Below are 72,089 nucleotides of genomic sequence, written 5' to 3'. Positions count from 1 at the left end.
ATCATGGTGAAATCATACAAAAATAAATAACTATGGTGGTATAAACATTCCAAATTGATGGCACAAATAACAAGCATTATAGGAATTCAGATGAATTTATCAAGCTAGAATCTTCACAGTAAAGTTCAGAAAGAATAGAAAGGGTTTACACGCTGCATCTCAAGAACTGAGCATGACTCCTGATTCTGCTACTTACTATCATTTTGTTATTTGTAAAGTTTATTTTTTCTCTAAGCTTCATTTATTTATCCGGAGAGGAACTGTATTAGTTTTCCAGGGCTGCCATAACCAGCTACCACAGACTAGGGGGCTTAAAGAGGATAGATTTATTTTCTCACAATTCTGGAGGCTAGAAGTACAAGATGAAGGGATCAGGAAGGTTGTCTATTTCCGGGACTTCTCTCCGTGTCTTGGAGATGGCCATCTTCTCCTCCCTGTGTCTTCACGTGCTCTTTCCTCTGTGCGTGTCTATGTCCAGATTTCTTCTCATAAGGTCAATAGTCGAATTGGATTAGAGCCCTCCCTAAGGAGAGCATTTTAACTTAATTCCCTCTCTAAAGAGCCTATGTCCAAACAGCCTCACCTTCTGATGTGCTGGAGGTTAGGGCTTCAACATATGAATTTTTAGGGGACACAATTTAGCCCATAACAGCAACTAATAATACCCCTGCCAAGTGACTGTTACAATGGTAAAATATGATATTTTTTGAGAAAGTACATTGTAAACTGAAAATAATCAACACAGGTTAAATAGTGCATTAGGTAGAGTCTGTGGTACCAACTGCTACAGGAAAAATCTCAGGGGCTTAAGACAATAAAAATCGATTACAAACTCATGAAAAATCCAACATGAATGTTCGCAATCAGGATGTGACGAATGGGGGGACACAGGCTTATTTTATCATTTTCTAGGGTCTTGGTGCCCTTCATTGGAATCTGTGCTTCCAGCCAAGAGCTGAAAGGAAGAGAGTGCGGAATGCCTGGGGAAGAAATTTCTGGGATCAGGCCTAGCAGTGGCAGCCACCAATTCCACCTACTTTTCACTGCTGAAGACTCGTCAAATGATCCTAACAAGAAAGGAAGAGCCTGGGTAGTATAGATTAACAGTAAACTAAGGAAGGGAGAATATTGATATTCTCTATGTTGGTGAAAAGTCAGTGAAAAGATTTTGACAAATTGGTAAAAATTAGCTGTTTCTGCCACAAAAATTATTAGCATATTTATTTTATTTGGACTTTGAAATGTAAGTAGGAATCCAATAGACAAAAAGAGGACAGGGATTGCATTCCAGTTAAAGAGAATGGTATGACGAATGAATAGAAAGGATGACACTGTAATTGGAGGAAAGCCACTGTGAGGTGAGAAGCCTGGAATCAGGGTCCTGAGAGTGTATCCTGACTCTCTCATATGTCGGCTATGAAGCAATTCCTGTTCTGTTATGGACCACCTCTAAAACTCAATTCCTTCTACAGTAAATTCTCCATAATAATAGCTTACAGATAGTATCATATAATACTTTATGGATGTTTTTGTGAGACTTAAAATACAAAATATAGGTTGAGTAATATATACATTATCTGTTGCATCATAAGCACTCCATTAAGATTCAATAATACTGAGACATTAAATAGCATCAGTGAATATAGATCTACTGCTCAAACTAATGTACTGTTATTTTTTTCATGTCTTCCTATCTCCTGATTTAGCCCAAGTTAACACATATATAAACTGAAGAAGCTGTAACGAAGACTATGAAGATGAAGATGAGACAAATAGCTTGGAAGATCTTGTAAGCTCCTCAGAAAACTAGCAGTGTATTGGTAATCGTACTTGATTGGGTTTTCTGTTTTCAATAACTTTGGTAGTTTACCATTCAGAAGTGCAAGGGCAATCTCTAGAGTAGGTTATGCAAAATGATTTCCCAAGGAATGTATAGTCCTTCTGAGAGAAAACTGTCTTAGTCACAATTTCCTACCTCATCTCACTCAAAACCCACTTCAATCTCACAAATACTGACTACTTAGTTAAGACTCTCGAAGAGTTTCAGTTCAGCTTGAAGCTAACCTGGAAATCCAATAGAATCATGGACGAAGTTTAGCTAAAGGTTGGTCTCCTTGCCTAAAGAAATTTTAGAATTTAGCTATGATGATTTTTTGGCATTAGAGATAACTGTTGTAGACTAGATCTTTAACCAGAAGATGAATAGAAAGTAACTAAACTGCAAAAATAACACAGCAGAACATCATTTGCCTGGGAACTTACCGGAGCCACACGCGCTCAGGACTTTGACACTATTCTAAATCAAAATGTCAGCACTATGAATTGTATTCAGAGCCAGAGTGGCTCTAGTGCACAGCTGCTCTATGCTTCCCAAAGCCCATAACTTCAACTATAGTGCCACTGTTGTTGGGGACCAGCTGGGGCTTCTGGGTGTCACTCAACATTAATATCCCAAAGCAGATTATTATAATTAGTTCTCAATTATTTAAGGTTCAAACTTCAGAAAATCTGAATAAGCAAGTGATGGCATATTTAGAGGTCTTGTAATTTAATAAAATACCATTTATTACATGCAGAAATATTTCAAAACACACCTACATAAATTTCCCAGATTCTGTATTGTAGCGTGAAATATTGTAACTGAAATTGTTCTCACTTACTAAATTGAAAGCATTCAAATTGTTAACTAAGTTTGGTGACTTTTGTATATCCTAAATGTAACTGTGAATTTTAATATTGTAATTCTTGTTTTATTCTTTTTTTATTTTTCCTCTACTACCAGTGCTAAGGAATAGTCAAATCAACTAAACCAAGATGAAGAGCTACAAAGACTATAATAATAATAACCGGATTCTTTTCTCCTGAATAGCAAATGTTAACTTAATTTTACTCTCTATTAAATGTCAAAAAGGTATATATAAATTTAGGAATAGTCACTTTTTAAGAAATAGCAAAAGGCAAAAAATATACTTCAAGCACATTTAACCATATAAAATGAATTTTTTACATTGTTTTGAACTATCATAGCCTTCAAATCATATTTTTTTAAGTTTGTTTTTGTCTTGTCTTCTGGGGAATAGTGGAAAATACATTATGAAGTTGAAGCTCATTAAGCAAGACCTAGTAAAATTGTAAGATGGATCCCTTATCCTGAATCCAGAGATAGCTTCCTCTCCTGGCTCAGCAGAAACTATTTTTAGGCCAAATAAGTGTACATGCTTCAAATTAATTCATTTAGGAAATACTCATGGAGGATCTTGTATGTGCCTGACCTTTGTCAAGGCGTTAGGAATATAACAGTAAACACAACTCCTTCATGGAGCTTACTTTCTGGTAATAGAGCTGAAATAAACACATACACATGTCAAGTCATGGAAGCAAGCGTCCACCGAAATCTGTTCTTTTCTTTCAAATGGACTTGGGATGTGCTCCCTTTTCAGTGACAATTCCTCACCGATGCAAGGTGAGCAGAAGCTATGTGCAGCCACTTCTCCTCAAGGCTTATGAGGTGGCTCTCTGTCCTCTGTGCTCTCTTCAGGTACCGTTGCCTGCAGCCGCAACAAAGCCTGAAGATAAGGTGAACAGCAAAGGAAGTGAGCCTCTACTGAGTCTCCAGGAAAACAACAGCTATCCAGTGAGAGGATATTTTGGACCAATAGGTGAAAATGAAATAAACTTATTATGCTTGAGCCATTACACATTAGGTGGTCTGTTTTTATTGCAGTTTTACTTATGTGAGCTCTTACACATGGTGAAAGAGGAGGCGCCCAGACATTTGGGATGTACAGGAATTTAAGGTGGCCAGGCAAGCCCTTCTTGTAAAATGCCTTTGATGAATAATAGAAAATGTCCCAAGGCCATTACCCTCCACTTATCTCTAGGTGTCACTTGCTCCCCTCCTCCCGGAGAAAGGCTCAGGCAGCTCTTCCCTCACTCTCCTGCATCAGCATCTTTTTATGTCCTCTCAAAGGTATTTCTCGCTGGCATACACTTGTGCTATTATTTCACTCACCTTAAAATTCTGTCTTTGCCCTCACCTTTTCCCTCCAGGTAACTTTTCATTACTGTCTTTGTGTTTACAACAAAACTCCTAGAAAAATCAGTCCACAGTCGTTGCCTTTCTTCCCATCCTTCTACAAATGCCCTTTAATCAAGTTTTTGCTCAAATGCACTGAAACTGCTTATGTCCATTTCACCAACGACCACATAGTCCTATGACCGTTTCTTAATCCTTACTCTGTAGGATCTGTCAATGGCATTTGACAAATTGTCTTTCTTGAGATTTTTTCCTTCATGTGGCTTTCAGGATGCCACACTCATCTGATATTACTTGTTTTTCCTCCAATTTCTTCTCTTCTATTTTGCTTGTTCCTGCTAATCTCCTGTCCTTTTACTCTTACATTACCCCGGTGCTCAGTCCTTGAGAATCTCCTCTTTTCTATCTATTCTCATTCCTTCCTTACTTCATTCCATCTCATGAGTGATACGGCATACTCAAATGAAATGAGCTCACATGAAATGAGTACTCTAATGAAAGAATACACCATCTCTATGCTGATGATTCCCAAAATAATATTTCCAGCCTAGATCTTTCCACTGGGCTCCAGATTGGTGTACCCATTTTCTACTATGTCCAAAACTGAGTCCCTGAGTTTCATAGATCTGCTCCTTATGTCATTCTTCCTTTATCAGTATATGCATCCACATTCTCCAGTTTGTCAGTAAATTCTGGCAGCTTCAAATCTATAGAATTTAAGCACTTTTCACTGTCCCATCTCACCGTCACCTCTCACCAAACTGTCATATTATCTGGATAGCCTCCCATTAGGACGCCTTGCTTCAGCCATTGTCTCCTGTAGTCTCTTCTCAAAAAAGCAACCAGAGGGATTAAATTAAAAATATCATTCCTCTGCTCAAATGCCTTCCCAACTCAGAGTAAAATGCAAAATCTTGTGAAAATAAAGCCTGCATGATTGAGTGCCTCTGTATCTCTCCAGTGTCCTTTTCTCTTCTATCCACATTGGCCACCATGTACACTGGCCTCCTTGATGAACCTCTGTTGTGAGAATACCCAGGATTTACTTCTCACAGAAACTACACACATGTCAACATGGTGAGTGCCCTTGCATTCTGCTGATTTTATTCATAAGTCATCTTCCCAGTGAAGCATTCTTAGCCACCTATGTAACACTGTAACTTGCAACTCTTACACTCCAGAACCCTCCCTTCTCTGATTTATTTACTCTTTAGTATTAACACTGTCTAACATAGAAAATCTTTGTATCTACACACACACACACACACACACACACACACTTGCTTATTGTCTCTGCTCCTTTATCAACTGTGTGAGGGTAGGGCTTTTTTCACTACTGTATCCCCAGTTCCTAGGACAGAATGTAGAACATAGACGATACACAACAAATATTCGTGGAGTGATTTACTGAAGTAATTTGATAATACTATAAATTTTACATACAGTGTGAATGCTAGATTTATAGAATCAAAAAAAAAAAAAACCCTCAGCTGTTTCTTTCTACCTTGAGAAGTTACTACACACTAAAATATTTTCTTTTGAACATAGAAATGTATAATTTCAGTCCACTTTGTTGAATTTAGTTTATCAAAATATCCTGAACATATAATAAACATTTTAAATCAACTCTTCCATCTTCAGTGAACAATTTCCAACCTAAAGGCAATAAAGTTAGTCTGTGCTAAAATGCAAAACTGAAAACCAAAAAAAGGAAATTTAAGAAGATGAGCAATTGAAAGAGAGAATCTCTTTTCGCAAGCTTTACTTCAAAACAGAAGTTAATCAAAATTGGTCACTATATGTTCTTACATAATTTTATGCCAATTCCTATCCAACTCTATATCATATAGGATTTCAGATCATTCTATGATGAGGCAATTCACTTTTCACCAACCATGATTTCTAATTGTAGTGCTCCTGTCTGTCCCCATTTCAATGCTTCTTTATGGAAGAATCACGAAGTAACTTTCTGAAATACTCAAGTTGCCCTCTGGAGTTAACTTTTTAAAAGTTTTCTTGAAGTAGACACTGAATATTCTGCTACACGTGGTATTTTCTTTGCACATATTAGGAGATGAAGGCAATTCAGTCTTTTTGCTCTATGCATTGCTTTATTTATATGTCTTAAAATGATACCCCACAATTAAAGTGCTCCAAAATAAATTAGCAAAATTTAAAAGTTAAAATACTACATCTATGGAGATGTCTTTAAAAAAATCTTCATAGGTTATTTCACAGTAGTAAGTATGTAGGTAAATTCCTGACATTCCACAAGTTTCTATTCTGTTTTTAATTATTTTTCATGTAGAGGTCCATATAGAGATGAGAAAACCAAACTAAATAGATTTTACTCTAAAATCAAAATGAATTGTATCTGAAAATGTTTTTGTGTCTGAGACAGTTTAAATTTGTATTGAAGTATAGTTGATATACCATATCATACTAGTTTCAGGTGTACAGCGTAGTGATTTGGCATTTATGTACTTTACAAAATGATCACCAGGATACGTCTAGTAAACATCTGTCACTATACAAAGATAGTACAGTATTATTGACTGTATGCCCTGTGCAGTACATTCCATCCCTGTGAGTTATTTATTTTGTAACTGAAAGTTATAAATTCCTTTCACCTATTGATCACCCTTCATGATCCCCGTCACCTATGTCACCCATCCCCCAACTTCATCCACTTGGTGACCGCCAGTTTGTTTCTGTTTTGTTTGTTCATTTGTTTTGTGTTTTGGATTCCACATATAAGTGGAATCTTATGGTATTTACTTTTCTTTGTCTGACTTATTTCACTCAGCATAATACTCTCTAGGTCCATCAATATTGTCACAGTAGCAAGATGTCATTCTTTTTTATGCCTGAGTAATATTCCATTTTACACACCTGCCACATCTTCTTTATCCATTCATCTATTAATGCACACTTAGGTTGCTTCCATATCTTGGCTGTTGTAAATAATTCTGAAATAAACATGGGGGTATATAAATCTTTTCAAATCAGTGTTTTTGTTTCTTCAGATGACTACATAGAAGTGGAATTGCTGGATCATATAGTAATTTTATTCTTAGTTTTTTGAAGAACCACCATATTGCTTTCCAGAGTGGCTGCATCAATTTATATTCCCACTAACAGTGCACCAGAGTTCCCTTTTCTCCACATCCTTGTCAACACTTGTTATTTGTTGTCTTTTTGATGATAAACATTCTGACAGGTGTGAGGTGATATCTCATTGTGGTTTTGATTTGCATTTCTGTGATGATTAGTGATGTTTAACATCTTTTCACGCGTCTGTTGTCAATGTGTATGTCTTCTGTAGAAAAATGTCTATTCAGGTCCTCTGCCCATTTTTTTAATCAGGTTGTTTGTTTTTTTGCTATTGAGTTGTATGAGTTCTTCATATATTTTGGATATTAACCTCTTATCAGATCTATTATTTGCCAATAGCTTCTCCCATTCAGTAGGTTGGCTTTACATTTTGTTGATGGTTTCCATCACTGTGTGAAACTTTTTAGTTTGATGTAGTTCCATGTGTTTATTTTTACTTTTGTTGCCTTTGCCTAAGGCGACAGATCCAAAAAAATATTACTAAGACTGATGTCAAAGAGTCTATTGCCTGTATTTTCTTCTGGCAGTTTTAAGGTTTCAGGTCTTACATTTAATTCTTTAATCCATTTTGAGTTTATTTTTGCAAATGGTGTAATAAAGTAGTCCAATTTCATTTGTTTGTATATAGCTGTCCAGTTTTCCCAACACCATTTATTGAAAATACTTTTCCCCCCAATGCATATTCTTGCCTCCTGTGTCATAGATTAATTGACCATATAAGTGTGGGTTTGTTTCTGGGCTCTCTGTTTTGTTCTATTGATTTATGTATCTATTTTTGTGCCAGTACCATGCTGTTTTGATTACCATAGACTTGTAGAATAGTTTGAAACAAGGGAGCATGATACCTCCAGCTTTGTTCTTCTTTCTCAAGATTGCTTTTCTGGGTCTTTTGTGGTTTTCTACAAATTTTAGGATTAGTCGTTTTAGTTCTGTGAAAAATGCCATTGATATTTTCATGGGGATTGCATTGACTCTGTACACTGCTTTGAGTAGTATGGACATTTTAACTTTTAACTTTGAGTGGCATGGACATTTAATTCTTGAAATCCATGAGCACAGTATATCTTTCCATTTGTTTACGTTATCTTCAATTTCTTTCATCAATGTCTTATAATTTTCAGAGTACAGTCTTTCATGTCTTTGGCTAAATTTATTTCTAGGTATTTTATTCTTTCCAATGCAGTTTATTTGATGCAATTTTATTCCTTTTTGATGCAAGCTCATCAAAAGGAATAAAATACCTATGAATACATTTAACGAAGGAGGCACCTGAGACAGATAAATCCCTCTTGGACATCCTACACTGCTCAGGTTTTATCAAAAAAGGAACATGGCAAAAAAGTTAGAGCATTTTCCTCAAGCAGACTATGGTAGTGAGATGGAGAGCGCAAAAAGACTGCATCCACCAGGGCTGTGTTCTATTGCTCTGTGGGCCCTGGCCATTTTAGGAAGGCTGAGGGAGGGCATCTCTGAGCACAAGTGGCTACCAGTTAGGCTTCGGTAGTGACCCAAGCATTTAGTCTGAAAAGGAGGCCAGGTGGCCCCCGAGGAATTATAGAAGGAAACTATGTAAAGGTCGAAATGAGAAAAACCTGGGGAATAAATACAAAAGCATGTGTTCGCAGGGGCGAGCACTCCAAGGAATGCCACTTCAGCAAAAACGTGGCAACTAGGCCAGGCTGAGAGCAGTCTTCCTAGTTTAAACGATTCTTGCAAAAATCTTCCCTATCTCTTCCCTAACCTTCAATTCTGCTGTGTAGTCAAATGTGCAAAATAAATTAAGTATAAATTTTGGAAACAGACTCAAATTCAGCAAATTTTATACTACATATTTATAGAGCTTTTGGCTGCAAGTTCCTCAATTGGTAAATATATAATCCTCATGCTGATATTGACAGGTAATAGAAGTTTTTATTTCTGGTTTGATAATTCATCTTCAGGGTAATTTAGACACTGCAATAATATTACTGCAATAATAGAACTGCATTAATGAATAGTTTTGAAACAATAATTTAACTTTTCATATTCAAATTTTGCGAGAACCACTGCTTAAATATTCTAATTTCCTTAGATTTATGGACATGATATTATGTGTCAGTTGATGGAAAACAGCTCACCAAGCTTGACCTATGCTTGAGGCTTTGTGCTAATTAATCAAAAATAGGCTGCAGCTCCTCTTGCTAATGACCTCGTCAACAGTCGGTATATTTTCAAGATGGAAAACATAGAAGATGCATACTAATTCTCATTTTTTTCGGTCTGGTTTTCTCCTTCAGCTAGCATGGTGAGGTTCTGGAGGCAGGCTGCCTGGGTTCATACCCCGGTGATTGTAACTCAGATTTATTGAATAATTGTTAGTATCAGGCACTATATGTAACACTTTATAAATAAATCGTAGTTAAATTATCAAACAATGCTAAGAGGTAGCTACTATTACTATCATTATTTTGTAAAGAAACAAAGTGAATCTTAGAAAAGCTAACTGACTTGTTCAAAGCAATGAATCTGATAAATGGCAGAGCCAGATTCAAACCCAGGTCTCTGGCTAGGGAGTCTACACTCTGAATCAGAAAACTGGCATATAGCAAGCCGTGATAAATGTTAGTATCTTCTTTCTCATACAGATTTTAAAATACTTTTTAAAAAAAGATGTTTTCTTTCACTTCAAAGTTTCTTTATAATGAAATAAAATGTTACAGATACATTTGGAGTTCTATTTATTGTCTACCTGAACCTATTTCTCTCCTTCAATATAAAAGTCACATTATATTAAATACCCTGCATTTCTTTCTAGGCCAATTTATTACCATTTGACTGTAGATGTACAAAACCATTCATGGTGCATTAGGAAATGTGTATAGTCTTCAACATGCTTTCTTCACTTGTCGTTACATACTTAAGAGTTACCCAAGTTGTCATATGTTTAATTGTATAAATATATCAAAATTTACCCATTTCATTATTAATATAAATTAGATTGTTTCTATATTTTACTATAGCAACTAATTCTGTAATGACCCTGCTTGTCACTTTAAGAATACGTGCAAGTGAATAAATTCCGGAGATCTGCTTAGAACATAGTGCCATATTTAACAATACTGTATTATGCACTTAAACAATTGTTAAGAGGGTAGGTCTCATATCAAGCATTTTTACCACAAAAGGGGAGGACATGAGGAAACTTGTGGAGGGGATGAATATGTTTATTACCATGACTGTAGTAATGGTTGCACAGGTGAATGCATATGTTCAAACTCATCAAATTACACATATATTACTGCATAGATTAAATATGTGTATTTTTGGGGCTGGCCCCGTGGCCGAGTGGTTAAGTTCGCGCGCTCCGCTGCAGGCGGCCCAGTGTTTCGTTAGTTCGAATCCTGGGCGCGGACATGGCACTGCTCATCAGACCACGCTGAGGCAGCGTCCCACATGCCACAGCTAGAAGAACCCACAACGAAGAATACACAACTATGTACCGGGGGGACTTTGGGGAGAAAAAGGAAAAAATAAAATCTTTAAAAAAAAAAAATAAATAAAAAAATAAAAAAATAAATATGTGTATTTTTTCATATCAATTATACTTAAATAAATCTATTTCAACGAGAATACATGCAAGTTTTAGGCACAAAGTGTATGTAGTCTCTCAGTATACCCTTCTTGTAGGAACATCTCTCTAGAGTGGACAGATGAAATAAACCTGATGTGTCCTAGCATATGTGTATTTTCCAGTTTACCGGCCATCACCCGAGAGTTCTCCAAGTGTTAAGAGGAAAGAGCCATCTTGTATTTCCTTTCCTTCACCACATCACCATCACTTTATGTGCCGTTCTGCTTGCTTATTTTAAAAAATTTTCTGTCGCTATAAATGTTGTGGCATAGTGTATAATTACTGATTTCATTTGTATCTTCCTGATTACTATGAAAGTTGAGAATTTTTCCTATTAGTTATTCAAGATCCCTTTTGCATGAACTTATTCATTTGTTTATTTGAGTTAAGTTCTGAAGGGGGTCAAGAGGAAATGATGAGCGAACAGTTCAATATATGGGAAGTGAGTTCAGGAGTGGGTTGAAATCAGAGAAATTAATGTGGGCATCATCAGCATATAAATTGTATTACTGCAATACTGACGATATCACACAAAGATTGAGCAGGGAGAGAAGAGAAAAGGCCCAAGGATGTCGCCGCCATCCTTAAATATTTAGAAATCTCAGAAGAGGAGAAATGGCCAAGCAGAGAGACTGAGAAACAAACCAGAGAGTAGAAAATGAGGAAAGTATGCTCTTCAGGAAGGCAAGAGCGTGATTCGAGGATGAGGGAGCAATCTTTTGGGTAAGACTGCTGAGAGAATAAGAAAGATGAGGAGCAAAAACCATTGAAGTTGGCATTTTGAAGAACATTGACAGGAGCATTTTCATGGAGTGGTGGAATTAAATGATTACAGACAATTTTATTTTTAATCAGGTACAATTTATGCAGACATTTTGATTGACTTTGACTTGCCTGTTTCTTAGGCTCTTAGCAGCTTGGTGTTAGATAACCCACAACTTCCATCACCACTGAGATCACAGTCTCGTGGCTCATTTACCAGAGGTCAAGGCCATTAGGTCTTCTACTAGGGTAAGGGCCATATGTAGGAAGTTTCCTTTTATGCCTGATGCAGAGGGAGCCAAGGCAACATTGCCACATTGAACCTACTTGAAGAGACACAGTGACCCTGATGCCTGCCTTTCTTTGGGATTCAGATGAAGTCCCACACTTCAGGATGTGGTCTCTAATTCCCCAGTGGCTTCCCAAAGATCCAGTGAAACATCACGAAGTATAGAATTAATGCTCTGGAGAACAATCTTGGCCAATGAGAAAGAGGAGATGTAAGGGAACCCATAGGTAAATACCTCTCCCATGCTCTGGGAAATGCGTGATGAGAAATGCATGATTCTCAGACATGGTGTCTGTTTTTGGACTGCTGGAGATATTCTATGCAACTAAGCAACCAGCTTAGTTGAGATATATGGGGTCAAGATATTTTGTTTTGTTTTTTATTTGTGTGTTTTGATGGTGAAGGATATTATAGTATATTTGTGGGCTCATGTAATGATCTAGCAGATACGTGGGAAAAGTCATTTGCAGAAGCAACTCTCTTGAGTAAATGTGAGAGCATGGGGGCCACTGCAAAAATAGAGAGCTTAGTCTAAGAGAGGAGCAGAGAGATTCACTCATAGAGACCAAAGCAAGTCAGAATATGTGAGTGTACAACTGGAAGATGGTAGTGTTGAGGGAGGGGTGTGGAAGTTCTTTTCTGATTTGTCCATAATCGCATTTGAGAGTTTTTTGTTGTGTTTTGTTTTTTGGTGAGGAAGATTGTCCCTGAGCTAACATCTGTTACCAATCCTCCTCTTTTTGTTTGAAGAAGATTGTCCCTCAGCTAAAATCTGTGCCAATCTTCCCCTGTTTTGTATGTGGGACATGCCACAGCATAGCTTGATGAGAGAGCAACCCTAAGCTGCTGAAGCGGAGCACCTGAACTTGACCACTACGCCACTGGTCAGCCTCACATTTGAGAGTTTTAATCTTCCAAAATGGAATTCTTTTACATCAGATTCCTATTACTCATGTTTGATCCGAAAGTAGCTCCCTTTCCAAGAGAAAGTTCATGGACAGAGGTTCTAAATATTCTCCAGGTATAAGACACAACAATTGGAAAACTCTGTTAGATAAGACTCTGCCTTATTCTCAATATTTTTGTGGATTATGCAGATATTTCCCTTATCAACAGGAACCTGTCACTGTTTCATTGATAAAAGTGAGGAAATGAACACTGATGCTATTGTAACAGAATAAAATATTCTGATGTAAACATTGCTCATAGCTTAAAATTGAAAACAGGGATTTTTTTTCATTTTAAGCTTATGTTCTTTTCTTCTCCTCTCAGGAAACATAACTATGTTTCCTAAAGTAATAGGACACCTTTGGACTTTCATGATTATCTAGGGTTAATAATCAGGTACCTTTTCCTGAGGTAGAATCATTAATATTATAATGTGGAGTGAGTATTTATTTTCAGATTATGAACTGTTTATTAAAGTACTGAAAATAGTTATTTTTAGAGTAATTTTTTGGCGTATATATCTTTTCAAATGAACATAGTGCCAATGAGTAGTCTGAGGGAAGGATGCAGAAGTCCAGAGGTACCAATAATCATGTTCAGCTGCTTCTGGGTATGTTGGAGTCTTCATTTCTCTATGCCAACAGCACTGACATAACCTTCCTTAATGAATGGCTACAGATACAAAGACTCTATATTCTTGCAACATCAGCCCTCTGCTGACATACCTTATCATTGCAATTTGTCTCACCTTTCCTTGTGTGTGCTATCTTTCTGAAGTTTTATCTGGTCAACTGCCATAAGCTGCTGTTCTCAAACACATTTTTCAAATCTAATGAGAAAGGTGATTTTGGAAAAGAAAGTTAATGGCCTCTGGTGCTATCAACTCCTCTCCCTCAAATCTGTCCAGCTGTAGCATCAATTGTCTTGACATAGATGTAGCGGATCTTATTTATGTTTGCTTGGGAAACTTTCAGAGCTCGTTCTAAGTGTGACACAGCCCTGGAGAGCAAAAGAAAAATATAATTATTATTTGGAACACTAGAGAGGATGAAAAACTAAAGTCACAACTGAAAGTAAACAATAACTTACATTTATAGATACTCAGTGTGGAGGATAAGGATCTTTAAAGCCTTTCGATGGAAGGGAGAAAATGGCGGGGGAGAACTAAGTGGGAGGAAATTGCAAGTCCTCTTGCTTTGAATGCATTGAATGCAGAGTATTCATGGACAGACAAATCGACAAGCACATATGTTATAGCTGACTCATCTCTGCCTCCTTCTTCCCTTACTAGGAGGCAGGGATGGGAGGGTTTAAAAACAGAGAAGACAATCTCAGTGAGGACTTTTATTCCCCTCATAGCGTTTTTTTGTGAGAGGTCTTTGAGGTGAGGTGCTGTTTTTAAGCAGACACAGAAAATCATACCCAAATCTCCTCTCTAATTAATAAAACAATTTTCACAAAACAGACATTTGGGCACTTAAGCATCTTCATTTATTTTCAGAAGCAGTCCTTTTATCAAGTACTTTTCAGCTCTGATGTTTCTGTGATTCATGTCCATTTTCTCACAGGGCACGGGCTGGAAATGTGGTCACTCCTACAGAATGTTTTTGAAATTCAATTTTTCCCTGCTGATCCATCCGAACCATGTCAGCAACATTCAGTTCCTAGACCTGATAATGTACTCTGACACTACTCTCCATTCTTTGCATCCCTGACTGACTACTTTTTGATACTACTGAAGCCAAGTTGGTTGTGGGGTCAGCACCAAGAAGCCCCCAGGAGGGTGTGGGGATCCCTGCAGGAAGGCCCAGCCCACTGGCTTGCCCAGTTTGCAAAGACTCAGCAGTGTCCTGCCTGCTTTCAGAACTGCCTACCTGTAATGATTACCCAGTGCCCAGGGTCCAGGCTCCCTTCTCTCTTCACATTGAGAATTCTTTAGTGAGAAATATGATTGAAGCCTTCACCATAGATGTTTTATCTTCAAGCCTTCATTCTCTCTCTGTCATATCTTTAATATTCTAACTAAATTCAAGGAAGAATTAATGGCTTTATTTGACCTTCAGAGTGTTTCCAAGGATCATATAAACAGAGAATAAATTCTCTTACAAGACAGTAAAGAAGATATTGGAGTGTGGTTTATTTTCTGGAAGCACATTATTTTCCAGAGAACCCGGGATCCCTGTTGTTCATGATTTGAGCGTCTGTCTATCAGGCTTGATCTCGTTATTGTTCTTCCTGGGACGTGAACCTGATCTTGACTGCGATGAGAAGTATGGGACATAGTTGTTTTTAGATTAAATGATTAAATTCTTAAGTGGATCCCTGAACGAATCCAGTAGTACAGTTTAAGGAAGGTTTTCAATGTTTGAAAAATGGTAATAGACTCTGTAAGAAAACCTGGCCAATTAGTTATAAATGGGCTGTTTCTGAAGGATTCTGTAAGAGGGAGTCTTCTCTACAGCTGGGGGTCAGTCACTGACTCCTGAGTTTTCACCCACTTTGCCATTGCCAGACAGCAGAGTTTTCTCACTATAGGACAGAAGGATCAAGCCATTTAATCAGAAGAATATCTAAAGATTACAAACATGTATTAAATAAAATTTCACAAAATATTTAAGAATGTTTAGAGTTAAAGTTAGAAAAAATAAAATATAGACTCTAAAGTTTTAGAAATGACTATAATTTCCAACAAGTAATGTAATAAAAATATAATATAATCTACAGAGTCTATTACCTCAAAGTAGTGCTCTTATTTTTCTTTCTTTCTTTCTTTTTTCTTGCCCATGAAAATAAAACATGCACAAACAAAAAGCCCCCTGTGGCTTCCTTGGGCTGGTCCCTACTATTCTTTAACCTGCTTTTCCACGCTGTTACACATGTTCTTTCAACTTGAGCTTCTTGATTCACTAAATTTGGTGAATTTGCCATCATTCCATCCATATTCATTGTGATAATTTTTGCTAGTGACTTGATGGCTCCACATAGGAAGGTTGGAGAGTAATTAATTGGAAATTATTTACTTCATCTTGGGAAACTTCATCCTGCTTTCCAAATGCCTATTACATATTCCATCTGAGTACTAGGCAAATGCTGGGGGCTCACTATGTCTCAAATAAAGATCACTAGATTCTGGGGAAAAAAATTTGCCCAATTCCTGACTTAACACCTTTGTCAATAATTTCCCTGGCCTAGAGCTGTTGTGTGGCCCAGGAAGTGCTGTGGTTTAACATTAGCATTTTGGATCCCTTAAGGTTTATTAGTGACATTAATGAGAAAAACCAATACAGAGTTAGCCAGGGGGTATTACAGCTTAAAGTGAGTCAACTGTGGAAGGCCTGTCCACCCCGCACATTGTACCATGATGCATTACAGAGTTAGGAGCAGAGATCTGGAGTGAAATGGCCCTGAATTCAAGTTTAGCTGCCCTGAATTCAAGTTTAGCTTTAGCACTTTCTTAGGTCAGTTTCCTGAGAAACAGGCCCTGTGTCGCCAATTCACAAGGAAGTGATTTATTCAGGAATTTCTCCTAGGAGAACCAGCAAGGGAGTGATGGAAAAAGGAAGAGAGGAAGGGAGAAAGGGAGAAAGGGAAAGAAGGCAATCAGGGCTCTGAGCTCAGGTAAACTCCCAGCCACAACTTCCTCCCACAGAGAGCTCTGAAACATAGCAACCTACACTTTATTTTGTCTCAGGTGAGGGACATTTTTAGTCCCATTTTAGTTAAGAGACACTCTGGAGAGCATGTAAACTCCTGGGCATCATCTCAGTTTTGACATGTTCAGGAGGCTCACATAGGCCGAAAACATCCACTGAAAAAAAACTCATATGTGGTAGTTATCAGAAACAAAGCACCCCAAAACGGTGGAGGGGTGGGCCATGCAAGTGTGCGCGCGCACACACACCGGGCAGAGTACCAGTAGTGTCTGCTACAACCTTTAACAACTGTTTTGGTAGATCTATCCTCAATTTTCTGAGAATATTACATACTGCTTTCCATAGCGGCTGCACCAGTTTGTACTCCCACCAGCAGTGAACAAGGGTTCCCTTCTCTCCACATCCTCTCCAGCATTTGTTGTTTCCTGTCTTGTTAATTATAGCCATTCTGACTGGAGTCAGGTGTTGGCCCAGCTGTTTAATTAACCTATGACTCAGATTTCAAATTAAATCAAATATAAAAGCACTTAGCACCATGCCTGGCACACAGTAAATGATAGCTTTTGCTAATATCGTCACCAAAAAGAGCCTTATTTCTGCCTTTTTCTACTATCTTCCTTGCTATATTCCCTTTTTTCATTAATTCCTTCCAAACCTTCTTTCATAATGATTTTGGATCCATCCCTTCCTTCTCATTGCCATAGTCTTGGTCTGAGGCACATTCTTGACCTCTTGCTTCAATAGACACTGGACCTTCCTAACTCATCTCTGTGTATCTAATACATGTTTTCTAATCCATCCTGAAAACTCCATGTGGCTAATGTGTACCCTTGTAATCATCCACCCCTAAAATTCATTCCCACATTAATTGACCAAGTCACACAAATCCTTACAGCCCTTGGTCTTGCACTACTCTGGAAGCATTCAAAGTGACCTAATTGAGTATTTCAAGAGTCCACCCTCAATTTCCCTTGATGCTGAACCTATTTTGATCTTTTGATCAGGCCCCAAGATTTTAGGCATTCAAGACACTATCTGTTCCCTTTGGCTTGTGGCTCTGTATTCTTTTAGTCTCAGCCCTCCATTTTTGGTCTAGAGACCTGTCTTGGAACACCTGGTCTGTATCTGGAGGCCCTGCTACCTGCATGATAGCTTTACTGAGTCACCTCTGCAGTGAGAGCATAAAGTTAGGCTTCACATAAAAGGAATATCCCAGTGGATGTTGGTGACTCTCAGATGTGATTCACGCACTGCCCTGTTTCACTCATCAACGCCATTCCTGCTCCACATCTTCGACTTCCTTTACCAGCCTCATTGCTCATTCTTCCATGGTCGGCTTGCCTGGCTAATTTGGCTAGAGTCATGTTTCCTCTTGGCTTTCTTCCTTATTAATTCAGTATGTTTTCAGACCGTTCTGCCTAAAACGCATAGGTGATTGATACGAACTCATGCATTTTCCTTCATGGGGGACTCTATAACTGGTCTGCAGGCCCCTAAAGGGCAGGGTCAAGAAAAGGAACAACCGCCATATCCCGATTGCCTTTGTAGCTCCAGGATCCACCATTGTCCCTGTGCTTAGAAGACATTGAGGAAACACACTTTAAAAACTGAATTTCAGTTTGGTAGCAAAGAAGAGTGTAACTCTAAGTTCTCACAAATCCATAGTCCTGTTTGCCTGCCTGCTTAATTCAATGTTTAGTCCCCAATTCCCAGCAGAGACCAGAAGGCACTTGGTAGGATCTCAGTAAGTATTTATGCTTGATTAATTAGCTTCTGTATACTGCATGCTCCACAATTTTAATACATAGCCTTACTTCCTGGAATAGCCAGGGCATCTACCTCTTGACTCTTTCTGGAACTCAGCCCACCCACCATCTGACTGGACTGCTCTGATTTGGTTACCACAGTATTTTCAAAACAGGAAATTTTGCACCCTTGAGGGAGGCATCTTCCTTAGCTTAAATCTAAGTCAGTGTCAGATGTTAGGACTCTCAGGTCCTTATGAACTCTTGAGGTCATAAAGATTCTGAAAACTGTCCTCTTTGAACATATTGCATAGATATCAACCAGAGCTCTGAACCTAATAGCTCCATCTTAGTTCTCATTGTCTGAGTGCTTTCTGCTTTCTGGGTCACTTTTATTCAGAATCAGCCTTCGCTCTAGCCAAATTTGCTTAATCACACCCCCTACACACTGCATGCTTCCACCTCCACAGTTTTGGACCTTGCGCTATATCAGCATAGAAGGTTTTTCTGCTCTATGTGCAGCTAAATCACATCAAATTCTTTCTTCAAGGGTCATATAAAATTTTGCTACCTCTGTGACAAGGTCCCTCACCCCTGAATCATACAATGATCTTTCCTGCCTCCTACCTTGCAATTTTATCTTGTTTCGTAGCATTAAGTTTTACCCTGTGTATTTCTTTTTTGCTCACTGATTTACACTTTCTTTGAGAGCAGAGATTATGGAGATTTTTATTTATCTTTTAGTCACTTATCCACTTGCTTAGTGCATGCTAGTAGGCACTCAGTAAGTATCATTGTTTGAATAAAGGAATTAATGAGTGATTCTCCACACAGGCTAGATATACAGATTATGAGAAGGAAATTAAATCTTTGAGATTAGAGCTAACAATAAATTTCTTGACTGAAAGGTAACATGGTTTTGAGGCAAAAATTGTAATCCGGTCACACAGATTATGACCCGCTTTGCTTAGCTTGTGTTGCAGTTTAAACATTTTGGCAGGATCACCAAGAATGATAAACATACTGAGATATGTCAAGATGTTGGTTGGCTCAGCTAGGAAAGCAGATTCAGGATTTGAGGAAAGTATTATTATTTGTGTAAAAGGAACAGGTCTATATTCTTCAGTTAAGATTCCCCACTCTTCTGATTTTGCTGCATTCCTGCTTCTTTATAGAATTCAGCCTAGTTAAGATGGACTATTCAATTTCATTCCCCACTCTGCCTAACAAATCTAACAGCCATTTTGCTTATTTAAGGACAAACTTAAAGGGTCAATTTCTGAGCATTAGCAGGGATATAGGCATCAATATCAGTACAAATGTGAGGAACGCAGACAGGTCTGCTGGTGGTGATTTTGCCAGTTTCTTGCTTGTTTTAAAGAAATCTAGTTTCTGCACATGCACAACAGTTCAACACACTGATTTGAGATTTTATGCAGTCTAATTTTATTACTTTAAGCAATCCATTTTTTAACCATGTTATTCTAATTTTCTTTTTTTTGTTTGTTTTAGTGATTGCGTGGTCTAATTATTTAAACATCTTGTGAATTCTGTTCTCATTTCAGATTTACCAAATTTTTCTTCAGTCTTTGATTCATATATTTATCAGCTATTGCTATAATAATGTTGTGTAACAACCATCACCAATCCGAATGACTTAAGGTAACAAACATTCATCTCATAATCTTGGATCTGCAGGTCAGCTGTGGTTTGGATGGTCTTGCTGGGATCCGTTTATTGGCTCTGCTGCTAGCTACAGGTCACCTGGGCTTGCCTACAAGTTTCACCTGCGCTCAGTATAGATCTCTCCTCAGAGGTCTTACACAACCCCAGCTCTTTCATCATCTTATGGCCCTCAAATGGACATGACACAAGGCTTTACTACCTGTGATCAGCTTATTTACGTAAATTAAAAGGATAACTTGCAGTATGTAGGTCTTTAATACCAAGTAGGTTTTAAAGTAGGAAAAGAACCACAATAACATTATTCCAGTGTCAAGAGCAGGAGGCATGTCAACATAAATTTAAACTGCTAATCCTGCAGCCACTGTTGCCAGAAGAAATTTTGACCCTACCATGTCACTTTGGAATGCCACTACCCTTAATGCTTTTTTCAGAAAGCACTTGGATCGTAAAAGCAGACTACTTCACACTAGGTAAGCATGAAAATACTTGCTTATTTATTTTACTGATTAAAAATTATTAAAGAAATAGACACATTCTTTCTTTGAGAGGCAAACCTAACCTGCCTTTGTAAGTGTGTTGTATTCATGTACAGCCCCATGATACATTGCATGGAAGATGTATTGTCCTAATATTACCAACTCTAGCTTTCTTCTAGAACATTTACCCACTGCAGCACTGGCTGTCATGAAGCCTGTGAATAATCTGTACTTCTAAGTCCCACAATTCCAACTTTCTATTCAGTTGGATAGATGCCAACTGAATTGACTCCTTAGGTATTGATCAAATGTAGCAATTCTCAGCATATTCCTCCTTCTGGAAATGTCTTATTATATGTAGAATTTGGCTACGTAATATTATGTTCCAGCCAATGTCAATTTAAGCAAATATTTTAACAGAGGTTGCAATCACCGGCCCATATAGTCCTACTTCAAGCAAATATAACTGTATTCATCTGTGGATCATTAGTTACCTTTCCAACTATTTATATGGCCTACATAATTCCTGTTTAGCCAATGGGACAGAAGGTTGCACGTGCACTCTTCCTAAGACCACACATCTTGAGCCGAGAAGCAGAGCTCTGCAATCTCAGTCGTCATCCCGCAACTACTTGTTGTGTGCAATTTCTCTTGAGAAAGTTCTTGTGACGTTAAATCTGTCACAATCTATCCCAAACCATGTCTCCTATTTCTCAGCAGTAAAACTTGACTATGGCCACCTGGAATACTCTCTCCTTGCTTTCTAGACATTCCGTTTTCTATGACTAGCCAAATATTATCCATGTTCAAATTCATGTGCAATGCAGTCTAATCCTTGAGGTTTCCTTTGTTTCTATTAGTCCTCAGTGACCACTATTCCTTTGACCTGCCCTGGCAACGCCTCTCCCTCTGCTCCTTTCTGTTACTTCACTGCATTCTGCGGTGGTGCTTGTTTTTCTTTGTTTTTGTTACTCCCAGGGCAAAAGCTTCAGTTAGTGTAGTGTGCATGTGTATATGTGTGTGTGAGTGTGTGTGTATCCATTATAGCACAGAACACATTTGTTGACTTTGATTATTGATCAAACTATTCAGAAAATAATGTTTCCACTCAAACTCTAAAAGTGATAATGACACAATTTCTGGAAAACATTTTTCTCTGGCAGGATGAGGAAATGGTATGCAAAATTTTTCTTGAAATATCCTTCTAAATATACTTGGGTATCTACAGTTCTATATTTACAGCAGTTTTTTTCTCCTCAAATTACAAGCTCCATTGACAAATCCTTACTGGATATTACAAGTCCTTACTCAACATCTCTGTTAGACGGTCCTTTGATACTTCAAATGAAAGACCAAAGCTGAAATAATTTTCTCTCCCCAGCCCCAGTTAAGGAAATTCCCCTTAATCTACCTGGTAGGAGCAAGTTGTTGTTCAAGAAAAAACTCCAGATACCATCAGGTCTCCTCGATTCCAGCTTCTGAATATTTCTTCAGTCTATCTCCTCCTCTCCTCCTCTGCTACCACTACACTGACTCAGACCCTGGTCAATTTTGAGACTATTTTAACATCAACTCAAATAAGGTTTCTGCCTCCTGTGTCCTTTAGTTCTGGACCATTTCCCAGTGACCATCACAATTTTTCTATAAATTAAATCTAATTGTGTGTATCACCAGTTTAGTTTTTTACAATTAATGTGATCTTACTTAGGGCAGATCTTGTTGTTATCGCCTCGTAAAGCACTTTGGTAAGTTATCCATTTGCTCAAGATGCCGGAACAAAATACCACAGACTGGATGGCTTAAAAAACCCAAATTTATTTTCTCAAGATTTTGGAGGCTGGAAGTCCAAGACCAAGATGCCAGCAGGGTTGGTTCTTTCTGAGGCCTCTCTCTGGCTTGAAAATGGCCGCCTTCTAGATGTATTCTCACACAAGTCTTCTTCAGCTCCTAGGATGACCCTACATTTCATCTCCAAGGGCTTCACATTTGCTCTTTATTCTCCCTGGATCATTCTTCCAATCACTCTTTACTTAACTAGATCTTATGTTATATTTAAGACTCCTTTTTCAATAGAGTCTTCCCTCATAGCCCCAATATGAATTAATTTCCTTATTAAATTATCTTATAGCAACCCGAAATTTCCTGTCACAGCACTTGGGATATTTGGTATTTTCAAAAGTAGGTGTGTCATTATGTGTGTGAAGTTTATTTTCTCCACTAGATTAGCAGATCTAGAGAGAAAGCACTGTCTTCTTTCTTCAACTCTAAATCGTAGCACGTAGCATACACAAGGCACTCAATGGATGCTGTGGAATGAATGAAAGCATGAGATCCCTCCCCATTACCACTTGGTGAATCAACACATAATCTCCAAGTCTCAGACCGAATGACTCCTGCGTGATGACTTTCTGATTTGTCAAGGCAAATTGGAAGATTTCTCCCCGATTCCTTCACCGCTTGCACCCATGCCCTCCTTACATACTAGCCATATGGGGAAGAAAAGCCTCCCAAAGAGGTGGGAAAAGCACATTTAGGCAAACCAGACCTTCAACCACCTCACTTTGCAGAAATAAATACCCATTTTTAAACTCTTTTACTGTGATCACTCCAAGTGTACATCTTTATCTTTTTCTTATTCATAATGAAAATCTGGTCTTTGCTTGGTGTACCGATATTCCATTAATACATATTGTTAAAGAAAACTCGCTTGTCTGGTACCACAAAAGATATGACCACTAATTCAAAATTAGAAGTTTTATTTGTTTTAAAACAACCATATTATTAGTTATGGTATCACTACAAGCCAAGCTTCTTAGTCGTAAGCAATAAAACACAGTTCAAGCTGATTTAAGCAAATGGCATTTGGACAGCACTGTATCACAAAGATAGCTAGAGAAGCAAGCTCAAAAATAGGTAGGGACATAGGGAAGCTTTGTAGGCAGAGCACAGCCAGGCAAGCCCCATAGTCAGTTCAGTGAGAGAACTGCTGCTTTTCCCTCTCAAAGCTGGGTGTCAAAGGTTAGCCACCATTGCCACTGCCACAGGGCACTAGACCTGGATTCCCACTCACTTCCCTGACATCATTTCCACCGGCTGGCTCCCCAATTTTGTTATCATGGCTCCTGCAGTGTGTCACCACGGTCTGGTTTAAAACCCAAGCAGAAGTGCCTGCTTGGCTGAGCCAAGGTCATCTCCTAGCACCTTTTCTAGTGGGGGCTGGGCTGACCACCCCTCAAATGCTCAAAGTGGGGAAGGTTTCAGATACAGGAAAAAGGATGCAAAATTCAGGGAGAGAATAATAACAATAACAACAACAACAATAACAATAATAACTTCTGCATCTTCTTTGAAACACTCTCTGTAACTGGCCAGAAGCCATATGGAGATTTCTTCTCCAACATTTATGGAGCATGTCATTTTCTACTCTAGGCAAAGATTTTTTAAAAACAACCTTCACATATCACTGTTTGTTTAGCTTCCATTTTGTTTTTTCTTTTCTCTGATTTTTCATATGTAAATAGATTTGAAAAATGACTACCAGTTAACAGTGACTTTCTTAAAACTCTTTTGATTCTTTTCGATCTTTGGAGAGTGAGAGTTTGGGAGAGTGGGAGAGAACGAGAATACATGCACATGTCCATGTGTATTATTACTCATTTAGAAAATTCAAGGATTAAAAAATCATAATCCAGTTTTTAATTTATATTATGATTCAATTGTGTTATATTATGTATTTGTATTTACATTAGGTATATATAGGTTTGGAGACATTTTCTCACTCAGGAAATAAACTATAAATATATTGTTTTTGATTGTCATTAGAAAGCTTAGTAAATTACTATTTGGTTTACATTCTTAGAGGAGCTATGAAATAAAAATTTTTTCTAATAATACTAGACTAAATTATGTATGGTTTTATATTATCAAGCCTGAAGGAACCAGCAATATAGAAACAGTGAATTCAATATTTAAGACATAATCTATCTTTTGATTATGAGGACTGTTTTACTATCTGCTCTTACTTATTTTTAAATTTGAACTAAACACTTTAATCCTGAAAATGCTGATAAGTCTAGGTTTGGAGATAATTCATATACCTAAGTTTGCAGTGAACCAAATGGAAGTCAACCAGGTGAAATTACATCACTTTCTAAACTTCAAATAAAACTACCTATAAGAAAGAGGAAAAAAAATACTTTAAAAATAACTGTTGTGAAGTCTTCCAGTTTCAGCTCCAACACGTGAAGAGCTTGGAGGTCATCACACTTGACCCTATAACAAGGGAAAAAAACTGGACAAACTGGAAATTTACTTTTCTTGGCCCATGAAAGAGCTAAGTTCTGAGGGCGGGCACCGCTGCCTTGAACTCCGAATGGGCAGGCGAATCCAGAGGCGCAGCTGAAAACCGCTTAGCTTGAGTAAATGCTGCCCTGGGGTGGTGAACTGCTAGGAAGATTTCTGGAGCCCGTGTGGACCGGCATGTGAGTGAGAGACTCTTTGAGGGGCACCTGTCTTTGTACGGGTTTTACATCCAGGAATCCCACCAGGTTCTCATGGGGAAGAGACAAGAAAGATTCCTCCTGGATCTGGCATTCAAAGTGGAAAGTTACCTGTCGGAAATACGGCCGAAGTACTCTCTGTAAGAGAGGACAGTTCTCCAGGAGAAACAACTTGACCAGAGCCTCATATCCCCAGGGAAGCACGTTCCATCTCCGAACTCTCTTCTAACTAATCCTCTCCTGAACCCCAGGCCCCTCTAGCCTTCCCTGTCTCACACAGAGGGGGAAGAAAGCATGGACACCCACCCCCCAAAACAGAAAATGTCTATCTCGTTAAAGAATGGCTCTAGTTCAGAACATTAATAATAATAACAGTTAGATTTGGGTTTATGGTAATGAATTTTTTCCTGATTGAAGTAACCACTACATTTAATCCCTCAAAGAGATAAAATTAGGGGCCGGCTCTGTGGCCGAGTGGTTAAGTTCGCCTGCTCTGCTGCAGCGGCTTAGGGTTCGGATCCTGGGCGCGGACGTGGCACCCCTCGTCAGGCCATGTTGAGATGGCGTCCCACATCCCACAAGTAGAAGGACCTGCAAGTAAGATATACAGCTATGTACGGGGCGGGGGGGCAGGGGGTTGGGGAGATAAAGCAGAAAAAACAAACAAACAAAAGATTGGCAACAGTTAGCCCAGGTGCCAATCTTTAAAAAAAAAAAAAAAGATAAAATTATACTGAGAACATAGAATAGCTCTGTCTACACATTAAAAAATAGATTGTAAACAAATCCCCAGTTTTTCCCCAAATTCAATTTGCGTGACCATTTAAGATAGAGAGAGAGGGAGAGAGTCGCATTTCTTGTCTAGCTCCCAAAATTCGTGGAGGTGTTTGCAGTGAATGATTCTCTATGGAGGAGAATATGCAAATCTGTGGGAAAGTCAAGATATTCTAATTCCAGGCTTAGTGTGACAACTTGGGTGTCCACACAGACCGAGCATTCTGCATTTGTTCATGCTGACGATGGTTTCTGTCTCCAGAAGCATCAATATTGAAATGCTGTCCCTCATTGTATGAGGCTCTGGAAAAGAATGCAAACTGCAATTTTAACATGGAAATAACAGCTTCATTTTATTGGAGCTTGCCACGTGCTGGTCCCTGTGCTGAGTACCGAGCGCTTTCCATGCTTGATTTTGTAAAAACATCACGAAATACTTATGAGGCATACCCAAGTTTAATCTCCAATTCACAGATGAGGGAGCTGAGGTAACTTGGGTGGACTGTGCAGGGACGTTTAGTCACCAGGAGGAAGGACCCGGACTCCGCTCAGTTCTTCTGACTCTATAGAACGTACTCAAAATTTGCATAAGTAACATAAAGATAAATGTTTCGATAAATGTATGGATTGATTTGGGCTTGGAGGAAATGATATATGTGTAAGTTTGAATTTGCTTGTGAATTAGAATTTAGACAAGTTTACAAGTAGAAAGACATTCTTAGGTCTAGAATTCTTCTTACTAATTGCTTACAATTCACTTCCCAGTGGTTTTATATGCAAATGGGAGCTGTCTACTTATCAAATGAAAAGAACAGAGAGATGTTTTTTAATTACAAATAACTTGTTAATATTGGGATTTTAATGGACTTGTGGACTGATGATAAAATAATCAGCAAGATTTGTACTATTTTATGATAATTTAATTGAATATGATGAGGAAAAATAAGGCCTGGCCTATGTTTCAGGAGAATCAAACCATAGTATTTTATAACAGATATAAAGGTTATAGAAACTACAACACAGAATAACATCCATTCCAGGAGAAAAATGTCAGCACATACATATATATATGTGTGTCTGTGTTTAGACATTCCTAATTCTGATTTATAGTTTTATCATAGTAGGAGGAAGCTATAACTCTCCTTCTCTTAGCAGGAAAGGTAATCTGCCCCTAAAAACCTAATATGAATCTGTTTCAACACCTTAAGAACTCTCACTAAAATATACTTTAAACTTGTCTCATGTTTTGAGTGACTGGAATAGGCCTGTGATAGTTTTAGGAAGAACTGGATAGATCTTTAGATACATGCATTTGAAAAGGAGAAGGACTTTGTGCTTAATGTTATGTTAACAAAATCTGAAAACATTATTACCCCTTTTGGATGAATTTATAAAATATTACGTGAAAATAAAACATCAGTCCTCTATCTAAAGAAAAATTTTAAAACACTTTAAATATTTACTGTTGTCTCTCAAAAGATCACAGATACATAAGGAAATTTTAGTAAAAGTGTTTTCAAAGCCTTCTTCCCTCCTGTCCTCACCCTCTGTTCCCTTCGCAAAGTCATGCTCTTCAACACCCCCACCCCACAGTGCCTCCATAAAGCACAGGGCGGCTGCTTTCGTTTATCCCCAGCTCCACTTTCTCTATGTTTTATTTTCTTGGAGTAATTCTCTGCCTTTCCCAACAAAATCAATCAATCTGTGTTTGCCATCTTTAATTTCCACCCTTCCACCCACCCACTCCAATTTTGCCAATCTGCACAGAAGACCCTGAATAAAACTGGTGAAAATGGAATTATCTTTAATGGAGAATGAAAGAGGAGAGGCTATGAAACTCATATGTTAATGTTTTTCCTGTCACACTTGATTTCATTTTTCAAAGCTTTGAAATGCTGCCCTTTTAAATTGCTAAGTTGGTATCTGTCTGCCTCCTATGCCAAAACACTGAGCCCCGAAAAGTCAAGGCTTTACGTCACGCCTGAACACTGCAGGGCTTGCTCTGGTGGGATTGAGAAAGACGCCTTCCTTGGAAAGATAAACTGAGCTCAGACGCTTTCTGAACTCCCTATTTGGTTTTGATCCAGGTATTAGAAGCTTGGAAAAGTGAGGAAGTACTTGTGTCTCTGTAAATATCCAAGTGTGTGCGTTGGGTGTTAAGAAATTCCTCTGCCATTGCTGCCTTGTCACTCACTCAGGTTTCTAGAGACGACTGTGGAAATGCAAGTAGGAAGCAGACGTCACACAACTCATACCCTCCCATGTATTGCTAATACCACTTCACCTCTACCTATTGACTTGCCATATGTCATATGGATTGAACTACAGGTAAATATTTATCATAGAGTGATAAGTGAATAATTAGTATTATACTATAGGACTCAATAAGCATTTGCTTGAATTTTCTCTTTGAGTCACAACAATCCATGACATCTGTTCAATGATTTATATTCAATTACTCTTCAGATGCAACAGAATTAATTTAGCAATTTGTATTTTATAACAAAACCTGCAGGCTAGAGTTTGCTCATTCAAAAATTGTCTTTTTCTTTTCTTTTTTTTGGTTTCCATTAACTTTGACATTTATATAAATATGGAAAAAATATGGTGTGAGTTTCTCTTAAATTAAAGCAGATTGGGCTTAAAACTGAGGGTGCTACTCTTAACAGCTATTTTACTCTATCTGTGCAATCCCTTGGCTCTTGTGATCATCTCTGAGAAGTTTAAGCACAGGCATATGGATTTACTTACAAGGCTTCACACTAAATTTGTTCAGTGCTTGATCTTCCATCTCTCTAATAGCACTTTTTTTTGCCACCAACACATTGATGGCCTACAGTTGACTGCTTTTATTGCTTTTAATTAAAGTCTGAAATAGAAAGTGTCTATTAATCAGTGTGTGAAACCAATCATAAGAAAGGACTTTATAAACTCTTTACAAGATGGATAGTAGTTCCATAAATTGTCCCACCTTTGTCATCATGGCAGAAAGACAGTCATTTCAGTTAATTATATCAGGGAGAACACCTGTAATCTGGAAATTTGGAAGGCTGCACCTATTTTGACAGGCCAGCTACATTACTTCTTTTTAGGGAGCACGAGAGATATTTAAAAGTTCATCATTTTCTGATCATTGTATTCACTTCATAGCACAGTTGGAGAGATAATGGGGAATGACTTTTTTGTGTGCTCCTTAAATCAGAATATAGTTAGCTAATCACTGAAAATGAACTGCACATTTTGACTGTTGTCTCCCTTCTCCTAATATATTTTAAATGCCTTGAATGTTTTTTTCACATTTTCCAATTGAGATTTATAGAATATGAACCTCTCATGATAAAACTCTCAGCAACCCATTCCTTTCAGATTCTAAGATAGAGAGGAATGAGGCGTTTTCCCTGGTCTTTCTCTTTATGTGCTGGAAAGTCTTTTCAAATTCAATTTAAATTTCTTTCAGAGAAGAGACATTACAGTTCATTGTGATGGTGAGAGTGCCCAATCTCACCAACACATATAGATGTGTGGATTGAAATAAAAATATTGAATTACAATTCAGTGAAATTTATCTGAGGCCCTTGAGGGGTTCTACAGAACTCAACTCATTTTCAGTTGTTCAAGTAAAATAGTGGGATTTGAGCGTGCGGTGGATTAGTGTTCCAAGTTGTATACTTCTAATAATAGCATAGACAAACACATTTTAGAGAAAGAAGTACACATCATTCTTTACTGAAAATCACTATTATTTCGAAATGCGGAAAGCAGGAATGTATAGTCATATTCTATGGGCTGGGACTGGCAAAGAGTGAGGTTGTTTGTTGATCAAAAGAACACAGGAGTCCAAAAACATAGCAACACAATTTGCAACTATCGCCATGTATAAAAACCTTGTTTTTCACCCCTGTTTTTCAATTTTTCATCTTACAGATAGAAGGGCTGAAATAAATTATCCCAAATTTCATTATTCCTCTAAAATACACTAACAATTACTGTTTTTACTAACTTTTTCTTCTTCTTCTTCTTTCCTCTCTCTCTTATTGGACCCCACCCCAGCATCCAATCAAGTCAAGAGTTGCAGAAAGTAGGCACCCCAGGATAAAGAAGTAGAGAGACTGTGTATGAGATGCAATGTCTAGGAACACTGATCAGTTTCACAGTGAGAGCCTGGGTAACAGCTCCCAGTTTACTCTTCACCACGTTGTTCTCCTTCTGCTGTCATAGCAGTGTGCATCCTTGCCCAGCCACCTCCAGTCCTCCCCTCATGGTTAGAATGTACTCCCTGTCCACTGTCAGACGTAGTCCTATCACTTGTTTTGGCCAGTGGAATATGACAAATGTCATGTCTATGCAAAGACTTTAATGTGGTTTATTGGTTTTCCTTTTGTCCTCTGCCACGCGAGTTAATGCCCAGGATGGAGGCTGTTCTTCCAATGTGGATCAATGAAAGAGAAGACACATGACCCAGAACCACAGCCTGAAGCACAGGCATGGTCAACCTATAGCCTGCATATAGGATGAGAGAGAAATGAAGGCTGCTTTTTGTAAAACTCTGAGATTTGGGGGCTGTTTGTTACCAGCTAAACTATTACAGTTAGGTGTTTTCCACAAAGTTTTCTTTATAATCTGTCATGTTTGTATTCACATGGCCCTAATAGTGGCTAAAGGATATCCATGGTTCAAGAAATCATTCAGGGAATCTGATCTTCTTTGCCCGTTGCCCATGTCATATAAATATACTTATGTATACCGGAAATATGTAGTCAAAATAGTCACCAGTCTCACAAGTGATGTATCACAGTAGTGGAGGTCACAACACACAATGCTGTAGAGCCAGGACTTGTGTGTTTAGCTCCCCTTTCAAGGAAATGGGTCTTTAGACAATGGGCTCCTCTTTGGAGATAAGTTGAACTCCCCTCTGCTTTTATTTTGTTTCTTCTTACTCATAAAAATTTTGAAACATTTGAGCAGACAGGAGTCTTGAGATTACCTAATCTGGTGTGCAAACATCCATGCATCCATCCATTCCGACACCTCAATTAATAAATGACAAAACAGGAATCTGGACAAGTTATAGTGGTCCAAGTTATGCAAGGAATTTAAAGCAGAGGCAAGATTAAAATCATATTTTACCATCTCTTCTCTAGACCAAATTTTTTTCCACTACAATCCTTGCTATTTAATGCAGTTATATGTTGACCTCACCTGGGAAGTTCTTTTAAAAATATGCCTAACTGGGCTTCATCTTAATCATTTTGTCCACTGACATATACTCCCTCATTCCCTGAAAACCACTGCAGTATGAAAAGATACACTACTGAACAAATTTATTATTCTTACCAACATACACCCTGACCAACTCTTAGATCTGTGCAAAGACAGAGTCCACTGCTTCCTACACAACGTAATTTCAGGGAAAAGAAAACACCAGTGTGCTCCCCAAACTTGTCATTATATGTAAAATTTCTAGTATCTGATTAATTTTTCTTGCTTAAAACATGTCAATCTATGTGAAATTTTATTAGTCAATTAGTTAATTCTGCTCAATAAAATTTTAAAGCCTTACTTTATGCCAGTCTCTCTTCTAGATATTTCCCATGCATAGCTATAGGTGAATAAAGCCCAGAGCCTTCCCTCCAGGAAGGAAAATGCACAAAACTAGTATGAAAGGGATGTTGATTCAACTCTCTGCTCCCCAGAGGGTCTTTCCATACAAAAGTCATGGCATCCAGGACAGATGGGGTGAAGGAAGCCTACAGAACATTTAACTTAACCAGTATCAGTAAGTTCAACCCAACACAACTGCATGCCTGACATATTTCAAAGCATACATCTGTGCACATGAGAATGTTGTCCACCAATGCAAGCCCATTTTTCCTTCCCTTGGTCTCAATTTTTATTCCTATGCAAAACTCTCCCTATCCAACTCTCGTTACTCTACAGAGAGGATCTATCTGGGCAACCAGTTACTTCTTCTTTCATGTTGCTTACCTCATCTGTGTGGCCCACCTCTCTTTAATATGATAACAAAGACCCTTCATCTATCAGGAGCAGGACGTGTGCTGTGTTTGCACGAACCCAGCTGTGTGCTTGGTTCACCAGGGAACCTGTTATCGACACAAATGTAGATATTTTGTAATTTCTGCTGTCTTTTACCTTATCTGATTTCTCACATCTTGATGACTGGTACAAGTTTTATCAACTTTCTCATTTCACGTATTCTAGTTTTACTCAAACAGGGAAATGGGAAGAAAGAATAACCATGATGTATTTTTATTTTCCAAGCTAATAGAATATTCTTTTAATCAGTATAACCCACATGCACCCAACAACAACATGTCTTCCAAAATCTTTTAATGAGAAAAGCCCACTACTTATGTTTGAGTTATTCTTCTGACCCTGATTGTGAGGAAGAAGAAAATATAGGGAAGAGGAACTATATGGGATTTTATCAGATAAGGAAGTCATCACCTGGCCAGGCTCCAAGACAAAGGAGCAGAGTAGAGGCTAAGGGATAGGGATATGAAACAATGTCAGGACAGGTTTATTGTGGGAGAGGAGGTGATAACTGGTCACTCTCATGGTCTCCTGGGTAATGAGATCAGAATGAACCAGAATTAACAGGCATAAACTTTAGATTTCCATGGGATAATTTTTTGTCTAATTAGAACCCAATGTAGAATTGTCAAATTTTTATTGTGTCCTGAGATAAAGATATGGATATACTTATAATGGTATTTTTTTCTCCTTTTGCTGTAGAATAGTGAAAATTTGTCATGGATAATCTGTGGGCTAGTACTGGGAACTACTTGGACAGAATACCAGAAGGAGGAGGTAAAAAGGTGTTAAAGGCAAAGATCTAAACATAAATATCTAGACAAGAACTAAATAACATTTCTGGTTTGTTAATTAAGGAACTTAGCACATTCAGAAGAAACTATTTCTAAATTGGGTGCTTCGTATGTAAATCTCTCTTAAAATAAGCACTCAAGTTAATCATTTCTAAGGTTTTTGGTAGGTCTGTTGACAGGGAAATTAAGCCCAATCTAGTCACACCAGACTATCCATCTAAAAGGTCTCATTTTTACTAGATACATGCCCCTCAAATCAAAGTCATGCCTCCTTAAGCAATGGGAGAGAAGAGTTGTTCTTTTTAATTATGACAAACTCACAAATGGTGTTTGACAGCCGTGTGGTCATCCATTTGTCAGTAAGACCACAGTCCTTGCAGGGATCCTTTTAATGAAAGAATTTGGAAGTGTGTGTCAAGATGCATTGTGCCATCCTTTTTTATTCTACAACATGTTTCTTTTCTAAATCTTTTTTGTTTCCTTCAACCTGCCTTGGAACTTTTCCAAGGGAAAATTATTGCCTTAGTAAATAAATAGGTCAACAGAGAAATAGAATGACTATTAGAATTCACGTAGTAAATGAGTCTGATGTACCATTATATATGGATGTCGTAGGCATGGCTATGCTAGTCATTCACTTATTCATTCACCAGTAAACAAAAGTTTACTGTGAACCTACTAGTCACAGTTCTAGGCACTGGGAATATTACAGTGAATGAAACGTACAAAATCCCTACCTCCACATTACTAGGCTAAGCCATGACTTCCTAACAGATCTAGATTTAGGGCATTCCCACCTTGCTCTATTGCTCTAGGAGAGTATGCTTATATATCCTAAATAAGTACTTTGGCATTTATTTAATATATTACTAAATATATTTAATATATTATTCACTAATCATAACGTGTCAAATCCAGTGCTAAATGCTGGAGCTTCAAGGATGAACACATTAGGCTCCTTTTCTCAAAAGGGCTCATAATCTATTTCATTTTAAAAAATACAGTCACAGTCCAATGTGATCAGTGCAACAATGGATGTACGTACTCAGTCCAGAGGCAGCACAGTCAAGGAAGAAATGCAGAGGACGTTAGCAGTAGGGTCTGTGTCAGGGAAGGCTTTTCAAAATTGACTTTTTAAAATTGTAAGGGTTGTTCTCCTGTTTTACTATTTTACTTAGGTAAAATATCTTCGTAGTTGCAATGTCCAAAGTAAATAACGAGTAAATTCAGAAAAATATAACTTCCATCCCAGTGCTGTCATCTACCACCACACATAGAATTCAGCTTTAAGCCAAATACGAAGGAGGTATTACACAGCTTCCTCAGACACAACTGTTACAGTGCTGTTGAATATTCAGAATTCTGGATCCCGTGCAGACAGGCTGAATTGGAATCTCTGGGTGTGGGGTCCTGGGATCTGCATTTCAAACAAATGTCCTATTCTTAAGTACAGTGGAGTCTAAACTGCTTGTCTTCAGGTTTTGGTGAGATGATTTGGGCAAAGAAGTGATGTGGTAGCTTCAGGGAACAGCGTGGTTGAGACGCGAGATGCTGCTTGGTGTTTGCACTGTAGGACAGGCTTCGGGAAGGCATTAACGGGTGATTAAGAAGGAGAATGACCTAGACTTGCATTTTGGCATTTTAGAAATGCAAATATAGACTCTTTATGGAACACAAGTGAAATGATCCTTTAAGTTTGGAAGATAAGAGACCAGAAAAGTAGCATGCTCAATAGTCTAGGGGTGAGGGATGGAGGGCTGACCCAGGGCAAGGCAGGATTCCCAGCAGAGCAACTCCCACTTTTTACTGACCATAGAGGTTTTCTTCAACCTGAAATTTGCCACTGACAAATCCCAAGTTAAATAAAAGTATCAGCAATGATTTAAGACCTTGATATTCAGGCTATTCTTGCAAAACTTCTCTTCATGTGCTTTTTAAAGCTTAATTCATTCTTTTCAATAGCGAGAAAACAAATTATTAGATCAGTAAATGTAAAATGAATTTTTTCTTAAAATAAGCAACTAGCACATGATTACCTATCACCTGATATTTCTTCAGCCTGGGGTAGAAATATGCAATAGTTCTTATTAGGTATCTTGAACATTTATTTGATAATTATAATACACAAATATGGAATCTATGTTTTCATTTTAAAAAATACTATTATTTGCTAATATATTTCAAGTCCTTTGGGCATAGGAACATATCTAATTCTAATTTGTATAGACCAGGTCAGTATCATTTTCACATTTATATCAATATGCAGGTTTAACAAAATATGCTTTAGAAAACTTGGCAATTGTAAATTCTTTCTCTGCCCCTTTGAGATGTAAATCTTCTATAGCCCAGGGATGTCTTTTTCAAGACCCTGAGAGCCATCCCTTTGAAATGTAATCATCAAGAAAGACAGGCACTCCTATCTTCCAGTCTCTGTGGGGGGAGGATAAGAACCTAACTTCCATAAGCACCAATCAGCAAACACAGATGCCTCATCACATTGACCAACCTCCTGCTAACATCTTCTATTACTGTTCCACTGGCTCACCTCAGTGCTTAAAACCTCTCCTACCTTTTGTTCCAGTGGAATTGAGTTCAATCTCTCTCCTTTTGCAATAGTCTTGAATAAATCATCCTTGTCTATTTAGCTAGTCTGGGGCAATTTTTCTTTGACAGTTGTACATGAGCATGTGACATGCTCTCGTCTCCATACACTGCAGCTAACGCAAGCGTCTTATCTAAAGACACTTCACTAGTTCCCCTGTTTTAGAAAGAAGAAATGGTGCTTAATGATCATATTATTCATACCTTTTTGAATTGCAATTCATTTATTCATTCATCATTCATTCAACAAACTTTTATAAGAAATGAAGTCAGGGGAAGCTCAGTATATCATATATAAATGGACGTCAGTAATAAGGAAGTTTCTTCTATCTAATACATCCTTACCCTTCATCTCACCATCCTGCCTGATTTGGGGAAAGCAGAGCTATTGTAGTATTGTTCTTTCACCAGTCTTGTTCTCGACAGAGAGATGAAAGAGGAGACCAATTCCTTTCCTGTTTTTCTTTTCTTTATACACAGATATCTAGAACATTTTTTTTATTACATATGATTTTATTTCTATAATTTTAGGTCTGCAAATATCATCTTTAACAGGAAAACAACAAAAAAACTCTTCAAAAAATTTTAATGTCTATTTTTTTGTAGTTGCATTTACGGAATTTTTTACAAGGGGGCTGGGAATACATTTTTTTTTTTCCTAAGCAATTTACGGTCTGTTCAAAACTAAGTAGAAAATTGTGCACAGGCACTGACACCCTCACCTTGAAGATGTTGACCCTACGGTAATCTAACCCCTGATAAAAGTGAGAGTTTTTATTTTGCTTTCTAATTCTTCATGATTTAAAAACAAGTCCAAGGTAGATAGTTAAGCTGTAATAGCTTCTAACAACTGTGACCTTTAAGAACAATGACCCTCTGAGATGAAACTATTGGGTCATTCATAGGTTAGTTAACCTTTTGGAAGCTCAAAGCCTCAATTACTTCTAGCAGAGAAGGAACTTTAGAGTACAAATATGTCTGTGGCTTTAGTGGTAAATTGCACAGGATAATTTAACCAGTGACTTTCTGAAAGGAATATTTGCTCAGGTGTGGAGTGAATATTGTATCAACAAGCAATGAAAATGAGTATTGTTAATTAATTAACAATATTGGGTCCGAGCTAATTACTAGATTTTTATCAAAGAATTTTATGAATGAAAATATCAAGGGAATTCACTTATATGACCAAATAGATCAGTCTATTGAAAGTCGACAATTATTTACTTAAGCAAATAATTTTGTTTTCTCTGTATGTTCTTAGTAAAACAGAAATATCTGCTCCCAGATAAATATCTAGTGAGTTTGACCTGAATGTGCATCAGTAAAACAAGAAGAATATACTTGCACAACATTGAGGTCATTTAATTTGTTCGTATTTCATTCATAGATGCCTAAACTTTAGTGTTCTGTGTAGGAGAATTTACATTGAAGCATTTCTAATGTGTGTGTGTTTCTGTTATTTTTCCTAGGAATATGTGACCCTAGAATGTGAAAATTTAAATATTTCAAGCTACTGAATATCTTTGCCTTTCATTACTTTTAATTTTTTCATATGCTACTCTTTACTAAGAAAAATGTGTAAGATCATATTATTCTTAGTATTCAAAGGAGATAGGCTCAAGAAAGGCATATGAATTATAACATCAGAAAAAAGACTTTCCTTTCTGTGCTCAGCATTGGTATAGTCTGTGTCTTAAATTGATGCCAGAGATTACCGGATTTGACTTTAAAATTTTATGCTATCAATATATATTACGTCCCCATACTATGCAGAGCACTGCACTTGACACAATAGAGAGAAAAAGGCCTCAAGCCATTTAAGAGCTTTTCCTTTCTACCTGCTGTTGCCTCCTAAGTGGTTCTGGCTAGCACTGATTTCATAAAAAACATCAATGATGCCAACTAAATTATAATGCCCCTTCCTTTGTCTCAAAATAGTTTTGATATTTACAACTTTTACTGCATTTCCTTTGCAATCCTCATCATCATGAGCTGTTATATTGTTAGATCAAGTATTGCTTCTTTAAGCCATTGTAGTGTTGTTTCTTTGCTGCTTTGTTAAAATCATTCCTTAGACAGTAATTGTTTCATAAGCAGTGAGGTATGTGTAGGAGGAAGAGAGGTACCACTGGGAGTAGTCTCTCTATAATTGCTCAGAATATACTACTTGAATTCCATTTGTCTTCCCAGGCATTGGGTGATAAGAGAGACGCTTGTTTATGCATCACTCACCTAGATAATATTGCAAGAACTAGGAATTATATTTGCAAGTACAATTTCAAAGTGCCTGGCAAGACTCACCATAGCCCTAGAATCACAAGGATGTTTCCAGGATGCATGGATAATGCATATTATACACCTTGTTATAAAATTTTCTTGAATATGTTGTAATATCTTTGATGTAGAACATTGCTCCTCCTCTCCTTTGCCTCCTCTCTGGCTGCCTTTGTCAAGGCTTTGCTGGATTGCTTGTGAAACCCATACAAGGTGCACCTGGCAGAAATTGGGAGAAACAGCAAACTTCCTTAGGGTCCTCTGAGAGAGAAGAGCTGCAAATAGGATAAAAAAAAAAGTACATAGAAAAATGAATGACTCCTAGATGGACTTCACTTTAGCAACTCAATGCCATAATAATTTCACTATGTTATTAAAGTCATATTAACCTTTGCAAATTATAATATGAAACACAACTGTATAATATGATGCTTTAGTTTTCATGTTATAAACACTTTGGCATCCAAATTAACGCAATGTGATGGAGAAGACAAAATACATAGATAAATCTAGTGTTATTATTGGACATCTAGTTAGACATACAGGCAATGATGAATTAAGATGTCCAGGGTTAATTTTAAATTGTAAAACACATGATTTAGAAACCTATGCAGGACAACTTGAGAGAAAGCTCAGTTTTAGGTGTAGGATCAAAAAGACATAGGGATTTAAGTAAGTTTGTCTGAGAGGGACAAAGAGACAGGTGAAGAGAAAAGATATAAATAAAGCATTGTGGTTAAATAAGCAAGATTTTAGATTTAATCAGTTATGTTCCATACTTATTTAATTAATATCACATGATATAAAAGAATGTGTTGTTATAATCATATAAATAGATACATGGGGACAAAATAAGTTGATATTGCCAGAAAGATGTAAATTAGCTCATTTATGGTTCAGGGTAGGGAGTACCCAGTGTGCAACTGAGGCTAGAGGGCAAGCATTGAGACAAATTAATGGACAGAAATATATTATGAATGAAAAACAAAGGAGTCTGCCATTGTGTTTACGGACTCCTGTGGATAAATACAAAGAAATCATCGTTTTGAAAAATATTCATAATAAGCATACTTTAACGTTACTATACTATTTTTTCATTTGAAATTTCTTTTGAAATATATTATATTTTTAAATCTAAAATGTAATGTTTTAATATGTTCATGTCACAAAAAATTGAAACTGAGTCACAGAGAGATCACATGACTTGCCTGACTTTTGTTTACATCTCACTCTCCCAGATGATCTTGTGAGAAGCAGGGCTTGTATTTGTAAATATACAATCCCTGTATGATTAAATATGAGAAAGAGAAATTAAATATTCAGGTAAATACTTTTGAAAAGAGAGTAAGGAACTTCCTGTTTGTTGAGTTAAAGATGGTGGTTTCCATTGCAATTTTGAAATGAAAAATTGGATTTTTAAAATATGCATCTCTTGACTAGTTTCTTAAGTATTATGTTCTCTACCTGAATTCCTCATAAATTAAGAATCAGGAAAAGAACTTCAAATATTATTGACAATAATTTATTTGAATTTCCTAAAACAGATACTACGGAGCATCCGAGAGTGGAAGGTGATCAGAGGTACATTTTGCACATTGCTCACTTTCACCCTCTCTCTCTGCTCGCCCTTGCTCCTCCAACCCTCCCACTCTCCTTTTCTTCCTTCCAAGTATGGATGCTGCTAATACTTGTTATGTAATATTGGCAGGCTGAAGAACCTCTCTGTGCATCAGTTTCCCATAAAAAACGACTTAAAAATAGTATCTACCTGGCAGGGTTGTTTCCAGGGTTAAATAAGTTAATACACCCTTAGAGGCTGCTGCTCGTTCAGACCCAGGTACCCTGGACCATTGGCTGCCTCAGTTGGTCTGCCCTTCCCTGTCTATGCCGCTGGGGCTTTCATACTTCAACCACTCCCATCTGTTCCTTCCCTTGGGGTGGTTGAAACCTCCTTATAAGGAGGGGCCTAGAAGTTCCCTTCAGGACCTACAAAACCCAACACCTTTGTATCACTGGACTCTGACTACAAGCTGGACTACACATGACACCCCATTTTTAAGGAGCTCTTTCCCCATCCCTAGCCTGCTTCCCTCCATCACTGCGGGCCCCTCTGAGGACTTCCTTCCACAAGACACATCATGAAAGCTCTGCTTCTAGGGAACCCACTCTAAGACAACATGGGAAGCACTTTAAATGTTCTAGGACATTAGTGCCCCAAAGTAAGTGCCTAATGTCATTATTATTATTATTAATTCCTTCATCAAGCATGTATTGAACACTACTATTTAACAGGCACCCAACATGGTGTGTCTCTTCCCCAGACATTAGTGACAAAGCCCATAGTGTCTACACTGCCGGTAGGACTCGGACATGAAATGGAGAATATAGTACATTAGTAGCCTAAGGAAGCACAGTGATCAGTGTCTTTTAGGAAGATTGCCGTTAACTGAATTTTTCTTTCATTTTGTAAATTATCTGGTGAGATATGAGATGATCTTTTGCAAGTAATTATAATATTATATTTAATAATAAATGTACCTCTCCTGGTTTGAATATTTTATTTCTCTATCAAAGTTTGGGTATTTGTACTAACTTCAGTTATTTAAATGGCATTTTCAACTCAGCTTCTTATCACCAATTGTGGCCTTGCTAAATGTCTCACCCAATTAACCGTCTGGCAGGATTAGTGTTTTGCTCTAATGGTTTTTTTGGTTATAGCTTTGTCAACGTGTTATCTTTTCCAAAAAATACCACAATAAGCTGTATGGAAGGTCAAACATCCCAGTTCAATGCTCGCTACCAGCTTTCTTCTCAAACAAATACTCAGGACAACTACATATCATACTGCTATCACACTGTCTTGATATTTGCATTATCGAGATTTCAAAGACGTGAATGAGGTCTATTTAAACTCAGTGCACTGTGATTCACTTAGTAGAGATGTTTGCATAATATAGATAATATTCCCTCAAGCAGAGGGCAGGATCACAGCGCTTATTAAGCTGAGCCCCGGAAAGTGCACAAGGATTTATCTAAAGGTCAATGAATATTATAAGAAATGTTGTTCCCAACTAAAAGTAGTCATAATAATGAAGCTAAAAATTTCTATCTAAAACCCAGATTGGAAAAAAAAAAAATAGTTTTTTTGTAATATCTTATTTTGTCCTTGACTTTCACCTCTACCAGAACACATGAGGTGGAGCGAGCACAGTGGGGAAGGTTTCAGAACTCAAACTCACACATTAAAGATATCCTCATTGCGGCTACCTCAAAACTGTCCATATGCTTTCATTTATCTTCGGTACCTAGATAATAAAATTTACCTAGGAGTGAAATGACCGAATCAATATACGATTAAGATTTTAAGAAGTGGTGAAACTGTTTTTCAAAGTGTGTGTACCATTTGTACCCCCATGAGTTGGGTATGAGAGTTCCAGGTCCTCCACATGCTCATCAGTATTTGGTATGATTTTTCTTTTTAATTTTAGCTATTCTAATGGGTGTGTAGTGGCATCCTATTTTGTTTTAATGTGTATGTCCCTAATGACTAATAATATTGAACATCTTTTTATATCCTTATACATTATCACATGTATTTTTATGGTGAAATATTTCAATCATTTGCCCCACCCCCCTTTATAAAACTAAGTGGTTTGTTTTCTTTTTGTTGAGCTTTGAGAGTTCTTTCTGTATCCTGACCCAAATCCTTTATCAGATGTATGCTTTGCAGGTATTTTCTCCCAGTCTGTGGTTTTTCTTTTCATTTTCTTAACAGTATCTTTCAAAGATCAGACATTTTGAATTGTGATGAAGAACAGTTTATTGATTTGTTATCTTAAGGATAATACTTTTGATGTCATATCTAGAAATATCTTTGCCTAACCAAAGAACACAATGATATTCTTCTATGTTTTCTTCTGGAAGTTGTATAGTTCTACATTTTATATTTATGTCTATGATCCATTTTGAATAAATTTTTGTATATGGTGGAAGGTGTGGATTGGCATTCAGCTTTTTTTGCCTATGGATATCCAATTGTTCTGCACTGTTTGTGAAAAGATTATCCTTTCTCCACTCACTTGTCTTTGCACCTTTGTTGACAATCATGTGCTTGTTGTCCATGTATAAGTGGGTCTATTTCTGAATTCTCTATTCTGTTTCAGTGACCTATTTGTTTGTCTTTGAGCCAATAGCTCACTGTCTTTCCTTTTTTATAAAGATTGGTACCTGAGCTAACAACTGTTGCCAATCTTCTTTTTTAATTTTTTCCTGCTTTTTTCTCCCTAAATCCCCCCCGGTACATAGTTGTATATTTTAGTTGTGGGTTCCTCTAGTTGTGGCATGTGGGATGCCACCTCACCATGGCCTAATGAACGGTGCCATGTCCACGCCCAGGATCAGAATCCTGGGCTGCTGAAGCTGAGCACATGAACTTAACCACTCGACCATGGGGCTGGCCCCTACCTCACTGCCTTGATGGCATGTTTTCTTCAGCTGTAGATCAGGCAGTGGCAGCATAGCCAAGAGATCTAGACAGTGCAGATCTGAGCCCTGACCTGGGTTGTTGCTTTCTGATCCCTTTCCTCAGCCCCGCCCACACATGCCAGGATCCCTGCAATTGCCCATATAGTCCAACAGCATCCTAGAGCTGCTGAAGCCAAAGCTGGTTCCTGCAGAGGGAGGCCCCTCTGGCTCCCAGTCTCCACAGCGCTTGCAGTAGCACACTGGCATTCTCGGAGTCCCCGCCCATCAACGTGGGCTCGCCTGTGTCCCAAAGAGTTGTTCCTGCTTGCCTGGACTAGGGACCTGCTTTGGCTGAGACAACTCAGCAAACTTCCACTGAATTGCCTTCAACTTCACCTTCTTCAACAAGGGCTGGAAGCCTCCTTCCGAGTGCCTGTCCATGGATGCTCTCCGGCCCAGGGGGACCCCTTAGAATTCTCTTTCCATGTTTTTAGTTGCTTCCCTATAATTCCTCTATAGTAAAATTCTTTATATTATATATATAATATATCTAAATTTTATTATACATAAAATTATGTGTATTAAAAAATCTCCTTTACTGTGTGGCTTCTGTCTCCAAACTGGATACAGACTGATCTAATCCTTTCCCGCTCTCTTACTTTCAATCTACTTTTTTCTTTACATTTAAAGTATATTACTTGTAGGTAGCATATAGTCAAGTCTTGCTTTTTTTACAATTAACAAACTTTAAGGTATTTTGACCACTTACATTTAATATGACCTGTGATCTAATTAGGTTGAAATCTGCCATCTTGCCATTTATGTAATATCAGTCCTATTTGTTCTCTGGTCCACTTTTCCTCTTTTTTTTGCCTTCCTTTTAATGAATTGGATATTTTTTAAATTATCCCACATTATCTTGTTTGTTGGTTTGTTAGCCACAACTCTTTGTTTTATAATTTTAGTGCTTGCTTTAGACTTTAGCAATGCACATTTAGCATACCACAGTCTGTCAAGTGACGTTAGATGCTTTCCCGCATAGAGTGAGAAGCTTAAATAGAATACTCCCATTCCTCCCCTCTCCAAAGTTGTGCTATTTTTTGATACATTTTATTACTTTCACATGTATTGTAAACCTTACTCTACCTTGTTGGCATGTCTACTTACATAGTAAATTATCTTTCAAAAATTTCAATGATAAAGAAACATTTTGTGTCTTTCTACGTAGAGTAACAATTGCCAGTGTTACTTATTCCTTTGTGGAGATCCAGACTTCTACCTGATATCATTTTTATTTTCATTTTTCCTGAAGACCTTGCTTTAACATTTCTTTCTTTCTTTCTTTTTTTATTTTTTGAGGAAGATTAGCCCTGAGCTAACATCTGCTGTCAATCCTCCTCTTTTTGCTGAGGAAGTCTGGCCCTGAGCTAACATCCGTGCCCATCTTCCTCTACTTTATATGTGGGACGCCTACCACAGCATGGCTTGCCAAGTGGTGCCATGTCCACACCTGGCATCTGAACCTCAGAACCCTGGGCCACCAAAGCAGAATGTGTGCACTTCACTGCTACACCACCAGGCTGGCCCCTAACATTTCTTATAATGAGATCTGCTGGTGATGAAGTCTCCTGGATTTTATATATCTGAATGACTTTGTTTTGCCTTTGCTTTTTGAAAGATTTTTCATTGAGAATAGAATTGTAGAGTATCAGATTCATTGAGTCTAGAATTTAAAGAGGTGGTTCCACTGTCTTCTTGTTTACTTTCTCTCTGACAAAATCCCTGCAGGGAACCTTAGTTTGTTCCTGGTTCTTTTTTCTCTGTCTCATTTTTAAGATTTTTCTCTTCATCTTTGGTTTTAAGCAATTTGATTATATAGATGTGTGTAGTATTCTTCATATTTATAGAATTTGGGTTCATTGACCTTCTTGGATTTGTGGGCTTATAATTTTCATCAAATTTGGAAGCATTAAACCATTGTTTGTTCAAATATACTTTTTCTATCACCCCTTCCTTCTTTGAGAACTCCAATTACACGTATATTATGCTCCTCGAAGTTGTTCTCACAATGGTTTGCAGGAACCATTGGTACTCTGTTCATGTACTCTTTCATCTCTCTGTTATTCATTTCAGATAGTATATATTGCTATATCTTCAAATTCACTAAGCTTCTTCTGTGATAGCTAATCTGCCGTTAATCTCATCCAGTGTATTGTTTATCTTAGACACTGCAGGTTTTATCTCTGGAAGTTCAATTTGGGTCTTTTTTATATCTTCTGTCTCTACACTTTACTTTTTGAGGATGTAGGATACAGGTACAATAACTGTCTTGATGTCCTTGTCTGATGATTCCAGCAGGTGTCAGCTCTGAGTCAGTTTTGATTAATTAATTACTGTCCTCCTTTCAAGTCATGTTTTCTTGCTTCTTTACACACATGTCTCATTTGCTTGATTGGATGCAAGTCTTTCGGGACTGGGTGTTTTTGAATTCCTCTAAATATTCCTGAGCATAGTTCTGGGATGCAGTTTAGCTGCTTGGAGATAGTTTTATACTTTCAGATTTTCCTTTAAGATTAATCGTGGGGACCAGGGCAGTGTTTAGTGTTCGCTAATTATTTCCCACTAGTGCTGGAGGACTCTTCCCTGTACTCTAAGGATGCCCTGTGAATATGAGTATTTTTCTGATCTGTCTGATAGGAACAAGGTCTACTGCCATGTCTGTGTGAGCTTCTGACACTGCTCCCTCCAATTATTTTGAATGATCCTTTCCAGCACTTTATTTATTCAAAATAATTAATAAGAATTGTGTAAGATCTGATATGTATCTACTTTCAGGTCACGTATAAGGAAAAGGAAATGGACAATAGCAGTAAGTTAATGGGGAAAAGAATCCTAGTACACAGCAATAGTGTGGGGCTTTATTCCAACTGAATGGAGCAAGGTGAATCATCTGAAGAATGGTGTCATGACCAAATTGATCCACACCGATGAAAGAAGAAATTTATTAGTGCTCAGGGAGCTTGATACCAGACCTGATATTCTACCCTGTTTCCAAATACCAAAGCTAGAGAAGGAGGATTTAGAAATAAGCATCCAGAAGACTTTTTTCCTCCTATTATCATGGGGGTTTGGTTAATCCCTTGGAACGACAATAATAAATTTGAAAGAGCTTCTTGTTTTTCCAACTCTTTCTGTGAAAGAGGTTTCCCTACTTCTATTGTCTGTTGGCAAAGTGTTTAATAACATTTATCTTTTGACCTTTTATCCATTTACTCGTCGAGTTTATTTGCGCCAGCCCTGTGAATCCAAGCGATACAGAGCAATATAGTGGGTATTTGCTCTATAAATCAAAACTACCTCAAAGCAGCTTGCAACTATAACTCTACTCTTTTCTACACAGCAGGCAAGCACAATGGAAAGATACAAGTGCACCTTGTAGGCTTAAGTTACTTCCTCTTTGTTATTTCCTTTCTTCACTTATATTTGAAGAAAACCCACATTGTATATCTCAAAACACAGAGATGATTATCAAATCAATGAGAGATAAATATGTAGCTTATGTTTACAGTCGAGAAGTTGTGAGAAATTCACTTTTTCACTTAACTTACAAACAAATTTGAAGGAGACTGTGTTAAGTGGAATGAACATAAACTGTTAATATGTTCCTCTTTTTCTTTTTCTTCTTCTGTCAAAAGGATAGAAAGCACCCAGATGTATGCACAGTACTGGCTTATTTCCAAACTCTGTCATCAGATTAGCATTCAACTTAATGTTCAGGGGTTTAGCCATTATAATTAATCATCCTCTAAGTGCAGAAAGACACTTAATACTCTGTCCCCACTCATTATTTAGATTTTTAGTTCTGTAGTGAAGGGCCTCAGAAAAAGATTAATTAAGTCAAACACTTTGGGGTTATTCTCCCATCATTGTACAGAAGATTTACATACATGACTGGCATTACTGTTGGTGAATATTCCTCCTGTAATTCTCTAGAATATCAATGAAACCAATGACTCCCTAAGTGAGTTTGTCTGGCAACAGTAATGTATGCCAGAATTATCCTAATGAGTACTTCTGATATTTTATTTTTATTAGTTACCATTTTTGTATTGAAGTAAAAACCAAACAGTTTTCATAATTAAGGCAGCATATCTATGTTTTAGGAAAAGCGAAATCTTGTTTTAGGTTGAAAAATATCTCCATAACCAACTTGCTTCCATATACACACTGATTCTCAATTCCCTCAGCTACAATGTGATAGGTTAATATTATGAGCTCTAAGATTGCTTAAATTTAAAAATACTATACTTCAATGTATTTAGATCTAAAATGCACCTCAAATATCAGGAATCCATAAGGACGGAGTATGGGATTTTCTACTTGGAGTGAAACAAAGAAATTATCCATTTTAGTTTTACCAGTGCTAATTGAAAGTGCTTAAAATCCATCTTTCTACATGAAAGGAGAAATCCTTTTTCAATATTTCTTTTTCCATTTATGAAATACACAGTCTTATGTTGAAATGATCCAGAGACTGTCACATCCAATAGGGAAGAATCCATGCTATGACTTGAGACCCCAAATAGCCAAAGCAAGCTTAAGAAGAAGTACAAAGCTGGGATATCACACTTCCTGATTTTAAATATTTTAGAATAGTACAGTAATTAAAGCCTTATGGTACTGACATAAAAACAGGCTTATAGACCAATGGAAGAGAATAGAAAGCCCAGAAATAAATCCGCACATATGTGACTAATTGGTCTTCAACTATAGTGCTAAGAATACACGATGGGAAAAGGATAGTCTCTTCAACAAATGGTGCTGGGAAAACTGGATATCCAGGTGCAAAAGAATGAAGTTAGACATTAATTTTACATCATACACAAAAGTCATCTCAAAATGGATTAAAGACTTAAACATAAGACCTGAAACTGTAAAACAACTAGAAGAAAATATAGGGAAAAATCTTCATGACATTGGTCTTTGAGTTGATTTCTTAGGTATGACATCAAACGACAGAAAAAATAGATAAGTAGGACTACAACAAACTAAAAATCTTCTTCAGAGCAGAGGAAATAATCAACACAGTGAAAAGCCAACCTACAGAATGGGAGAATTGCAAACCATGTATCAATAAGAGGTTAATTTCCAAAATATATAAGGAACTCCTACAACTCAGTAACAAAAAAACAAATAACCAAACTAAAAAATAGGCAAAGGACTTGAACAGAAGTTTCTCCAACAAAGGCAAACATATAGCTAACAGGTATATGACAAGATGCTCAGCATCACTAATCCTCAGGGAAACACACAATGAGATACCACTTCAGACCTGTTAGGATGGCAGTTATAAAAAATGAACAAATAAAGGATAACAGGTATTGACGAGGATGTGGAGAAATCGAAACACGTGCACGCTGTTGATGGGAATGCAAAATGGTGCAGCCACTAGGTAAAGCAGTATGGGGGTTCCTCAAAAAATTAAAAATATAACCACCGTATGATCTAGCAATCCAACTTCTGGATGTATATCCAAAAGAATTGAAATCAGGATCTTAAAGATGCATCTGTACTCCCATGTTCATTACAGCATTATTCACAATAGCGAAGATATGGGAAGAATTTAAATGTCTCTTTGATCGATAAATGAAAAAAATAACACAAACACCGAAATATTATTCAGCCTTAACAAAAAGGAAATCCTGCCATATAGAGCAGCATGGAAGAATCTGGAGGGCATTATGCTAAGTCAAATAAGCCAGTCATAAAAAGATAAATATTGCATGATTCTACTCACACAAGGTGTCTAAAATAGTCGAACTCACAGAAAGAGAGTAGAATGGTGGTCACTGGGTGAGGTGGGGATGAGTAGTTCAGTGAATATAGCTGTGATTACGCAAGATGAATAAATTCTAGAGATCTTCTGTATAACACTGCCTATAATTGAGAACATTGTATTGTGCACTGAAAAATTTGTTAAGAAAATAGATATCATGTTAACTATTCTTCCCACAATAAAAATAAAAGAAGCACAAAAAGCTTAACTTACATTCGAACACTATATTCCCTAATATTTTCCTATTATCATATTAATAATTTTTTTCAAAAGGTAGTTCTTCATCCAGAGTATTAATTCTCTACCTGCATCAGGACATAATTCCAGTCACTCAATTAAACACATCAGTCTTTAAAATTCCTACCATAGGAGAATCTTTCATTCTCACGTTTTTTTTCCTGTGACTTTATTTTCCTCTGTGGAAGCCATTGATCAAAGCATAAAACATGCATGGGCTTGAAAAGGTTTAGACTTTATGATTCTGTCTTACCCAGATGCACACCCTTTTTTAACTTCAAACGGAAATTCCGGAAATTCCAGATATGGTTTATTATTGAGCCATTAAATCAAGAAACAAAGTATAAATCAATATTATGCTAAATATATTACCTTTAAAAAATCTAAATAGATGGAATAAAATATGTTATTTTTCGTTTGTTTTCAAATCAAATTTTTAAATGGTAGTTTCTCAATTCACCCTAGTCTATCCAGAAGAATCAGATTGCCTAAATTTTTGAGATCATTAAAAATTATTTCAGATTGGATTTTTCCCCAAGTGGAAGACCACTGCTTGGCGAACTTATCAGACAAATTGCAGCAATCAGTGGGTATTTATTTGATGTTTATATATTTCTGCTCAATTAGATTGTAAGCTTCTGGACACAGAGACCAAATGTTCCATTTCTTAGATAGCCTGATGGAGAAATCAGCAAACATTTTCCAGTAAAGGGGTAAGTAATTAATATTTCCAGCTTTCTGGGCCATAACATGTCTTTCATAACTATTAAACTCTGCCATTTTAGTGCAGCAGCATTATAGACAATATGTAGACAAACGCAGCAGTGTTCCCGTAAAACTTTATCTACAAAAGTGGCAAGCCGGTTTGGCCTGTGGACAATAGTTTCCTGATTCTCCCATATGGGCATAAAATAGTGCATAATAAAAATGAATTTAATTGTAAAATCAACAGTTAACAGTTTTTCTGCAATATTAATTCTTTTATCATTTCATTTTAATTGATGATCTAAGTCATACTATTGACATTCAAATGCACATAGAAATTAACTGTTGACGAAATTTTATAAGTAAGCTAATATCTACTGTATAAAAATATAAACATGTAGGAAAACAACCTAGAAGGCCAATGGTAGGAGAAGCGTCTTACAGTATAATACTGCAATTTTGCTTGTTTGTGTTTTCTCAAATTCCTTTAATGTATATTACATTTATTTTTATAACAAAACTAATCATTTTACTAACACAATAGATTGAGATTGTGCAATTGGGATCAGTTATGCATGAAAATTAATACAGATGTTCATGGTTCATTACTTGGAAAACAAAATTTTGCAGATACACAAAAGACATTCTATGCTAAGAAAACTACTGGTTGTGATAAAAATGATTCACCATGCAATTGTTTTAGCTGATCTAATTCCAGTCTGTGACATCCTATCACAATGTTTCTAGAAACTTAACTATTTTCATCAATCAAAAACTTGTTCTGATCTTCAGCACTTTCACAACACTATGTGAAGATGTCCAGAAGATTGTACGTGGTAAAGCCAGCCCTGTCTTGTTACCATAAGCCTGAAACACAGACTACTGGGTCCTGACTTCTGCAACTTAAGTGATGTTTTTATTGTGTGAAGAAGACCCTATAGAATGTTGAATTGTTCTTGATTTGTGAATTATTTGATAAGAGCAATCAGAGCTCAAAAAGTTACATCAGACATATTACTGTAAAATACATAAGCAAGAAGCTGAAATGAATTTTAAAATGCTCTTCCACACCATTATAATTTTTGGGGTATGAGAAATAATCATAATGTTGAGAGGAGTCTGAATTTTGAAAATAAATATATCCACATGTGCTTATTTTTATGTTTAGATATTTACTTCTATCTCTACTTGATCATTTCAAAATATTTGTACTGGATATTGATTGCTCATTTGGAAGTGAAATTGTTAGAAAGAATGCCTGAATATAACTTTTTGAGCTTAAGAAAAATATTTTTTCTTTAATGGAAGACAAAGACTCTAAGGATCTCTTTTTTATTTTCTGACACTTTTTCCATGACTCTTGAAAATAAATATGAGAATTAACATATTATCTATGATCATTTGAGCCTTAAGTAGCAATCCAACTAGTGTGGAATTCAGTAACAAAAGGAATGGTTATAAGACTATAGGTGTCAGAACTGGACTAGAGGGGCTGGCCCAGGGGCACAGTTGTTAAGTTCGAATGTTCCACTTCTTGGTGGCCTGGGGTTCGCCAGTTCGGATCCTGGGTGCGGACATGACACCGCTTGGCATGCCATGCTGTGGTAGGCATCCCACATATAAAGTACAGGAAGATGGCGTGGATGTTAGCTTAGGGTCAGGCTTCCTCAGCAAAAAGAGGAGGATTGGCAGCAGTTAGCTCAGGGCTAATCTTCCTCAAAAAAAAAAAAAGAAAAAAAGAATTGGACTAGAATAAAAAGACTGAAATATTAGTAGGAATAGAGGTGATTCTCTCACTTTACCTCTTGCCCTGTGTGGTTTTTTCCCTGTACATTTCTTCATGTACAGCAGTCTCCTCATTCACTGGCAATCTGACTTTTCTTTGTCTCTGTTTGTATGATGAACTTGGTTGCCAAGAAGGACAGTACTTACATGTCCTCATTTTCATGCACTCAGAAAGATATTGTTCCGAAATCTAGGGTTCACATTCAGATGACCTCAGCCCGTGTCACCGTCTGTCCTAATCAACTTTAGAGAAGCTGAGGTCATGACAAAATGGCATGCCTGCCTCTGATATAAACATATGGATCAGGGAAGGTCAGCAGTGGACAGATATGATACGTGACAAAGAAATGATTTGCACAAACAAATAAAAACAAAGCAAAAAAGCAAACAATAGGTGTTCCCTAATATAGCATGCATTTTTTTTTTAGAAAAAAACCTTGTAAATCTTTGAAAATTCAAAAACAAAAGTATAAATTAAAAACCAAAATTGCCCCCTGTACACACATCCATATATATTATTTGTTGGATGGAAAATAGCTTGTTTTTCCGTATAACTTCCTGAGGAATTTTATGAATGTCTTTTCAGATTCTTTAAAAATGATAATAGAGTTTTTCTCACTTGACTTTCTAATGTAATTGTGTTTCTGAACATGCAAACACGTTTTGCATTTCTTGCCGAGTCCCACCTGTTAATGGTATTTTCTTACTTTAATACAGAAGTAGACACTTTTGTTATTATTTTACTCAGGTTTTTGTAAATATGTGCATAAGTGAGGTTGTTTCTTTGATTTTAAACAAGTAAGATAATTGAATTTTCTAAATGACTGAAATATTGGACTCTTCAAGTCCAAGGTCAGTTTTGGTCTTCATTTTAATAGCATTCGCCTCAGTTAAGCAGTTCCTCCTTTTTTGAAACACTTTGTTCACTTGGCTTCCACGGTACCGTTTTCACCTGTTTTCTTCCTGTTTAATAGGCTGTCTACCTCTCTCTCGTTAATCTAGTTACATTGGACACAGGATCTAAACCAAGGATTTTCATGTTTTGCTCTACCTTCCTTTGGTAAACTCAGCCAAACTTTTAGTTTCAACTCATTTAGATGCTGAAAACTCCAAAATTTGTAAGTCCAGCCTGGTCCTTTCTTGCGAACTGTCTGGTACCTCCAAGACATTCAGCAGTATATGGTGATGGTATATTTTTTATTTTTTCTTTAGAGTAGCTAAATATATTGTCTTTCAAATCTGGAATCATTTGAAAAATTCTGTTTTATATCATGCTTATTGCTCTTAACTAAATTATGATAATTTCCCATATCAACAAAGAAAATGTCTGAGAGCAAATTGCCATTGCTATAAAATATTTGATCTCAATACAGCTTATTTTGTTCATCCAAAATATTACTGTTAAATATTATATACAAAAGTCTTGCCAGTTTTTTATATCATGATCAAAGTTGCAAAGAACGTGCTTGTGAATAATACATCATCCCTGAGATCTGTGAGTCATAAATTCTTAGAAACTAAACTAATGTATCATGTAAAAGTTTTATTTTATTAAGCTGTACAGTTTTAAAAACATTTCAACTGATCATTGAATTGCTTCATAGAATAGAGCATTATTATTAGCAGTAGATGAGAGTGCCAAAAACCTCACAAAAATTCACGGAAAAATGTTAACACTTTCAGCAGTTAAAAATTAAAATTTGGGGCTGACCCTGTTGCATAGTGGTTAAGTTCATGTGATCTGCCTCTGTGGCCTGGGGTTCACTGGTTCAGATCCTGGGTGCAGATCTACACACCTCTCATGAAGCTAAGCTGTGGCAGCATCCCACATACAAAGTAGAGGAAGATTGGCACAGATGTTAGCTTAGCGGCAATCTTCCTCAAGCAGAAAGAGGAAGACTGGCAACAGATATTAGCTCAGGGCCAATCTTCCTTACCAAATAAAAGAAGAATGAAATTACTCTGTTTTTTTGGTCTGAATTTCATTGCTTAGTATTGAACTCGAAGGTTCTTTGTATGTATATTGGCAAGTCTTGTTTAATGTTTTATACTAGATATTAAGAATTATGAACAGTCTTAGATTTGACTCTAATTACAAACTAATATTTTTGCCTCTCACAATTTCCTGAATACTGACAGTGGACATAAGACTCTTGAGTCAGAGACAAAGGACTTTATTTCTCAAGCAATAGCATTCCCCACCTGGTAACACAAAGAAGACCAGGTGACACTTGTAAATGCAGTGGATTGTGTCACAGAATATAAACTGCATACAGAGCCCAGGTCTTTTAGAAATGGCAGCAAACCTCTCTAACCTTTGCTCCCGAAGGAAATATTGTCTATATTATATTGGACAGTAAGCAAACACTCCCTTTGCTCCAGGAGGAAGACACTATCTCTATCTTTCAAAGCTATTTGCCCAACACTTCAAAGACAATCTAGAAGAAATGCAGTCAGGTCAACTGCGTACAAGACATATAGAATCCCAAGAGGTCCACGGAGAATTGTTTCTCCACATTAGTGGAGATATTTTGCCCATAGGGATGGGACAAAGATAGTGTTAGATTATTTTTTATTTCTTTTTTTAAATACCTTTTTAAAACTTATGTATAACCTTTTATTGACTATATGTGTCAAATCTATTCTTAAAGTATTATCATCCTCACTTAAATTTTTAATATGTCCCTGTTGTAGTGAATATTTTTCATTTTGTTTAGTTAAGTATAGAAATCACTTTTTCTCTTTGAATTCTTCTTCCTTTGTTAGGCTCAAGAAAGTTATGGCCCTTCCCATGAGAGCAAAGAGTCACCTATTTTTAGCCCTTTAGCTATTTATTTACTTTGGATTTCTTGTGGGAAATAGGTTTTTAATATGATTATTTTGCACTAGCTATCCAATTGGCCAAGTGATATTTATTTAAGTTTTCATTTCTCTTTGATGTGGAATGATCATTTTTTTCATAAACTAAATTATTTCTAAGCCATGAATTTCTATTTCTGCATTTTAACCGCACTGTTGTGGATTTGTGAACTACTTTAATAACTTCAATTTTTTGAATTAGTATGTGTTACCTGAGACACTATCCAAATGGGACAAGTGGTCAGTGAGATGATATCTGCCTTCACAATGTTTATAGTGCAATGGAAGTGACAAAGAAGAAAACACATTTATGAAATATGGGAGCTATAGACACTAATAATAGCGGAGGTGTCTAACCCAGCATTGGTTTGCGTGTGAACTGTGTTGGTTCAGGGCGGACTTTCTATTTCCTAGTATATAAACTGGAGGGTAATAAAAGAGAGTGAAATAGTAGACAGCATGATTTACGCATTTTTATTATGGCTCTTTCATGCAGGGGAATGGATGGGAAGTAGTAAAACATGAGATTTAATAGATAACCAAAGTCCAGATACATTGAAAACAAAAGCACTTTTATTTATGTATTTAATCAATCAACAAATTGCACAGTACAGTTGAAGGCAATATATGCTGTTAGAAAAGTAGTGAAGAGAAGGCTTGGGAGCACTGATTGGTGGGTATGCAGGTTTTCCTCCCGCAACTTTACTGAAATATAATTAACAAATAAAATTGCAAATATTTACAGTGTACAAAGTGATGTTTTATGTATGTGTACATTGTGAAATGATTACCACCATCAAGCTAATTAGTATATGTGTTATCTTAATAGTTATTTTTTGTTGTGGTAAGAACGTTTGTCACCTGTCGTACTATGGCGGCTGCCTGTTGCGGTGATGCTGAAAGCTATGCCATTGGTATTTCAAATACCAGCAGGGTCACCCATGGTGGACAGGTTTCAGTGGAGCTTCCAGACTAAGACAGACAAGACAGAAAGACTTGGCCACTCACTTCTGAAAATATTGGCCATGAAAACCCTAGGAATTGCAGTGGAGCGTTATCTGTCTAGCACCAGAAGGTGAGAGGAAGGCACAAAAGACCAGGCAGGGTTCTGCTCTGCTGTGCGCAGGGTCACTAGGAGTTGGAACTGACTGGATGGCACTAACAACAGCAAGAACATTTGAGATCTACTCTTCTAGCAAATATGAAACATAATATTGTTAATTATGTATTTACTATGCTGTACATTAGATCTCCAGAACTTATTCATCCTGCATCACTGAAACTTCATACCCTTTGACCAACATCTCCCCATTTTCCATATGATAGGGTATGAAAGATCTGGAGGCATGGGTGCAATTTGATGGCAGCAGTCATGATTCATGAAAGACTTGGTGATACTTTGATCTAACTGTCGAGAGAGCTGATGAAAAGAAACAGACAGATTTAAGCAGTAATGGGAAGTTGGAATGGTAGAATTTGGGATAGACTGAATATAGGAGAAAGAACATGAAGTGAAAAAAATCTTAAATGACATCCATATTTCTTTCTGGCAAATAGGGATCATTGGAATTAAAAACACTAAAAGGATAAGGTTTGCAGTTATGTGGGAAGGTGAATTTCTTTGTCATTACTTTTATATAAAAAAATATATCATTTCCCAGTTACTGCCCCCAAAATAGTTCAGAATATTTCTAATTGTAGAAACACACAGATACACTCAAGCACACTAAAATAGCTAAACTAGAAAGAATTTTGTTGGAATTTTGTAAAACAATGTCATTATTATTGATAATAGTCAATATTTACATTCAAGGGTATCATATATCCCTCCATTATTGTTTCCATATTTCAGTGTAGTTTTCATTGATAGTTTTTATTTTCACCATATATTATTACTTTACAAAGTCATTAATAACTGTAGTTAGTTCCTTATATATACATAATAATTTTTCAACATATTTTATTAATGGTTACTTCTGACATAATATTATTGATTATGGTAATTTAATTTCTATATTACCACATTTCTTGATACTCAAGTTTTCAATAATGTTTCTTTTTTAAATTTTCTACTTAGAACTCTATAACTATAGAATGTGCAAATAATAATAAATTTATTTTATATTTTCCAACAGAGATACCTCAATATCTGTTTCCTGTGTTATTCAATTGATTAAAACATTCAGACAATGAAAAGCAATAGTGCAAATAATGGGGACTGTTAACCTCGTCCTAATATGTCACGGACAAGGAGATAGATATACAGACAAGTGGATTATATTTTGATGACCACACTGACTATTTGTCATAAGCCAAGAATGAACTCTTGATTGCTTATTTATCTCTAAGTCACACTAACTATAATGTGCTCTCTGTAAGGTATTACAAACTACAAGAATTGCCGTTTCAATTTCAAGAGCAAAGGAGTTTTTGGTAAAATCATATGACGATATTTCACACATTTTTATACGACCATTTACTTCCAAACAGGTATAATTCCTCTCACAGTTGATTTATGTATTATCTTTATTTATTTGGTTTGCATTGTAGCCACCCCTGACGCAGGAAGGGTTAATAATCACTGGAAAAGTCTTGCCAACAAACTGTGACCTGGAGGTGAGAAGGCCAATGACGGGTAAGACCTCCAGGGGGAGGCAACCTAAGCCAGGCATCGGTCACCCCGGGGCACAGATGGAGATACGATATCGATATCGGGAGCAGGAGGAGCCGTTGCCTAGGAGGCCTTGCCTGCTCCAAGATAAAAATATACGAGCACAGCAAAAACATGATAGTATCAAAACAGAGGCCGAGGGAGGGCACCTTGAGAAATCACTGAGAATTCTTGGCATTTGCTAATTACTTCATCCAGAACACCTATGTATGTTTAACAGCTGTAAGCTATGTATATATTGAAACGCTGGTTATAATAAACTCAGAGCGGCCATCAGCCCTCTCCGCATCTATCCTGATGTGTACATGGGATTGCGACACCGACATGCATTCATTTTAAGGTGAGACAAATGGTATCAAACATGTATAACATATGCAATTAAATGTTATAATGCTATTCCAACTCTACCTTTGAAATCTTTTCTTAGATAAAAAAATAAATGATCATTTTGCAGGCAGTGACTATCCACATGAATGGCTTCCTTACCACTGATGAGCCTGCCCTATGTGCCCTATGTGAGGAGGAAGATGAGCAATCTCATCACTTGGGCCAGCGAGGCTTGTATCAAATATCACACCCATTGATGATTAAGTCATGACTTTGATCTCGTTGTTTCTTCACACGTAAAATAAGACAATAAAACATATTTTAGTTTTGAGACATGAATGTATTATTAAGACACTAAAATCTATTTTATTTTTACAATAACAAAATATATTTTCCACTATATTTTAAAGGTTTAGATAAATGTGAGTAAATTAAATAGAGTAAGTAAAATTAAGTAAAAGTACTTCACAATGGCTGACAAATATTAGACTCCCAATAAATTTTAATTCCTTTATTTCCTTTCTTTTGAACTTTATCCAAGATTTTTGAAATGAGAAAATAGTTTCATAATCATTCTATATCCTGCAAGGTAATAGATATTTAAAATTTTCATTTGCAGGGAAGTTTTTAAAGATGAAGAATTTAACAAACTTGTGCTTTCAGTTTGCGTCTTTAAGTAAAAAGAAATCCAAATGTTTGCGGGGAAAAAAGAGTGCTAAATACCTTGTGGAAATAAAATGAATAAATATCCTTGTTTCTGAAGAGTTAACCCTTCCACGATCAGGAGAGATCAGGACGAAGTTGTAGAGATGGGGGGTTTAGTTAGCTAATGAGATGGTAACAGACGTTGAAAGCCACCTTAGAGAAGCTCAGGTTCAAACTCTTCCAGTTTCCAGGGGGAAGAAAAACAAAGACATAGCAGGTTATGTATCTCATTCATCTTATTCAATGCTGGATAACCAGGGGCATGAAAATCCAAGTATTCTAAAATTTCCATCACGGTTTTGGGGTTCCTGTGGATGGTGTGGTGGGGGGAGTTTCATCTTGTTCACCCTACACTGTGTTTCCAGTTTAATAAGATCTAAACAGTTTGGGAAGATTTAATATTTTAAATACTTTTTAAACTCTGATTGAGAAATACAAATCACAGTGGATAAAACCAGAATAAACCACCCCTTACTAAGAGACTTCAAATCCCTTAAACTTTGAGGAATTACTGTTCTCAGGAAAAAATGTGTAATTATTCGAGGGAAAATTGATTGGTTAACACTTGTGAGAGACTTTTTTTTAATAACGTAGGAGTCATATTTGAAAATGTAAGTTACATTATTCAGCTCCAGGAAAAATGTTTTAAATAACTGTATGAAAATATTTAGCTAGAAAGCATATTAAATTTATTACTGGAACTCTTGTGTTGAATGCTACACGAAATGACTTAGCATGTATTTTGGTAAGAAGATACAAGTAAAGAGAAACCATAAATGAGTTTGTAACATGCCACATCATGCTGGAAATCATGGAGTGTACAAATTACTACAGTAAAACCAAAATTACTTTTTATAGAATTGTAAACATTTTAAAGTTGATTATATTAATTCATTAAACCAAACAAGCAATTTGCTAGATAAATAGAGCTGCCTTTTAAAATTTAATTATATATTCTATTTGACTAAATTGACTATCAAATTAAGTTAAAAATGTGTTGTTAGGAATACTATGAAGATGCTGCAATCCCTTATAACTTGTTCACAAAACTATGAGGCCATATGGTCACATGCCATGGAGTACCATTGGAAGAGTCCAGACGGAGACACCAGCAAGGTAACAAATCTCACTAATGGTATGGCCACAGAGGATGAATAGTATAACTGGGCAGAAAATACGGCAATATTTTTACCTTGAAATTACACAAGTATTTCCAACATATTGATTTCCCTGACAGAGTATCTACTGTTGTATTTACTGCTACTCAAAGAAGATTAATTTTTTACTCCTCAGTTTATCACAAAACAGTCAAGAAATGTAGATATGATTTCCAAATGTTTGAAATCTACTAACTTTCTTAGTAAAATTAATACTCAAACTTGATTGAGTGTTCAAGAAATAATTATTTTAGCTCATTGAAATTGCAAAAACATTCTTATTTAATTACTACAAATGTTTGTTTGCTGTTTGCTAAGGCTTTTTTTTTTCTTCCAATTCTGATTAGGGTAGAAAGGTTAATTTGGAATTTTAAGTCTAAAAAATAAAAATGGGCACTCTTCTACAGTAAAATCAAACCAATGGAACTGCTCTGTGGCTCACTCTGATGAGGACAGACAAGTCAATTTGATATAAGTTACAAAGTGGAAAAAAAGATTTGAGATAATTTTGTGACAAATAATTTTATTTATCATTTAGAACCCTTTTGTGCAAATTAAAATCAATTTTCAGTTATGAGCAGTTAGTATGTGTGTTTGGGTGTGTGTATAAAGCTTCATAGAAGAATAAAATTTTAAGCGTCATAAAATAATGCATCTATACATATAGATGTTTATTCTAGTCTATTAAATTAAGAAATATATACCTTTAATGCACTGGATTCCACAATCCAAGGAGAAGCTGGTTATGTCAGAGCCTTAAAGACTGAGCTTTTTCTCTCACCTTGAGGTCAGGGGAAGGGATATTGGAAAATGGTGACAGTAACAGTAATGTTAGGATCACTCCTCGAAAACTTAAACAGCAAAACCAATCCCCCACAGATTCACTACTGTGAGAAATCATGAAATATGAGCAGGGGCACAAATCACTGACAGCAGAAGACTTGACTGGTATTAGCACGTCTTCAGGAGGAAAAAGATGGGTTAAGGGTGATGGGTGATGGACGTGAGAAGCGAAGAACCCAAAATTGCCACCAGGCGTGCACGGGAACATGTGCAAGACAATTTGAGAGCAAGCCACCAAAACTCTGTCTTTTTTTTATACTCTACATTGTTGACAATAATCATGGGTCCATGGTTTAGGATGAAGTGACAGGAGTGACCTGATGTCAACGAAATCTCTAAAATCCCTTCTACAACGAAGCCTCACACTGAGGAGAGACTACTTGAAACAGAACCTAAATTTATCAGAAGAGAAACAACAGCAGCAAAAGCATGAGTTGGTCATGTTTAAAATGAGCAAAGCAAACAGCTCACTATAAGTGACCATATCTTAAAGAACTGCTGGAAAAGACAGGAGAGAACCTTAGCGCTGTGAACCCAGAAAAACTCTTCTGACCCACCCCTTCCTCCTATAATGCCACAGAACTAATTCCACGTAAAGAAAGAAAAAACAGCATGACAAAAATTTTCGTAATTAAATTCCATATGACGTTATAAGAAAAGTAAGATTTATTGACATGAAATCATGTCACTGTAGAAAAAGAAACGACTCCAGAAAGGCATGGTACAGAACAGAGGGAAACCACAGTCAAATGTTTCCAAACAAGCTAAAATAAACTAAGAAAATGAGAAAATATATAAAATAATAGCATAAATCTAAGTTAGAAAAACTCAGAAATGACATGATAGCACACAGAAAAGAATTTGAAATAAATGAATATATTTTGAAAATGAAGATTAACCTAGAAGGCATGCAGATAATGCCTTCAGATAAACAGAATAAATAAAAAGAGAACTTTTTTAAAATCAAAAAGAAATAAAGAAAGCAATGAAAAGGAATCAAGAAAAAGTGACCGGCACAGAGTGTGTTTAAGGAATATCCAATTGCTCTATAACAGATGACCTCAATTAAGAAAAAGACAATGAAACAAAAATTGTGAAATTAAAAAAAATTCTCAAAAATTAAAAAATCTTCTCAGAAACATTATATTCCATCAACAAAATCCCACTCAGCTGCAAGCAATGTGCTTCACCAACAACCTACCTATATCTAAGACACTGTCATAAAAAGGTGCACTATAAAAATAACTGCTATAAAAGAATATTAGTTTCATAATTTCTTTGTTTTTATTTTTGCAGGGAGATATTTGCCCTGACATCTATTGTCCCCAAAGCCCCATAGCTGTATATCCTAGTTATAAGTCCTTCCAGTTCTTCTTTGTGAGCCTGTGCCACAGCATGGCAAGTGACAGACGGAGGGGTGTGGTTTTGAGACCAGGAAATGAGTCTGGTCCGCCAAAGTGGTGAGAGCCAAACTTTAACCGCTAGGCCGCTAGGGCTGGCTTTAGTTTCATAATTTTAGTTTTTTCAAATACTTCAGTTTGTTGTACTTGATATGCATCACCTTTGCCTCAAGAAGAATCCTGTAAAATCCTTCATTTCCCAATATCCTTAAAACTTCCATTAAATTTGCTGCCAAACAATGATCCTTCTTCTATTACCATAATTCTGGCATGTATTTCCTTTAAATTTTTTGTCTTTTACAGACAGACCTCCCAGAATGCTCCAAGCTTTAGTCGAATCATTTATTCAATAAACATGTATTGAGTTTCCCCGTGTGTTAGCAACACCGCAATGAAAAAGATGTGGTGGCCTAGCCTTCAGGAATCTCACACCTAATGGCGATGCTCTCTAATTTTTAACTCACTCTACAATTACTCGTGTCATTCTAAACATTAGGATTTCCTCAAATGCGTCTGAGATAACCTGCCATTGCAGCCAAAGCTACTTCTAGTTGGGACATTCTGTAGGATGAGAAAGAGACCAGGTTTTAGTATCAAAACACTTGGGCTTAGACCTCATCTCTGACCCATACTAAATATATAACTTTAAGTAAGGAACTTAATCTTTCTAAGCCTCATTTCCTCAGCTGTAAGAGGGCTTTAAGGATATTTTACTCCATGGGTTTATTGTGAGGATTAATGGGGCAACATATGAAAGTACTTGGTAATCGTAAAGCACCGTCCAGGTTTAAGGTTACACTACTACTGAAAATTTCCATGTCAAACTCAATGCATCTAGTATGGAATTCATTTAGTAGTCATTCAGAAAGCATTTGTGGAATGCCTGCTAGCCACCAGGCTAGGTGCTAGTTGTTGCACCTCTTTGTAACAACTCCAGGATCTCTCTCATCCTAAGGCTTATAATTTTGTCCAAAGTGCTGTCATCTTCCCATTTATGCATTTGAAAACATTCAGCATCACTTTAAATCATTTCTCCTTCCTCAGTATCAATATCTGGACAACGCCTTTCTGGCTTTCTGATGTTCTTTTTGAAGTTTCTCACATCTTTTCATGTCCTTCCTTATTTCTATATCTATAAAAGGAGACCACAAAACATACCACTTGAACATTGTGGAATTATGTTTAAAAATTGCCACACTGTGTTCAAACTTAAGCAAACATTTTAAGTAAAAAGATGCTAGCAGTTGCAGAGTGACTTACTGAAAAATATTTAAGGGAAGCAGGCAGTAGAACAAGCTTAGGGAATACTGTTAATGCGAAAAGTCTATGGCACAATGAGATAGCTAGAAGAGTTAAAATACGTATATATAAGAAGTGAACTCTGGGCACATGAATAGCCACAATGTGATAGGAAAACCAAAAAACTTTGATAGAGGCAACTTTGCATGATGGGTTAAGAAGAATCCTCAACATTTGGCACAGCTACCTTTCCTTTTTTGACTCAGAAGGTAGAAACTGATTCATGGAAGTTAAAGAAATGGATGTTCAGTTTTTCTTCACTAGTGATTGATTGACACACCAAGGTTAAATAGGACTTGCTGTGGCATAGAGTTAGATGAGATTCAGAAGCTGAGAAGGCTTTCCTTAAAATCAATGAGAGTCATTAAATACCTCTCAGCAGAACTTAGTACAAAAACATCACGGTGGCCTCTCTCACACACACACAGTTTAGAGACTGATCTATTTTAGACACGGATAGGTATAAGTAACCCTAGAGATTCGTCCGGGTTCTGCAGAAGTAAAGAATATGCCAATCCACCCTGCTGCCCTCTTAAGGGAAGGGATCCCAAGAGAACCTCTCAGAGATGGAGTCCTGCTGGAGTGGTCCCTAGGGCATCTTCATGCTCTCTGTAGATGACAGTCTGGAGTTCATAGGGGTAACAATGAAAATAATAATAATAGTAAACAATAGCAGCAGGAATAATCTACTGTTTTATCTTTAACACAAGAATGCCTGAGTTCCCATTGAGAGAAATGTGGAGCTTAGCTTGGTTCAAGTCACCTTGAGTAGGTCATAGTCTAGAAAACTATAAATTAACCAGACTGACCTCTGGGAGAGAGAGAAAATTGTCAAGAACTACAACCAGATGAGTATCAGGCCTACACAATTTCAAAGCGTATTCTATTAACTACTGAAGAGATACAATAAAATGTAGTTCATTTAACAGAACAAATGAAATATCTAGGAATAAAATTAACAAGAAATATGCAATATTTATATTAAGCAACTTTAAAACACTACTTTTCCTGTCATGGAGATTGAAATAGAAAAAAAAAAAAGAAACTTTATTGTTTAAAAATGAAACTTAGATTACATTGACATTGAAATAGCTCAAAAAGGGGCCAGCCCCATGGCATAGCAGTTAAGTTTTCACGCTCCACTTTGGCAACCTGGGGTTCACGAGTTCTCATCCTGGGCGCAGACCTACATACCACTCGTCATGCCACAAACCATGCTGTGGCAGGTGTCCCACATATAAAATAGAGGAAAATGGGCACAGATGTTAGCTCAGGGCCAATCTTCCTCAGCAAAAAGAGGAGGATTGGCAGTGGATGTTAACTCAGTCCTAATCTTCCTGAAAAAAAAGAAACAAAGCTCACAAAAATAGCACAAAGAAAATTATAGACAAATAAATCTTTTGAATATCAATGAAAAAAATCAAATAAAACATTAGGAAACAGAATCCAGCTGCAACATAGCATTGATACATCATGACCAAGTAGGATTTAAGGTGTAATATCAAGATGCTTTGGTGTTAGAATATTTTATTCATCATATTAAGAAATTAAAGCAAAAAACTTATGATCTTATTATTATATATCTGATAGACAGTTCTAAATGTGACATCCATTCTTAAAAAAATTCTTAAGTGAGAATGGATAATTACTTTCATAACAGATAAAATTAATTCCTGTCTCTTTAATGGATAAAAAAATTGCTATGTTAACATTCTTTTAATGTTATGAAAGAATAGGAAACCTTAGTGAATGTATTCTCTTTAAAGTGAGAATTATAACAAGAGTATCTTATTATTATTATTATTATTATTATTAAACATTTTTCTGGATAAACAGTTTAATCCAGTTAGATAAGAATAGAAATGAGAGAGCAAAATCGAATGGAGACTTCCACTTTCAGGAAGGTAGAGTAGATATACTTTTCCTTGTTCTTCCTGCTAAGGACAACGAAAAGCCCTGGATATTATACATAAAAGAAACATAAGGAGACTCTGAAAGGTGGAAAGAAGGAGGCAAACTGGCTAGACATGTTGACACCCAAGGAAGGATAAAGTGGTGTGTTCTCTGGATTTTCTTTTTTGCCTCATAGTTTTCAGACCTGGAGCTGAAAAATTGGTCAACCTGGAAATCCAATGTGTGTGGACCTAAAAAGCCCCAACAAAAGCTTTCTCTTTCTATCCAAAGCACGAGAAAGGGGATGTTTAACAAGAAAACTTTAGACAATAACTCCATCCAAATGCCACAGATAGCACTGTGGCTCCATCTCTAACCACACCAGCAAAGCCAAGTGGGGAGTCCAGATTTCTACCTCCACAAGGCTTTAGTCAGGTGTCTCGACAATCCCACCAGGATGATGTTAGAGCAGGTCAGTCAGGGAGACGGGGCTTTCATCATCACTGGCCAATACAGATCCCCTTCACAGATAGTGCCCCCTTCCTGGGGGGCTAACCTGGAGGTTACATGACTTCCAACCCCATCCAGCAGTAATGAGGTGCCCTTCCGCTTCCTGGCTAGGTGGTATTAGAACAGGCCTCCTAGAGAGTCAGGACTTTCACCATCACCCAGCAGTGCTGAAGCCACGCCTACAATAGGGTCAGATCAGAAAACTTAGGGAGCTAGAACTCTCCACTTACACAGCAGTAACAAGGACTGCTTCCCTCCTTGGGGCATCAACAGAGGCCACTGTGGGAGTGGACTTCTACCTCCACTTGACAGGAACAAGACAACATCCTTCCTTCCTTACTGGGGTGCTGTCAGAGAAAGCCACCTCAAACTGAAGCTTTAAATAAGATCGAGAGTCTCATAGCATATCAAAGAAATGTTGAAATTTCAAGAAAAAAATCACTTGGGATTCAAGAACCAGCATGATCTCAAACTAAATGACAAGAAAAGGGATAATTAATAGATATCAACACAGGGATGACAGAGGTCTTAGATTTATCTGGCAAATATTTTAAAGTAGCCATGATATAAAAGCTTCAATGAGCAATTATGAACATAGTTGAAACAAATGTAAAAATAAAAAGCTTCAGCAGAGAAATAAAAGATGTAGAGAAGCACAAAATGGAAATTCTAGACCTCAAAAATACAAAAATCAAAATAAGAGTTCAGTAGATGGATCCAATAGCAGAATGGAGGGTACAGAGGGAAGAAGCTGTGAAGTAGAAGACAGAAGACTAGAAATTACCAATTTAAAACCAGAGAAAATAGACTAGGAAAAAAATGAACAGAGCCTTAAGGACCTGTGGTACCATCAAAAAAAGATATAATATACGTGTTTTCAGAGTCCCAGAATGAAAGAAAAAGAAGGTAGGGCTGAAAAAGTACTCAAGGAAATAATGGCTAAAAACTTCCCAAATTTGTGAAAAGATAATAATTTACAGATTCAAGGAACTCAGCAAACCTCCAACAAGAAGAACTCAAAGAAATCCGTGCCAATGCACATCACTATTAACCTTCTGAAAACTAAAGACAAAGAAAAGAACCTTGAAAGTAGCCAGAAAAAAATGACAACTCTCTATAAGGGAAAAACAATCATAATGACAGTGGATTTATTACCAGAAACCATGGAGGTCAAAAGGAGGAGACACAAAATTTTCAGATGTTGAAAGAAATATCTCTTAATCCAGTATCTGATACCCAGTGAAAATATCCTTCAGGGATGAAAAGGAAATCAAGACATTCTCAGATATAGGAAAGCTAAGAGAATTTTTTGCCAAGTTTATTCTAAAATTTTTATGGAGAAAGAAAGGACTTAGAATACCTAAAACAATCTCGATAAAGAAGAACAAAGTGAGAGGAATCACTCTACTTATTAAGGTTTCCTCCGCAGCTACAGTAATAAAGGCAGTGTGGTGTGGTCTGAGGGATAGAAACGTAGATCAAGAACCAAAATAGCAAACCCAGCAATCTCGACCCAAAGTATTCTTCCCAACTGATTTTTGACAAAGATGCTAAAGCAATTCAATGGGGCTAAAATAACCTTTCCGAGAAATGGTGCTGCAGCAGTTGGAGATCTATAGGCAAAAAAAAAAAGTGAACCTTGACCTAAATCTCACACCTTATACAAAAATTAATTCCAACAGGATATGGAATTAAATGTAAAATGAAAACATTAAAAAATAGGAGAAAATCTCTGTGATATAGAACTAAGCAAAGAGTTCTTAGACTTGACAGCAGAATGAAAAAACAAGCTACAGAGTGGGTGATAATATTTGCAAACCACTTATCTAACAGAGAACAAACACTTAGAGTATAAAAAGAACTCTCAAAACTCAACAATAAAAGAGCAAAGAACCCAATTAGAAGAAGACAGTCATGAAGAGACATTTCACTGAAGACATGCAGATGGCAAGTGAGCACATGAAAAGATGTTCGACATGATTAGCTGCCAGGGAAATGTGCATGAACACCACAATGAGATATCACCTCACACCTATGAGAATGGCTAAAGAGAAAAAAAAATAGCGACAACACCAAATGCTGACAAGGATGGAGAGGAACTGAATCACTCATATAGTGTGAGTGAGAATGTAAAATGATACAGCCGCTCGGGAAAACAGGTATGTCCGTTTCTTAAAACACTGAATACGCAACCCTGCAATTGCACTCCTGGGCATTTATCCCAGAGAAATGAAGACGTATACTGACACAAAAACCTCTACATAACCGTTCATAAAAGTTTTATTCATAACAACCATACACAGGAATCAATCCAGATGTCCTTCAATGGGTGATTCATTAAACAAACTGTGGTATATCCAAACCATAGAATCCTACTCAGCAGTATAAAGGAAGACTATGGATGCACACAACGACCTGGACAGATCTCCAGAGAAGTGTGCCAAGTGAAAAAGCCAATCCCAAAAGCCTTTCTGCTCTGATTCTACATTCTCAAAATGACAGATGTACAGTAATAGAGAAAAGATTTGTGTCTCAATGGGGTTAAGGAGCTTGTGGAGCTGGGAGACAAGTGGGTGCGGCTATAAAAGGGCAACGTAGAGGATCCTTGTGTGAGGGAAATCTTATAGAGTTTGACTGTATTAATGCTAATATCCTGATTGTGATCATTGTAGTAGATCTCAATTTGTGTTTTTGCCAGATGCTACCATTTGGAAAAACTGGGTAAAGGGTACCCAGGATCTCTCTGTATTGTTTTTTACAGCTGCATGTCAATCTACAATTATTTCTCAGTAAAAGTTTTGAAAAAATCAGAAGAGAAATGTTTTAAAAAACTTGATTTGTTTAAGGTGTTATATTTCACTTAGAAAACTATGATAAACAAGAAAAGATAAAATTAAATTTCAGATTAAAATATAACATTTAATTGGCTGGAAACAAAATTTATATATCTTATATATAGACAAACAAGAGTGAGGCAAATTAAGTTGATATAATTGAAGAATAGGTATAAAGAAACCTTAAAAAACTCCTGAGAGACACAAAGAGTAAAAAGTATAATGTATACTTGAAAGTGAAGACTGAATATATCCTAAAAAAATTACTTTTTCCTAAATCAATCTCTACATTTTATGTAATTCCAATGAAAATGTCAATCGAAATCTTTTTAAAAATACCATTATGATTTTAGGGCTGGTGCTGTGGCTGAGTGGTTGGGTTCCGGCTCTCTGCTGTGGTGGCCCGGAGTTTCACAGGTTTGGATCCTGGGCGCGGATATGGCACCACTGGTCAGGCCATTCTAAGGTGGCACCCCACATAGCACAACCAGAAGACCTACAACCAGAATATACAGATATGTGCTACAGGGCTTCGGGGAGAAATAAAAAGAAAATAAAATACCATTATGATTTTAGAGTCCTTGGATAAAATAAATAAGGATACTTTTCAGAATAAAGGGTAAGAAGAAAAAATCAAATCTAACAAATACTAAAGTAATGAGTATAGAGTGTTAGTGACACAAGTGGGGAGATATATATATATATTTCTTGACTTTTCCATATATATATATATATATATGGAAAAGTCAAGAAATTTCAGATATAAACCATAATACATGGAAAATTCAGTATATTTAAGTGACACATTTCAAGTCAGTAAAAAAATATCTTATAAATAAATAGTATGCAATAGTTGAGTTGAAAAATCTATTTTAGTTCCTACTCTATCAGGGGGACTCTGCTTCAGCCGGCCACACTGGCTGGGCTTGGGTGCTGGCTGTGGTTGGGCTCGGGTCTTTGCAGGTGTTCCTTGTGGTGACCACGCTCCAAGGGCAAATGGTAAGTGGAGGGGACATCTGCTAATTGTGGATCACAAAGGGCCAGAATTCAAGACCAGTCTTGTAAACAAATTTAAATTCTCCACTCCTGTCACATCTGTGAATTCATCCTTGGCCCAAACAAGTCACATTGACAAGGACAAAGTCAAGGGGTGGAGAATTACACTGTCTCATGTTGCGGTGAGGGCCAGGGTTTTGATGTGTAATACTATCAAAGAAGAGTGAAAAGCTGGGAGTAATAATTCAGTTTTTTACAGTGAGGTTGATATTTGCAATTCATATTACATAGAAAGGGAAATTTCTATGTACATATAGAGCTTCTACAAATCCATCAGAATTAAGTTGAAATGTAAAAGAAAAATTCACAAAGAATATGAAGAGACAATTTTCAGAAAATAAACAAATATGCTTTAACTATATGCAAAGATATTCTCCCTCATTTATAATAAGATAAACGTAAATTAAATTTGTCAAAGATTAGAAAAATGAAAACAAAATCACAATACTTTGTGTTGGTGAGGTATTCTCATATATTACTAATGATTGTGAGAATGTCACATCTACACAGGGCAATTTTTGTACACATTTACATATATATTTTACCTACGTTTTTTTACATGTATATATTTAAAATGCATACAATCTTTGATCTAGCAATTCTATTTCTTCATATATATTTGTCCTACAGGTAAATAATTGTGCACAAGGTCATTTATGGTAATAGTTTAAAACAAGAAGATTGAAAACGTCAACATGGCTCTCAATTTCAGACCAGTTATGTAAACCACAACACGCTGTATAACCACACTTAGCCTTTGGAAAGAATTGACCAGCTCTATGTGTACAGCTTTGAAATGATCCTCATGACATAATAAAAGTAAAACAGCAAAATGGAGAAGAGAGTTTATATGAGCCTCATATTTCTGTAGAGGGGAACGAAGGAAACATAGCATGGACTTCCGTTTGTGGGAAAGTTGGTAAACATGCAGAATATGCCTGAAGAATAAAGAAGAAATGAGACTCATCTCAAAAAAGGGAAACTTGGGAAAAAGCCCAGCCTCCCCATGAACAGCCATCTAAAGAGCATGGAAATAGTTTTTAAACATTCAGGGAAAATGCATGTTAGTATACTGACAGCTCACGATTTAACTTCAGGACTTGTGGCAGTTTTCCGTTTCCTACCTGTTTTGGCTTGATAGCAACTGAGAAGCCCTTCACACATTTCATGATACATGTATTCAATAACCATAATATGAATTTCAGTATGCAAATTTCTGCAGGACAATCATCATCCTCTTTCATTTTCTTTGAAATTACCCAGAACTATTCCACTGAAGATTTTGATAATGATGACAATCCAGATTATAATAATTTTCTTGTTATTTTTCAGCTTTAGAAAACTAACTGCTCAAAAATTATATAATACTCTAATTCCTTCAATATAAATGTTACCTTTTAAAGACGTCAAATACAGCAATTGAAAGGAAACCTTAATAAGGATAATTTTTTTCTTGTTTGGGGATTTCCCCTCTTCAGATCTATTGATCAATTTTCTTGAAAGAGGAGGGACATGATGAGCTAAATTAACTGGCATTTTAAAACTACAGTTTTTCATTGGCATGCTAAAATAGAAAATCCATTTCACCCAAGCACTTGCTTTCTCTTAAGAAGTTGTATTACTTAAAGAAGTTGATCATCACAATCTGATATGGACTTAATTTTCAGGCTTTTATTTTACAAAATATAAGTGAAATTAAAGCGACTTGCTCTGGTCACCTTTCCAGTCTGTTACAGAAAATCTTAAGGAACACTGAAATCATTTAGAAATAATCAATGGTGATTGAGTGATCTAAATTTTCTTGTGGATTAAGTGATAAATCAACAACTTTGAGACCCTGAGAAAGGTATTGAAGCTTTTTTTATGCCTTAGTTTTATCATCTACAAAGTGTGAGTAACAATAACAATACTTCTTAGGCTTGTGAGGGCAAAGTAAAAATTATTACAACAGTGCCTGAGGAGAAAATAATTCTTAGCTATTTTTAGTTATTTTTACTAAATTTTTTATAGATGTGACTAGGAAACAAAGATTTGCCATATCTTACACTTATCTCTAGAAAAACGTTTGTTAATTTCAGCATAAGTCATTGTAAGTAGTGCCAGTCACTTAATAATTGAATAATGAACTCTGCCTGTATAACATTCAAGATCTCTTAATTTGGATGGATGAATGGATGGTGGATGGATGGATAGATGGATGCATTGATAGATGGATGGATAACATATACCAACTTAGTAAACCAGTACACTAAGCTTTTTATATTTCATCTCTCCAGCTATTATCTCAGATATTTTCTGTCCCACTAATCACTTTGATCTCTTCTTTGAATTCAACCTCTACTGGAAGTGAACAAGTATAGTGATAGAGATTTTTAAAGCTTTCCACCAGGAAATATTAGCTTTTCTTCTTTCACTTTCTTCAAAAAGTGATTTTATATTTGAGTTTCAGTAAACTTGGGATTTTGAGCAACAATCTTGCAAGCAATTTCATTAAATGGCTTCAAATGTTCTTAAAGGAGAATTCTGGCTTCAAAAAGCTGCAAGATGTGTTAGAAAGAGCACTGACCTGAAGAGATATTAATAGGAGCATTAACTGCACTAGCAGCGATTATCTGCCACTAGCAGAAATCCAGGGATGCAGAGGGAGATGTTTCTGTTCCAATATTTCCGTAATCTACCCACCAGGAAGAACATGTCCAAAGCAAAGCAATGATTCTCATCCTTATGATGCACATTCATTTTTATACATGATTTATATCTAAATATTAATAAAAATTTTAGTGAGAATTACTATGTACATTTTACAGATAGTGTGGGGGACTGGAATTGGCCACCCAAAGATATATCTCTTTGGTATGAGGACTATTTTGGGCTGGTTACTTTTAAAAACTGCAGATAGGAAAGAAACTCTGAAAAGTAGAATTTACTTACCCTTTGTTAAGAGACATTTACATTTGTAAAGGAAATCTCCATCTGTAAAGTTGTCTCCCTGTCTGTACCAGGAAGAAGTGGGGATGACCTTCTCTCTAGAAACTCTTATCAATACTGAAGGCAAGGACTTAAATCTGCATAATAATCTTACTCTCATTTACTGTACTTTTCTGGTAATCTCCCATAACTGACTCTACCCCCCAACATCCTCCTTTTGCTTTAGCTGAGGGTGATATTTAAGGGGAGAGCTTCTGCCATTTTGGCAAATTGCTCAGTTTGCCTGAGCCTCTCCCATGTATACATGTTATAAAGCTTTGTTTAATTTTCTCCTGTTATTCTGTCTCATGTGAATTCCAGCCAGAAGGACCCAGAGCAGGTAGAGGAAATGTCTTCCTCCCCTACAATAGGAAATTGAATTTATAGAAAGTTATTGATTAAATATTTTCTCAAAGTGTCCTGAAAGTAAGTTAAAAACGTAATAGAATATGGAGCTTTTGATTTAGAGGGCAAATATTTGAATGATGAAAATTAGTGGGGAAAATAAATAAATAAATGGGAAGAAAAATAGGTTTAGTTTAAACATATACATGAAATAATTTTGTCTTCCCGTTGAAATATTTATCACTTTGCTTACTTTTCATTAGGAGAAAGTTCTGTTCTTATTTTTTAAAAGCATCTCCCAAGCTTTTTTCTCAGGAATACCATAGTATTAGAATTTCATTGTCACTAAGTACCCAGACTGAAGGTGAATTTATTTTACAAAACAAAAAGTGGCAGCCGAAGGATCACTTGAAATGAGACGGATCAGAATCTTCTGGTCATTGCAGGTGCCTCACATGAGGCCTAGAATCTCTGCATCATAAAGAATTCAGAATTGACAGTTTACAGTCTACAGACTGGAATGAATATTGTTACAAAGCTGGAACCATGCACGAAAGGCTAACATTAGCCTTGAAACTCAGTGTCAAAAAATAAGACAACTGCAATATTAAAACAAGGCTTATTAGGAATTTTACTAAGCAGTTTCAAACTAAGTAAGGGAAGTGGAAGTTGAGAAAATGGTCCTAGTTACAAGAAAGTTGATTAGAAACTAAATATAGAACACTGATTAAAGTACTCACTAACAAATTTAGTCCTGGATTCTAAATACAGACTCATGGGCTCAGAGGGAAATCAAAAAGCTATTAAGTTAACTCAGGGAAAGTTTTATAGTGTAAATTATTGAATTTTACGACATTTCCCTAGTGGTTTATTTCACAATGCCT

The sequence above is a fragment of the Equus quagga genome, chromosome 6 (genome assembly GCF_021613505.1).
Source record: "Equus quagga isolate Etosha38 chromosome 6, UCLA_HA_Equagga_1.0, whole genome shotgun sequence".
In the NCBI taxonomy this organism is placed as follows: domain Eukaryota; kingdom Metazoa; phylum Chordata; class Mammalia; order Perissodactyla; family Equidae; genus Equus; species Equus quagga.
This window is presented reverse-complemented; position numbering follows the sequence as displayed.